The 63,096-nt window shown below is 46.5% G+C and overlaps 1 protein-coding gene across 7 annotated transcripts; it reads right to left on the reverse strand.

Moving 5' to 3' along the window:
* Positions 1-26,025: 26,025 nt before the first annotated feature.
* On the reverse strand, positions 26,026-60,485 carry VPS18 (VPS18 core subunit of CORVET and HOPS complexes). Of its 7 annotated transcripts, none has more exons than XM_082317204.1 (7): positions 60,324-60,485; positions 54,962-55,103; positions 54,688-54,779; positions 52,089-53,959; positions 36,919-51,348; positions 36,110-36,224; positions 26,026-26,273 (listed from the first exon to the last, which is right to left on the reverse strand). In XM_082317204.1, the coding sequence occupies exons 1-5, from the start codon at positions 60,412-60,414 to the stop codon at positions 50,620-50,622; spliced, it is 2,925 nt and encodes a 974-aa protein (XP_082173330.1). In that variant the 5' UTR covers positions 60,415-60,485; the 3' UTR covers positions 26,026-26,273; positions 36,110-36,224; positions 36,919-50,619. The 7 variants fall into 7 exon arrangements, with proteins under 7 accessions (XP_082173330.1, XP_082173331.1, XP_082173333.1 ...); XM_082317205.1 differs by lacking the exon at positions 26,026-26,273 and adding an exon at positions 29,233-29,296; XM_082317207.1 differs by lacking the exons at positions 26,026-26,273; positions 60,324-60,485 and adding exons at positions 57,614-57,768; positions 58,376-58,501 and having other exon boundaries at positions 35,087-36,224.
* Between the last annotated feature and the right edge of the window lie 2,611 nt (positions 60,486-63,096).

Here is a 63,096-nt window from a genome sequence, read left to right on the forward strand (position 1 = left end):
TTCCAGTCCATGAAACCAAAGGATAGTTTTACAGACTACCCCAGAACATCCCACACACCTATGCACAAGCCACAAAATTCGTATTTCTGGGAGAGTACCCCATAGCATCTGATTAAAAGAGTGCAGTCATCTAAACCCAGAGGTATCATATGCAGGTTTTATTTGTCTCTCAGCCCGGGAACTTGTGAATGAGACGGTGGGTCAAAATCTGAGTCCTTGCGCTGTGGAGAGAAACCTGCTCAGTGGTTGCCCCAGCCCCTGGGCATCTTGCAAGCAGCTGCAACATCAGGATGTGCAGGTGAGTATTGGGGTTGGAGAGGAGCCACGCAGAGACAAGCATGGCTTCTGGGGACACTGGGAACTGGAAAGGATCACTGGAAGGCTGATTTGCTTTCTTCTGGAAACTCTACTCCCTCCTCTAGTAGGCAATGCCACCTCTGTCCCTTGCTTTGAACAACCTGAGGTCACCTTCCCAGCCTGAGTGATGACACAACGATTAATCTGTTATCTTTTCCCTAGTCACAACAATGTTCTTTTCTGCAAATTCTTGTTGCCATACAGGGAGCTGGCAACCTCACTGCACCAGCATTTATCACTTTTATGGCCACACAGTGTTGGGAAGAGATTAGCTGGTTGGAAGGCAAGGTACCGGGTCAAGGAAAGTCCACCTGGTTGGGGCAGTGCCTGCTCTTCTTCTGCCCGTGTCACCTCCTGTGCCCCGCAGCCCTCACTGGTGTCCCCACGCTCCCCTGAACCCTGCTCCCCTGGGGATGAAGCCGTCTGATGGTGGGTACGCCCTGGCCGGGGCATCCTGCTCTGCGGTGGCAGGGGCACGGGCAGCGGGCAGCCCCCTGGGTCGCACCTGCCTCGTGGGGCAGGTGTGCAGCAGCATGCCCTGCCTCCGCTGCCCGAGCCCCACCGCGGCTGCTGGGACCCCCCGGTGCTCTTCCGCCCCGCTTGCCCAGATTTCCTTCGTGGGGAAAACAGGATACAAGCGGAGGGGGAGGGGAGCGGAGCATGCCTCCAGCTCATCCTGACACGGAGGTGACAAACATAAACACGCCCGTCAGCACGGGCAGCACCCCTGGGTCCCACGCTGTACATACACGCTCCTCCGCTGAGCCCAGGAAGAAGTCTAGGAGACCCTGCTCCTAAATTTGGCACCTGCGTTATGGCTTGAGACCGGCAGTACAAACATCCCCTTTCCTCTTCTCTTCCCACTCCCCTGTTTTGAATAACTGGCTCCCCAGTCTGAGTAGCTGACAATTTGAAGGGTGCTCGCCATCAGTTTGCCAAGCATCATTACAGCCTTCACTGGGCTCAGCAGCAGAGCCGGGATCCAGACGGAGTGCGACGCTTTCCCACGCCTGAAGAGATTGAGCAAGTTGGCTTGAGGGACTGGCCAGTTCTCATGTTAGATGACATCTGTCAAGTTCATGTCATGCCTGAGTCTGTTGACAATGCCTGCAGGAAAAAAAGAGAGCCCAAGCTTCACTTGGTTATTTGTGCAAAGATCAGAGGAGTAAGAAAGCAGTTTCACTATGTTTTGGCTACTGAAGTCAGCAGATCTGATCCTGAATGCACACAGGGATCAGATTGGGCAAGACCTATTTATGCAAAAGCACTTTGCAGAGGGCAACTGCACTTTAACACCATTCCTGTAAAAAAGGAAGGGAAAAAAAATGGCCTGAACATTTGAAGGAAAAACACTTGTTTCCTGTAAGGAGGTTCAGCCAGTGGAGATTGTACCTCTGCCGCCTGCATCTCACCACTGTACTTTAGGCTCAGGTATGACTGTCAATGGGAAAGGGCAGGAGCTGAGTCATCCTCCAAAAGGCAGCACAAACATTTTCTGGTGACCAGCGGGCCGGTGACCTTTGTGTTCATCATCATGAAATCAGCTGATGTTATGCTGAGGTTTCAAAGATGCACTCCCATCCCAGCCTTTGCTTTGGATTTGTGACCTTTGCTTCTGCTTGCAACACCTGAGCCTTTCTGATCCCGCCTAGACTCCTGCTCAGCCCTTCCTGGAGGCCTGCCAAACTGCAGCTCGGCAAAGGAAAGCCACCAAGTTTCCTTGCTGTTTGTTCAAAATGCCCAGGGTAACCTCCCCGAACCACACTGGTTTGAAAATAAGCTGGAAATATCCCAAGTTCTCTGCAAGATGTCTGATACTTCTTATTCCTGGTCAGGCTGGAAATATTAAAGTAGCTCCCCTTCAGATGATTCTGCTCCTGCACCTTTGGCTCAAAGAGCAAGCAGGACACTGAATGATGTGGGTAAACTGGAGCAAGCACTGAGATAAGAAAATCTAAGTTTGAGGTAAAGACATGGTTTATTTAGTTGGAGAAAGCAAGGTTTAGGCATGAAAACACACCTGATGATTGATTGATAGCAGCGCTTTTGCTTTTGCAGACAAAGTCTTAAGCTCTGGTTTGCCTGTGATGCAAAGCGGCTGCAAAAGCAGTGCCAATGTTTTACAGCTGCTTGTCCTCATCTGAGTAATGCAAAATAGTCAGGGCTTGAAAATGAACCTGCCCTTCGTGTCCTGGCCAGCCCCCATCCTTATGTATACACCATACAGCGGCTCTTGACCTCTGTCTGCTTGAGGAGTGGTCACTCCCAGGTCCTTTGCTGGGGACACATCACAGGGCTGGGCTGGCCATCAGCCCAACCTTGCATCTGAAACAAGGTGACCAATTTGCCATCATAGCCCTGGCAGCCTGTCCTTGTCCTGCAAGAGAGCGGTGGGACTTGTGTAGATCCTGCCAGCTCCTCCACACGAGCCAGTCCCAGGCTCCCGCTCTCTGAGACCTGGTGGCTCCCAGGCTCCCGGGCTGCAGCAGGATGGTGGTTTGGGGATGCATCTTGCAGGGACAGCCATTCTGGCCAACATGACAGAGCTTGGGGCTGCAGGTGGCAACCCTCTAAACTTGGACAAGTCACTCATTCCTACTGTTTCTCAGTTGCCCTGCTGATGAGAGATGGGAATTTGTTATCCACTCCTCTGCACCCCCCCGCCCCAAGCCAGGAGGATTCTCCTGAGAAGCCAGGAGGATTCTCCTGAGGAGCAAGGAGAAAGAAAGTGTAATATACTGTGGAGGGACTGTACCAGCACTGTGGTGGGCTCAGTGGAGCTAGGCGGGACAGGAAACAGGTTGGGAAGGAAGAATATCCCTAGAGTCTGGAAAATGCTCCTTATGCCATAACAGAAACATTTCCTTAGCTCAGTGAACTGGGAAAGGAACCCCAGTTTTGCAATGCCTTCTGTGACTCCTCCAATAAAAATATTGTGTTACAGAGGCATCACATGCCCTTCTGGCTCTGGTATCCTACACCCAAAGCCTTTGGTCTCTGCTCTGTGAATAAACAAGAGAGACAGAGATGGGGAGAAGGGAAGTATTGCCTCCCTCCCTCTTTATTTTGGGAGACACAGATCAAAAAGACCACAAGACAAGCCCAGAGTCCCATCACAGGTTGGTGACAGAACCAGGAAGGGCTCTCAGCAGTCCTGACGCCTGGTCTCCTCTGTCAGCCAGAGGTGACTCCAGCAAAATAGGTCACTGAAAAGTGCTTTCAGCTTGGGATCTAAGTTGTATGCTTTATTCTGTCTGCAGTAATGGGGCAGGAAAAATTCTCTCCCCAAATCCATCATCTCTTCTTTTCATAATTGTGGGGCAGCTGGTGAGTCCCTCTCCACTCACAGAGACCTGGGCTGTAATTTACTCCTGGAAAGAGCACAGAGGGCTGAGCTGGCCCTAGGAACAAGCATCTGCAAGACTGCCCACATCTGAGGGCCAGAGCAGGGGGAAAGAGACAAGAAATTTGCTTTAGAAAAGACATTTTAAAGCTTACCTCTAACTGTTACTTGGGGCCCCACATTGCTGAAGCACAACCCTGCCAGGAGGACAATGCAAAATATGTCCCTTTTCATTTCAAGGAAAATTCTGGAAGAAACTAAGAAAAAGGGGCTTTTTCCTCGGATTGTCCTGAGAAGCGCAGGCAGCTATTTGACAGTGTGGAGATAGGAAATGTTGTAGTGAAGGCCACAGCCGTGAAAAGAAATATAAACACGTTGATCCTATAAGCAAAGAGTTGATCCTTGCTTGTGGTATGCTAGTTATGAGCAATTAGGATCGATATTGCACAGAGACTGGGTTCCGGTTGAGAAAAAATGCTGGAAGGGCATCTCCTGCCTTTTTGTATGCAAGGGATTACATCAAAATTCCTGGCCACGTTGCCACACTGAGACCATCCCCCAGATGCTTTTGGGAAGCGTGACCATCTGAAAAACCACGGACAGAAACATCTGGGAAGTAAGCTGGCCTGTCCAAAGTTTACATTTCAGTTCAGCCCAATCCATGCCGATAAAATGAGAGCTGCCCTCAGGGGCACTTGGAATCAGAGATTTGTGTCAGATCCAAATAAAATTAAAAAAAAAAAATATCCCAAAATGCAGCCTAAAATGCAAATTAAACCAGAATAGAAACCATTTGTTTAAAAGAATAATCACATAAACAAAGGACAAAAAAAAGGCAGAAAAATCACGTATTTGCTTGAGGAACCATAAGAGGTTCCCCATCATTTCCTGTATCTAAAAAATTGAGATGTTTTTTATTCTCTGCAGAGCGAGGCAGAGGGGGCTCCGTGCTGGCCCAGCTCGTAGATACCACCCTTGGCTCAGCTGTCACAGCTCCTCCTGTTGCTGGGCCTTAATGACGCCTTTTCCAAGAGGCTGCATGAGCAAGACAGCAGTCCCAAAATTTGAACCCTAAGTCCCTCAGTGGGACAACTGAGATAAACAGCCGGAGAAGCTTTACCTAACCGAAATCCTCCCCAGGGCCCATGTCAGTATAACAGCATGGGCTGGGGGCTGCTTTGGCTTGCATGAGGCTACCTATAGGTATGGCTGCAATGAGGTTGCAGCTGCAAGCGCAACGGCTCCGCTTGGGTTAGTCATAAAAGTGTGGGTATCCAGAGCAAGCAAGCTGCAACAGCATGGAGCTCAGTGCGAGCTGAAAAAGCTGGCTCAAAAGCTGGAAAGGCCCATGGGAGCTTAGCTCATCCTGAACTCCATGTTGCTCCAGCTCATCTGCTACCGCTGGCGAAGCCAGGCCACCACCACCGCCAGCAGGTCTGCATCACATGGTGGCACCACTGGCGTTGCTCCAGCGTGCAACCACTCCTAGATACTCGCCTTGCCATGGGGTTATAGTACCAGGAGGGTTCATCCCACATCCCTCCTTCCCCCAGATCTTCATTGCCCCCACCACTGACTTTGCGAGCGTTATCCTAGAGCATGGGTTATCTGAGGATGTATTCTGAAGGACTGATACTTTGAAAAGTGCAAATTTACGCATGTGAAAATCCAGGACTTGTTCTCCACCGCTAACTCCACCCAGATGAAACTCATTGGTGTCATTCCTGACTGATGTCAGCATAAGTAAAAGCAGACTTGAGCCCTCAATTTCTACATGCTTAGAAGAATTTCTGTTTTCCTTCACAGAGGGAATGTTTGAATTAATTGTTACACTCACATAACATGATGCTGTGCATTTTTCCCACTGTATAATTTCTAGGCAAAAAAGCAAGGTTAGAGTGAAGTTACACAATATAAGAGCAAACTTTAAAAAAACAAGTATGAAAGAATTGCAGAAAATACCCTCATAACACATTAGAAAACAAAAATATTTGAAGTTAAAAAGCCAAAAGAACTCTGAATGCATTATGATAAAGAAATGCACCCTTAGGACATGTACACACTCTTAATGCTGCTCCAAAACGATGCCTGAACAGGGAAGAGTGCAAAGGAAGTGAACAAATAAAAATTTACTCTAGACTTTCCCTAAAAAATGAGTTTCAGGTAAGTATGAATTGCAAAATCTCCAATGCCATTATTCTAACTACAGCCATTCCTGGAGCTGGTGGAGGGCAGCGCGATGATCAAGGTGTTGGCAAACATGATCACCCTTCCTTGCACTAGTAAATGTGCTCCTTAGCGCCTCCATCCACCGCCTATGCAGCAGGTGCCCTGCCCCTGCCCTCCATGGGCCACAGCACAGGCCTGGAGGAGGACAGGGAGACATGGTCCCTTGCAGCTGTGCCCCGTTCCTTGGTTTACACTCCCTGGCTCTCTTTCTCCCCAGAGAGCCAGAAGATGCTGCTGCACTTCCCCGCAGCTGGGGGTACGAGGGACCGAGGGAGGAAACACAGCCCTTCTGAGGCTCTGCAGTTAGTCTGGCTTGCATCAACCACCCTTATTTGCCTGCGGTCCCACAGGCAGGCGTATGAAAAGGACCTGTCTGCTTTGGCTGTGTACTTGAGACACATCCTGCACATTGCTTTCCCAGCTGGGCCCATCCCATCCCGGCCGGTGACTCAACTGTGAGAGAGATGGAAGTGTCGCAAAGCCCGTCATCCTGAGTCATCAGCTATTATTGTCGTGTGCAGGTGGACAATGCCGGCGAGAGGAATTTCTCCAGCGTTGCCAGAAAAAGCAGCATCTCCATCTCCACATCACCACTGTAAAAATAGACCCCTCTCTTTGGGAACTGCTACTTCAGATTGATTTCTGGAAGCTTGTGGCATCCTGACAGAGATGGGATTAGCATGCCTCTGTGTAAAGAAAGCTCAGGGACCATGCGCTGGCATTAAACCTTGTGGAAAGGTACATTTGGGGGTTCTGCATGGGTTCTGGTTCACTTGCCTTACACCAACATCCACGAAGTACGTACATCTGGATGCTGTATGGGATATGTGCGCTGCCCGCAGCGCAGATCTGGAGTATCAGGTTATACACGGCTTCAGCAAAGTTGCCTTTGCCAAACTGAAAACTTCGTGACTTATCAGCTTTGATCTCTTTGGCAGAAGAGCATTTCAGTGGATAAAGTTTTGCAAGAAAGCACTGACTACACTGGTTTCTGATGACGTTGCACACGTTTTCATTTTGGGAGGGATTCTGTTCTGTGCTCTCCAAACAGCGGAGTCAGACGTGCCCGGAGGATTGTTTTTCAGGAGGGAACGAACAGGGTCGTTTCCCCTGCAGCTGCTGGGGACGTCCAGACAAACCTAGTCTTCTGAGGTGTTTTCACCCTCTCACAGATACCGAGGGGAACCTTCATGCGGCTGCCGAGTTCACAGCAGTGCAACAAGCGAAGAGGGGAAGCAGAGAGGAGCAGAGCCCTGCCCTGGGTCCGAGGGCCTCGCGCCCGCCATCGGCCGGCCTCCCCGCAGGGAGCCGGGCTCTCAGGTGAGCGGCCTCTCTGCCAGGCTGGCATGGAGGAGCACCACCATCCACCGGCTGCCTGAATTAGTCCCAGAAGCAGGCTCCCTAAGGAGGTGCCAGGGAATCCCAGGCTCCATTTCCTAGGGAAAGGTTTAAATCTGAAGAAGGTTTTGGCCGCGGGCTGCTCACAGGTTCCCACCGCTTCCTGAGGAAATGAAGGCTAATGGCATCACTCGGCCGTGTTTGGTCCCGCACTTCCTCAGCACCGGGACATCTGGTGCCTCTGGCTGCGCCCACAGCCCCGAGAAACACCCCCGGCCTCGCCGCCCCGCGGGCACCGCTCCGCCGCCGGGCGAGGGGGCCGGGGCCGCGGCCCCGCAGAGCTGCCGGGAGCCGCCGCGCACCTGAGCCGCCGGCCCCGCCGCGGCCTGCAGCGCCCCTGGGGCGGGGGGTTCGGGCAGAAGGGGCGGCCCGGGAGGCTCCCTCTGCCCCCGGCCGCGCCGGCCGGGAGAAGCCGCTGGGGCAGCGGGGCGGGGGCAGCGCGCCGGCCGCCCCCCGAGCTCCGCCGGCCCGGCCCGGCCCGGCCCGGCCCGCGGTACCCACCTAGCGGCCGCCCGGCCGCCCTCGGAAGCCGGGGCTTCCTCCGACCCACCCGTCCCACGGCGGCCCCGGCACAGGGACGGGGGCCCCCCCCGTCCGTGCCGCTGCCCGCCTTTCTGCTCCGAGCGCGCAAGCATCGAGGTACCCTCACCTGCGGGACTGGAGGGGCCGGCTGCTGCATTGGGGAACGGCATCGCCACCAAGAAAAGAGAATTTCAGGAGGCGTTTTCCAACCTAACGTTGTATGGGTGCCTAAAAATGAGAAAAGCATCCAATAGTTCTAGTTGGTGGTGTTTTCTTTTCTCGAAAGGAGTTAGGAATTTTTAGATGGAGCTAAAGTGCTTTTTTGACAACCCCAATGAAATTCCCGCCCATGTTGAAAAACCTTTAGAAATCTCAGCTGTTGTTTCCAGGACATGGATATCACGCCAGGTAAAGCCAGTCCAGACCTGGCTACAGGTGGCCAGGGCAGAGCAAAGACGAGGAAGGTGGACTGTAACTTGCGGTGATGAAGACAAGGCTTTGGGTCAGCTTCGGAAGGGGGATGGCATGGTCTCAGCCGGAGATGCCTGCAAGAGAGCGGGGACTGCCGACAGAAGCCACAGTCTGGCAATGCGCCAGCCACTGGAAACACGATAAACCAACCCCCTTGGAGAAGCACAGGCAGATTCCTCTCCTGTGCCTGCCGGAGCCCAAGACAACAACCCCCCAGTGGACCAAGGCGCATTAGCTCAAGCACGGTGCCCTGCAGCCTGGTTAGGCTGTCACCAGGCCTGAGTGGCCCTAAATCCATCACAGGTCCTGCCCCACTGCTAGCTGCTGCCTTGGTGTGGGTGAGGAGACCTAAGGTCTCTCTGTCACGATAGCCCCAGGCTGGGGACAAGGGCTGTATTTCGCTGGCAGAGGCCTGGTTGCGCCAGGACGTGAGGCAGGACCCTGGCTATCACTGCAGTGCGTGGGAACAGCCGCATACCCACCGCTGACCCCCGCTCTGGGACTACACAGGCATTTCCCCCCCTCCAGAAACTCCTCGGATGCTATGGCATCCTGCCAGCTTCCCAAGCAGGAACAAACTGCTGCTTCTCTCACGTGTCTCTTGCTAAGAGGAGACCAGTGACTGTTTCGACCTGGTTTATGCCACCTGCTCTCCCAAGCGTCCCAGCCCCGACCTCTCCACACAGGGAAGGTTCACCCATCCCCTTCTCCCAGGCCATTTTGTGGGCTGTGCAGGCAGGGCTTGCAAAAGCCATGCTGCTGGAGCTACTGCTCTGTTTGCTGCAAGGAAGAATGCATCTTCCTGCACAAGGTTTACTCCCAGGTCAGTCTCCACACTGACATTCATTTACCACCTCTTGACTTTCATTAGTGGGGTTTTTTTTCAGCAAACCTTCAACCAAAGAGCAAGAAAACCAAATTTTCTTCCCTGCCTCTTTTCTGTGGTTGAAGACAGATCAGAAATGCAGTCAGGGAGCCCCTCTAATGCAGTCAGCCTGGAACCCCTCTAATGACAAGAAGAGAGTAGGTTTGTGCAGCTGTGGTGGAACCAGACTTGTCTGAAACTGGGAATGGGGCAAGGTTTACTTTGCAGTTTGGAGCAAAGACCAGAGCTGAGTCTTATTTTAATTCCTGACCTGTTAGGAATCTCAGGTTCAAAATCCCCTGTGCTTAGGCAATACAAACCAGCTACTGGCTCCTCAGTTCTGAAGGGGATTTTTCTAGTTGCAGGAGCCCAGGGTGAATTCCTCTCTACCTAGCAGCTTCCGGATTTGATAAATCCAGTCCATATTTAGGCTTAATTTGAAGGGTGCATAAACTGGATGTCTTGTTGGAAATGGATGGAGAGCTGCCTGCTGACCTGACCCTTGCTTGCATTTCACCCAGCAGCTGCAGCTGGATTGGCGCATTAAACACTTTCAAGTCAAATTCTCCTGTATAAAGAAATATCCTCAGTTGCATTGACTGTGAGCAGTAGGGGAAGTGACCTCTTGGGTCAGTGGTTATTGCAATGGTGATGAGAAACCAAGGAGGGGCTCCATAAGGAGGGAGATGATCCCAGGACAACATCTCTGGTACAGTGGGAACTTCTTTCAAATCTCCCAATTTGGTGAACCCCACCTGAAATGGCAAGAGCAAGGCCTTGGGGGATTGGTGCATTTCCTTCTACCATGGGTATGCTCTGAAATCTTATACAACTTTATTAAGCATCCTTCCCACTTCCTTCTCTGTAAAACAGGGACCATATTTTACCATATTTTGCAGGACCCCAGTGTGAGTGAACTTGATACAGCTTGCATTGTGCTGCAGGATTCGGCAGCAGCTCGGCCTTGCATGGCTCAGGAGAGAATGCAAATCAGTTGCTTCTCTTGGCTTGTGGTGACAGTAACGCCAGGGTGTGGGTATCGCTTCATGAATCCCTCTGAGAACTTGGCCTGCACAAACTGGCACCTGGAAATAGTCTCCAGCTCAGTCAGTCTCCACATTCACACGTCCCCCTCCAGTCTCTGACCTAGAATTCTGTTGTCTTTCCACACACAATAATATCATTCAATATCATTAGGCCATGGGCTTTTCAAGGTCAGTGCCATCAATATGTGGAAAGCACTAGAGGACAATAACAGGTTGATAAGTCACATGGCAAATTAGGAAAAGGCCCTCAAGGGTTGTAAAATGTATCAGATCTACTTATCACAACCCTTTCTGATAGTTTCTGCGAACCCCCGGTAGTAAACATCCTGCCTGCTCACAGTGCCAAGGACACTTCCCCAGTGTGCGATAGCAGGCGGCTGTCAATCCCAACTGCTTCTGACACAAACCTGAAGTTCCCCTTTCTTTCTTTGGACAGGAACAACTGGAGTCACTCGCCCTGCAGGGCTTAGCGATCTCTTCTGCTTTCAGAGCTCATGAGACACAACCAAGGGCCTGGTGAAGAACCACTGCTGAATGCCCTTGGGTTGTGCAGAGACGTTTCCACTCTTTGCTTTGCTCCAGGGTCAGTAGCAGTGGCAGCAGTCAGAGGTGCTTTGGGAATGGCAGGGCAGGGCAGTACATATGAGACTCCTGTAAGATAGTGATGTGTCTGGGGTAATCTAGGATCTAGGCTCCTCTATACTAGTAAATTGAACATTGCCAGGCATTGGAAGGCAATCTCCTACCCTGTTAAATAGAAGTGTCTCTTGCACAGTGTTGTCCTGAGCTGGCCAGCACACAGCTCCAGGCATGGTACAGGAATTAGCACAACCAGTATGAACATGAGCGGTTCAATGCTAGCTGGCCTCTGGTTCAGAGAAAAGCCCCGGGTTCATTTAATTTACTAGTACAGATGTACTGGATGGCTTTCTCGGAGCTGTAATTCGCTGCCTCTTGGAAGAAAGAAACACAAGCCTGTTCCCCGTCCTAAGCATCTGACACCTGGAAGTGCAGTGAACTGAATGGTGGCTCACCATTCAGTTTAGGAGAACAGGGGGGACTCTGACACACCGCTGAGGAGTGCAGGCACATCCAGCATGGAGCACATACACTCCGTTCTACCCGTCCTCAGGCTGGGATGCGCTTCCCTTGAGAACAGCTGGGAGTCTGGCTCCCTGCCAGGGGTGGAGAGGGACAGACACCTCCAGGAGACGGTCCCTCCCATCCGAAGACACTGACAACCAATAAACCCCCTCTGGCAGTGCCCATCTCTGGCAGGGCCCGGGTGACCTGGCCCATGCTGGGTGCCTAATGTCAGCCTGTCTGAAAGAAGCCATTTTCTCACGGCTCGTGGGCTGGGGTATGCCGACAGGGCAGTCTGCATCCTCCACCCAGAGAACAATTCTCCCAAAATGATAGAGACACAGCAGGCAAGTGAAACATGCAATGAGGAAGAAATGGCCCAGTTATCTTCATCCTGTTAGCTCTGTTCCTGCCATGCTGTGTCCAGTGTCACTCAGAGATAAAGAGCAAGTACCTTACTATCACCATCATGTCTGCCCTTGAGGGTTTATTCTTTCACCCCCTCCTGTCTTTGTTTCTTTCCCCCTTCCCTGTCTTTTTTCTGTGTTGTCTCCCTACTTCCTACCATGCAATTCCCACTTCCCATATGGGTCTCATTCCTACCCTGTCCCCATCCTGTCTGCTAAAATAATCAGCAGTGAAACCCTGAATATGGCCGTTCACATTGTTTCCATGGGACTCGGTGGCAAGTCTCCTAGTGCGATGAATGAAGGCAGGACGCGCTTCTCGGAGCCATTGTTTCAAGCTGTCTGCCGACTCAGGAAAGCACTGCCAGCTCCGTTTACATTGAGTCCTTGACTGGTAGGTTTTCTCCTCCATCTGTTCTGAGTAAGAAAAGAATCAGGCCCTTGTACTTTAAACAGTGGCTGCTTAGTTTGTGGAGTGCGTGCTTCATGACTAGCCCGTGGGCCAGGGTCGATCCATGGGAAGGATGTCGGATGAGAGCATCATGATGTGGTCCTTTGTGAGCAGCCGCAGGCTCTCTTTATTCACTCCCTGATGTGGTTGTTAAGAGCGGGAATCTGGCTGGTGGAGCGATGAGTGTGGAATAAGATTGCCAAACCTGAGCTAAGGCTCTCCTCCTCTCAGGCAGCCCTGATGTCATGTTCATCACATTTACACAGTTTTCAGTCAGCCAAAAGCACGGAAGGAGACAGCTCACATGTGTTTGGAGAGAGCTGCATAGACATCTCCTGACTCAGAATAACAGCATGAAAACATGCTGCAGCACCTTCTAGCTAGCACATGTGGTACCTCCCAGTCTGTGCTGGTCACTGGGAACATTTTACTCCATGATCTAAGACTGCACCCAAGGAAGTAGGAATGATGGCGGATGAACCTGGAAGATATTAGTGGATTTGCAGGTTATAAAATAGTCTCTTCTTGGACACTTCAGATATTGTTTTAATAGCTTCCAGGCTTCCAGCGTACAGGAACCGACAGGACCTTGCCCAATATATGAATAGCTGTACCGTACAGTTTACAAACATGATTCACCAAAAGAGCACTAAGTGGGGTCTGAATATTGACATAACAAAAACGAAGATGAAGTGAGACATCCTATCTGCTGAGGAAATCATCCAGTTTGCTGGTAACTGAGAATTCAAGGCAGTCTCATCTATTTCAGTAAAACCGTCTTCCCATACCAGGAGAACAGCTTCCCATCCATGTCCTGCCCCAGCGTTGCAAGAAATTTATTCTGTCTGCTACTGCTCTTCCCCTTTTGACCCTTGCAATGGATCAACATTCTTCTGTGCAGTTTGTATACTCTCAAAGTGTGTACGTAGAGGCCCTGATATAACAAGCCTGGAGGGTCCCAACTTCCTATCCTAAACAAGAGTTTCCCTGAACACAGGGGAGGGTGACACAATTTCTTGTAAAGTGCCAGTCCTTTCTCAACCACAGATAGTCCCCCTCAAAGCTCTCCTACTTCCCCTCACCCAGAATCAGGCCATGAGGACTGCTCTGTGGGCACACTGAGTGGGTTTCACTCCTTCAGCCCAAGCAGGAGCCAGCACTCCTGTCCAAAGACCTCTGTGAGGCTCTCCCAGCTCTCGTGACCACGCCGTGAAGTCCTGAGGCCTCCCCACTTGGTAGAGTTCCAGGTTGTGTTGTTGTTGCTCTGTTGGGTTGTTTCTTGCTCTGTCACATGTTTTTCCAGCCTAAGATTGCAGATGCCTGGGAGAAGGGTGTTCAGCAGCCAAACCCTTCCAAGCCCCATTCCTCTGAAGAAGGAGGACCTAAATTGTGTGATGCTGCTATTCATCACTGTCCCTGGCTAGTCCCACGAGGGGAACAGCTTCAGCTCAACAGTTTGAGAGCGCCCTTTCTCTCCAAACTCATATATATCAAATACAGGAGGTGGGGCGTTTTCCTGAGAGACACAGGTTCAGGAGAGAGAACCTCCTTCAGCTCGTCCTGCTGGCCAAATCACTAAGCACCAGAGAGAGCAGGTGACAGGGGCCCTCAGTAGCAGTCCCGTCTTGGGTGGAAAGAGGAATGGATGGTTTCAGACCCTGATACTTGAGAAGTTTCTGCTCCTTGTATGACAACTGCATATTTTACAAATGCATCAGAATGCATAGTGCCCACAGAACATCAGTGACATGGCTACGACATCGGCAGAGCGGGGTTTCAACAGCACACGATTCAGCCTTGAGGGCCAAAGTCCCTTTGTAGACCCCATCCTAGGTGACTCACCAGTTTGCCAAACTCAGGTTGCTCAGGGTAAATAGGCCTTTAACCACTGCACTGTGCTGTTTCCTTGGCCCATTTGTTATTTCATAATCTTTCCTAGACTGCTGACAGTTTCAAAAAATCAATTCTTCTGTTGAGGCAGAATTTACTGGCAATTACAGTTCTGATTTGCTTTCTCCAACAGCTGGAGAAAGAGGTACAAGCATGAAGCACACATGTGGCATTGTGGGTGGGGAGGAAGAAATTCTTCTGCAGTATTTGTACATTAGAAATATGGCTGCCAAAAAGCAAGTTCCCAAATGCCTGGGGTCCACATGGTCTGTAAAAGCAGAGTAGCATCTTGGCACGGAAAAGGAACATTGCATGAGGGAACCCAAAGTCTCCTCAGGTCACATTGTCCTCACAGGAGATGAAAGCCCATGAGCCGCAAAGTGGTACCCCATCAGCTGCGTTTGCCACAAGGCAATGTATTTTGCTTTGACTGCTTTGAAAGCAAACCCCTTAAAGGAAACATGTGCTGGGTATACAAATGCAGTGTTTCGTTTATTTAAGACACAAATGCAAAACCAAACAGGCTTTCACAGTTCTAAGTCACAGATGTCTTTAACGAAAAACAGCTATTGGAATGTTAATAACAGCTCCTTGTACCGTAAGCAATGAGTCCACTCAGTCATGCTTTTAGGAAACTAACAGTTTCGACAGATCAACCTATTAATCACTTGGCCTCCTAACGGTTCATTTAAGGGCAGCTCTTATGAATTTGTTAGCGTGCTGCACTGACAGTTCGCCAAGCGGTGTACACAGACGTCCCATATTCTGCTCCTCTGAGGTCCTAAAATGACAGGCTCTCCTCTGAGATACTAATGAAGAATTCATTTGACCCAAGCTGCTTCCATTCACTCAGTCTTTAGTCACTTAGTTAACTCGGAAATGCTCCTGTGGCTACAAAACATTCATCAGTGCTAAGAAGATGACAATTCATGCCCCCACACCAACAACCCTGGCAACCCAAGTGACTGGCTGGCATAAAATATTGCCCCTCAGTGCAGTCAGTGAAAAGATGCTGGCCATGAGAGAAACTGTACGGTAAAATCGTTGTTTTCTTTCACTGGAAAGAGTCAGGTAATTTGGATAAGTATTTTTTAAAAGTGTTAGCCTGGAAAAATTGGGGAGTTTCTGTTGATTGGACCCCCATGTTTTCCTCTGCAAGGTCTGCTGTCTGTGCTCCGCAGCTTCATTCCTGAGCGCCTTCATGTCAAGCTGCTTAAAACTGATATGGGATGAAACAGACAGTAACACCTGGGGTTTTTTTCCCATTTTCAGTCAAAAGCATGCACAGCGCTGTAAACTCATGTCAGCATGTAAACTCATTACTTCTATATATTTATAGACATTCTTTCAGGCTTAATCATTACTGTTGCCATTAGAAAGCCAGGAGAGGCTATCTACGTCTGGATTTTCCTCTCCTTAAGCTTCAGCTTCAGGAATCAACACAGGTTTTATGACTGGGCCTGGTGCATGGCATGAAGTTACAGCCAAGGGAAGCTTTAGCTGTCCGCGTCCTCACTCTCTGGTTCTTCTGCTGCAGACCCCAGTGCTTAACATGGTGCCGTAACTCCTCTCCAGCTCCCTAGGCTGTCGGTGGGTGGGTTAAGCTAAGACGCGACATTTCCCAGTGCAGAAGCAGGTACGTGTAGTGGTGTGGGGATGGGAACTTCTGGCACAGGAGCAGGGCAGGCAGCTGGAAGTCATAAGCCTGACTGTCAAACCTTTGAATCAGCAGTTGGTGGCTGTGCAGAATGGTGTCATTTATCCTTTCTGCTAAAGGCATGAAAATGCCAGTAGCAAAGCCCTTTATGGGAGGATACAAGGCCATGAAGCTGCCCATTCTTTGTTTTATATCTGTATCTTACCTGCTGTTCACTATAGTTCCCTCCTCCCCTCAGAACATGAGTAACTAGCTGTATAATCAAGGTGACAGCCTGGAAGACATTTTCCCATTATTTCTAGTGAAAGACACAGAGACTCATTTTTTGGACCGAATTAATTTCTTCAATGCTGCAGAACTTGTGTCCTCCAGCTGAAATCTGAGTCGTGTCAGAGAGTCGCTGCTACAGCAGCTTACCCAGCCAGCTCACAAGGAAGGACATGCTTTGCAACTGGAACGGCGTTGTCTACAAAGAGCAGTGCAGCCCAAAACTCCAAGTGTGTGTCCCTAGCCCTCTACAGCACCTCATTCCAACAGATGGTCACATTTTTAATCAAGGTATTCCATTATTAAATGAGAAACCTGTGGCTAACAAGTGCTGATTCATGTGACTACATGGTATACCCAGGTTCTCTCCTTCCCATCTCTACTCACGCATGCAATTTACCACCCTCACCAGGTAAGCAGGTATCTTTTCTTCATCCCAACCAATCATATTCTAATTATAGAGACAACATCTAAACTTACATCGCAATGCTGGACTGCACGTTCAATACATGTTCCTTGGGATCTCTGTCCTAATGGGACATAAGCACTTGTGCCTGCCAGTGTCACCAGGAAAGCTCTGTGCTTACCCCAAAGGAAAATGGAGTCCCATAATCTGCAAATATGTGTGTACGCACGCACGCACGCACATGCATGTGCATGCACACACACGCATGTGCATGCACACACACACACACACATACCTAATAGGAAAACCATCAGCTCTTTCCCAGTAAGATCAATTCACAGATAATTGATTCATGGAAAAGAAACAGGAAGGATAATAGGAGAGAACTGCTGTAAAATGCAATTATTTGCTACGTAACACTGTGGCTTGGCCTGCTGTTGTCAAAGGTGAAAGTTTAAGAATGAAGCATCATTGCCTCCCTGCGCTGCATGAGAAAAGCCGGCGTCACAGGCTGCAGAAGCCAGTTGTTTTTGTGCAGGGTTCCTGTTTGTTACTCATTTCCCCTCCCTGTCCCAACACTCTGCCTCTTTAAAGCTCTTCCAAGATTCCTTATAGGAGAAGGTTTGCTGCCAGCTCAGAGCTTCCTGTTGTACTCTCAGAGAGCCTTATCTCTGCAATCTTCATGCGAACTGCAAGGGGATTTTTTATTTGTTTGTTTTCTACAACCCGAGCCATTTCTATGGACTAAGCAGTCTCTCTGTTGCTGACTGAGGTGGTAAGCTTTCTCGGAAAATTCATTAGGTAGATTTGTTTAGTTTGCAGGTTCCAAATTAATCTCTGCCTCTGTGATTTCTACAAAAAGGACATGGCCAGGTTGCCTTATTTAAAAGTCCTTTAAAGAGTTCTTTAAACCCTCCCAGAGAGATGCCTAGGGATCTGGCAAGTGTCTCTCTCCGCTTTTCTGTGGTTCCTTTTGCCTTTTGATTTTCTAGCACAGCTCTCATATCTGGCCCTCCAAATCACACTTGTGCTCAGGAAACAAGAGCCTCATTTTCTTGTAGCTCTTCTCAACTGCAAGAGCCTCACTGTATTTCTCAGCTTCACTGAAAATCTGTCAACGTTCAAAGTTAATGTAAAAAAAAAGGCCTCATTTCACAGGTCCTCCTTAATTTCCAGTGCTCCTTACCTCTGCACTTGTGCATCTTTGCATAGAAGCTGTATGAAAGAGAAGCTTTTAAAAACATGATGGTATCAATAAACGTTTCTTACTGAGTTCTGCTCTGGCACTGGATAAAGATTGCAGCCATGCCTGTCCTGAGGTACAAGTATCCCTGTGTTGCAAGGGTGTGCTGGTATTTCTTCAGTGGCAGCCCACTCAGCTGCCAGCAATGGGGTAAGAGCACTGGCTGTAGCTGCCAGTACAACTTTTGGCCAGGAGACATCACCCCGAGCAACAGCACGAGCTCCCTGGGTCAAACTCCAGATGCTAAATTTAGCGAGAAGTAGCTAGTATCTCTAAGGACACCTAGGTTTGGGGCCTCCAAGATGTCTCACTGATTGCAATAGCTATTAAGCATCGATATCTTGGAGCATCTGGATCGTAAATGGCAGTAAAGTGACCAGCAGCAGGGCTTGCTCTTAGGAAGGAGCATCCCAGAGTAGAGTTCAGATAGTCCCAAATCTTGGCTCTGCCAAGATTTCTCTGGGTCCATCAGATATATTGCATGCTTTAAGATGAGGGGTTGCACCTGGGTACCTAGACACTTCTCATGCTGATGAATAATTAAGGACCTTCCCAGATACTCAGTCTATATTAGGAAAGGGTTTCTCTGCTATTTGGTTGTTTTTTTATTTAAAATAAGAACAGCAGGTGAAGGCCTAATACCCTGGGCTAGTTCTTCATGCAAGATGAGTCAGGCTGAGTTGGCTTTGCTCTCCACATGAATCACACACTCGCTGTTGTGGTTATGTCTAGGAATAACGTAGGGCTGTCTCAGAGGCTGCTCTTTGGGGAAAAGCTGCAGCGTCCCAGTGCTGCCATGGAGAAGGCGCTCTCTTATTTCTGTTCTTCCAGTGAAACTGGCAGCGAATAAGCTGCAATGCACAACCAGATGACACAGTTTATCACCTGAGATGCTGCAATGAACAGCTTGGGCACACTCACGGCTCTGGTTACAGCAGAGCCAATGTCATCAAGGCACGTCAATACAATGACCACGAAGAGACAGACAGCTCAAGAGAGGCTGAAAGACCTGAAGAAGTGGCAGTCTGCTCTGTGTTTGCGTGAGAATGTGTTAATGGCAGCTTGTGTCTTCATGTGGCTGGATCCGATAAAAATTGTTGTGCTGAGTGCTGGCTTTCCTTTCCCTCTGTGAGAGGAATGAAGGAGTCAGAGCTGCTTGTGACACAGAGCATGGATGAGAGGGTGAGCAGCATTTCCATGACCCAGAATATGACAGTGACAAATGCCGCACTGTGTGGCAACATGGGCCAGGGAAGGCGCCAGCTAATGCACGGGGTGGTAAACGCTCCCTGTCTGCAAATGGAGAATGGAGAGCTCTGTTAAAATCAGTGAAAGGAGAAAGAAATGACAATATCTGCTGAAGGAAAACTCTTGAGATCCTAACTGGGGCTTGAGAGAAAAAAAGAATAATACTGAAAAGGTGAGAAAGGTCCTGCTGGTGCTTGGGAATGAACCAGCACAATGTTGTGTTACATCTCCTCAAGTGAATTCTCAAAGCAAGAGAGCAATATGTAGCTGAGAAGCCTGATCTGGCCCCCCAGCCCATGGCAGCCACTTAACAGCCCAAGGGATGATCATCATTACCAGGAATTCGTTTGTGAGGGCGTGAGAGGAAAACATTAGCTTTGAACAGGCCTGTCCAGCTAAGGATGTTGGCCATTTTCCCTCATAGAAAAAGACTTGTGGACTCCTAGACAGCACTGGCCTTTTACAATGCGACTTCATGCACAGTGAGGATCCTGTTTCCCAATAGACTCATGAAACTGGCAAAAGCAAATTTTACGTTTCATTTCTGAACAGTGTAACTCTTCTTTTCTAATGAGGGTGTTTCAATTGTCCTCACAAGAGACCTGTCAAGCCAAATCTGGGCAGACTGTGACTACGGCAGTGTCAGATGGAGAAGGAGCAGGTGGCCATGCCCCTAAGCTCTTTTCTTCCCCCACTGTCATCCCTGAGAACGGTTAGCAATGCAGCAGCCTTGCTTTTGGCATCAGAAGTTAATTTCCTAGCAAATTACTGAAAACTCAAAATTATTCCCATTTCCCACACAGCAGCAAATAATAAACTATTAATATTATCCTGACTTGAAGACCTGTGTGGTTTGCCAAAGCAAGATAATTATTTGGCTACTTTGAGCAGACCCCATCAGGCAGCCTTTTGTGGCACACGTTTACTGCTGGGCCCCCAAAGCCTCATTATATGATGTCCTGAGGAAGATCTAGAAAACTCCTCTCTCCCCACTGTCAGCACAAGACTGTGTGCACAAGAATGGTGCCGAGCCATTATGCCCACAGTTCTTCAGAGCACGAACACGGCTCATCCCTCAGGCTTCAGACAGTTTTGGAGATGCTGGTGTTCCTTGTGGTGCCGCTATCCCTGACTGCTCTGGGGGAGATCAGTTCAGTCACTTTATCTATCTACAGCATAGATGTCTATGTTTGATCTAGTTGTCTAGGCTCCCTTCTAACAACTGAAAAGATGCAGGCACTTCTGAGGTATGGTTCATCTCACTCTAAAGCAGAGAGCTGGAACAGCTCAGATGATTTGCTTTCTCTCCGCTGACTGAAAAGATACCTTCTCTTAAATTTGGGGGGATGAGTTTGCTCTGTCTACCAAGGACTAACTCTGACAAAGCACTGATCTGGGGGTCATAAAGTCTAACTTTTAATGTGAAGCCCTGGGGAAGCTGAGAAGCCTGGATTGGGCACCTTGACTCCTGGCACGGCATGTGGCAAGAGCAACACTCTTCCCAAGGGAAAGCTGCAGCACCAGAGCCTGAGCAGGGCCACCAAAGCAACGAAGCAGCTCAGCTGGTCACAATTCTCACCCTGCCACCAGCTGCCACCAGCCTTGCCTGGGTGGGAAAAGGAAGATATACTGGGTGAGAGAGCAAGATGGCCCGATAGGCCAGCCACTTCTGCCTACTTCTGAATGCTTTTGAAAAGCTACCGCTATCACACCGATGGTTTTGCTTGGTCATTTGTAATCAATCCTTCTTCAGCCTCCAGCCACTGTTTGCCTGTTCCCCCTTCAGGCTTCCTTTCCAAGCATGAGCCACCCACCTGCTCTGGGCTGAATGTGACCCGGCCCTGACAGCCCAGGGAAGACTGAAAATTTCTGCCAAGAAAGGGACAAAGAGTGGTTTAAATGCATTGTAAGTAAGGACGTCTCCTACACTGACACAGGAGCACTTCACATCACACTCACAGCTCACATCTTCTGTCTGCCCAGGTTGGTCATCCCTTCATCTCTGAGGCAGTTTTCAAAGCTGCCAGCCATCCTGTGCTGTCAACTTCACCAGCGTTACAAACTTGCCACGACTCCAGGCTCCTTTCATAAATAATAATCTAATGGCAAAAGTAGGAGAGCAACAGAGTTCTCCGCTTCCACTTATGACCAACATCAATGATTTGATAACTATCCTTAATTTCATTTTTTTGTTTCATTCCAGGCCAGTTCAGAGCAGGGAGGGAGAAGTGGCAGACAGTATTTTAAACCCATCAGTGACAGCGTGAGGTGAAACCGAAAAGTTTCTAAGTAACTGGAAGGTCTAAGTCTCCTTCTTGAATGTTCTTTAGACACTCAAAACCCTAAATCTCAGTGGAAGTCAGAGGGAATGATGGTCTTAAATGTCTAAATCACTTGAGCAGGGGATAGCAGCTCATAAGTCCACTCTGATGCCTTGCAAAATTTCGCCCATTTATAAATGAGCTTTTTTCCTGGTTTTCCTCGGTGCCAATTGAGTGCAAGTGTTGGCAAGATCCGCGCTAGTTTGTCTGGACTCCGAACCACTTTGCTGAATGCTTAATCAAGCTGCTCGCCTCCCTCTCCCAACAGAGGCCATTTATACAGCAAGAGAATCAGCTGGTCGACGAAGCAGACAAGTGGAGCGGGGGAGAGGGAGCGAGCTCTTTGAATGGGATGAGAACAGAGCCACCGGCACCTCAAGAAAGTTTATCTGCCTCCAGTGCCAAGCACACACAGTGCTAATCTTTTGTTGCCATGAATATTCAAGCCCAGCTGCCAGCAACAGAGGGAGCAGCTGCAGTGGCAGAGCTGGCAGGTCCCCTCGTGGTGCCCTCGCTTGCCGACCCTGGCATCTGGGTCTGTCTGGGGGTGGGGAGGGGGAGATGCTGCTTGCATTGCAGACGACGAACCATTCGGCAGCCCAGCCCCATGCTTCTAAAGCAGCAAGAAGTCAGGAACGTGCTCACCCTGGAGAGCCCAGGACTGTCCTCTCTTGCTGACATGAGTATGCCAGATGCTCCAGATGTTTGGGGTCATGTGAAGTCCTGGAGGGAACCAGTGAGTCTGGGACAAGAAAGAGCAACAGCTGGGTCAATCTAAGATTGAAGAATCCCTGCTGATGCTTGGAGAAGCCAAAGTGAGACAAAAGCCTGCAGGCCCCATGGAAAGATAGATATACATAGCCCCAGGCAGATCGCAGTTCTCATGGCATATTTGGCAAAAGGGCATATTAGGTAGCAGGGCATGGCAGGCTGGTGAAATGCCATTACAGAAGTGCAGCATGGGTAACAGACAAGTTGGCAGGTGACTGTGCCGCTGCAGTGTCATGGAAGAGTTGGAGGGCTTTTGTCAGTTGAGGTGACAGGCAGCAGTAGGAGGAAGCCATGAACTCTCCTCAGATGGCCAGCTTGTCCTTCTCCACAATTTAGGGCAGCTTTTCAGGGACGAGGCACTGTAAGAGCAGGTCTTTGTCTCTGCATACTCCACAGAGGCAGAGAAATGCCCTGGAACAAGTGTCAAGAGACACCAGGTCAGAGCAGACATCCGTGCTGCCATGGCAGCAAAGTCACCAGAGGCAGTAATGACCCTCCCCTGGCATGGAAGATCAGTGATACCCACTTTGCTTAGCACATTTCCCCTGTAACGCACTGAAATACTCTAGGGAAAAAAGAAATGGAAAAAACATGACTGGGGAAGACAAGACCAGGCTTCAAGGAGCACCCAAGGCTCAGATGTCTTGTTACCAAACCCAGGGTGGTCACTATCATAGAGCTTTGGAAACAGGCTAGAGACCGCCACTGAACTTGTCGCTTTTGCGCATTGAAGAAGGTGGATCCTGGAGCCCTTGCTACAGTCAGCTGTCAACTACTGACATTTCAAAACATTTACTCCCGTCCTTCTGAGTCTCAAAGTCCCTTAAGGAAAGCAGAGCCTCGGAGCAGCAATACCTGAGTGTTGCAATGCCATAAGCACACCACCTCCTAACCAGGAGTGCAAAGTCCCTGCTCTCTGGCACATAACTTCCCATCGAGCACAGGCATACAGCCATGAGACTGACCAGTTCTCCAGCCTTTCTTGTTACAGGACTCAGAACTGTGGAGTAGTAGGTATTGCTAGAAAAACTACCAGAAACAGAGATACACAGGTCTCCCAGGAGGAAGAACAGCCTTTGAAGGCTAGAGGTGGATATTGTGCAGTTAGCTCTTGATCCCCAGGAAAGGGGAGATTTGAGAAGATGATCAGACCTGGGTTTGCATCCCCTAGAACAGTTTCTGTGGGCAGCCCATAAGGAAAAATGAGCCAGATGCCTGCCTTGGGACACATTTTAGGATGCCACATGGATGAGGGTAAACACTCTTAAGCAAGAAATTATTCAGCACTGGATAGAAGAGTCATCTCTTGATGCTGTTGAATTTGCCAGTTCTCCGTCCTGTCTCTATCCTTTCAAACTCAGAAAGAAAGTCTAACCTAACTGTATTTGCAAATAGGACATCTCAGACAGAGCGGGGAATTAGGAATAAAGGTGGGAAAAATCACATCTATCAAAACATTTAATTTCACCTTATGCTTTCTTTGCCTTTTTTGTACCAATTTTGGGAACAAAAACCAATTTCAAACAATTAATGAAATATTTTAGATTGAAGAAGGAGCCGTATTGATCCAGATAAACACAAATGTAATAGTACCTGCTTGAATAATCTGATTTTTGTCTAATTGTAATTTACCCAATTTTCTGACAAACTTCTCCTCACAGAGTAAGAGCCCAGCCACCCCATGGTCCACTTGCCTGGCATGCATCCCGTACGGTATTAGAATGGACACAGAATATAGGTGCTTCCCATGGATTTATGACTATCTTTGTCCCTAGATTGATATTAAATGATAAAGTTTGTGGATAAGAGCTTTATCCCCAGCAAATCCACCTCCTCCTGCTGCTGCTTTTTCACACTAAGAGGTCAAGGGTTTAGAAACTGATTTCGAACTCCCAAGCTGCTACCACCAAAGTGTTGATATAGCAGAAGGGCAGGCCATGGTCACAAAAGGTATGTTTGTAAGAATTTCAAATCACTTCTTGTATTCCACCAGTTCTATATTTCCTTCCTCCAGGTTTCACCTCAGATTGAGTTATATCATTCTGGCATTAGTATCATCACATATATTTTTCTCCTCAGTTTTTTCCTGTATTTGAACACATTGGTTCCCACGAAATCCAGCAGCACCAATCTGTGCACCCTTGCTCTGGGAGTCTGAATGACTTTAGCCAAAGTGGTCTTGATGATCTCCTGTTGCTTTGAAATGCTGGTCTGCTCTCTCAAACACAGTGGCAGCCCCAAGCCCACCAGCTGTGCACACAGCGATGCTGCTGTGTCACACAAGCACATTATAGACCAGACGATAAGCGTAAAACAAGGCTCTAGCAAAATGACTCAGGACACAGCTAAACCACGAGGGACAAGATGAGGCAGATTCCCCTGGGGAAAGTGAGAAGGTGGGCAGAGCTGTACCTGGGCTCTCCTCGTAGCACAGAGCTCTGGGACAGATTCAGCCTGCTCCAGACGTGGCCAGTGTCTGAGCTGGTCCTGCTCAGCTCCACCATGGGGAAATGCCAGAAACTGACATTTATAATGTACAAATTCATCTGATGATAGAGTTCGATGCCTGGTTTAAGATAAGATGAAATATTCAGGGCTAGACTACTTTGGGATAGGAGAGCGGCCTGGTAGCTCCAGCAAGATACATCCCGAAATGAGAAAGTCCCTACAAGCACTGCCAATAGTCTCTTGCAAGACTCTGAGGATAGAGTTTAGAAGAACTGAGTGTCTCTCATCACAAAGCACTACAAAGAGGAGAAGGTTTTTATTAGGGAGACAGAGGGAGGAAGCTGACAAAACCAAGAGAAAGGTGAGGGGTCCTACGTATCAGGAGTTGGACAAGGGAATATTTGGACTTTATTATTACCTGTGTGCTATTGAAAACAGAGCCGAGATGCTACCAAGGTATACTCTGCACCAGGTGTAATGGGTTTTAACCCCGTCTGAAAGAGGCTAAGGCACTCGGTGCAGCACAGCCACATCTAACTCCCTGATGCCCAGCATCCAGAAGGGATTCCAGATCCACAGGCTGGGGAGGCAGTCTGAGTCCCCTCTCGAGACTGCTCCACCTTTCAGACATAAACCAGATCCCCCAGACGGGCCAGAGGGGAAGCGTGCCCTTCCCGCTGAGGAAGGCAGCTGAGCAGAGAAGGGGGTTTGGGCTCCCAAGGGGACGTGGAGTCAGGATCCCTCTTGCACTCATCTCCTGGCTCAGTGGGTATTGCATTCTTTCCCCCACAGTGAAATTTTATTAACAGGAGCCATCAAAACTACTCCCCAGCATCCTGTGTCTCTTCTCTGGCAAATACACACTTGGGAATGGGTTAGGTGAGCTCTGAGCAAGGCAGGTACTAAGTTGTTCAGCACAATCAAAACAAAGCTTTTTCTGGGCATGGTAATTTTTTTTAAGGGGGAAAAAAAAAAAAAAAAAAAAGGTGGATTTCAGCTAAGTGGGAGAGGAGAGTGGGAATTTCTGGGTTCATAACCTGAACTCTGCTTCCTGAATTCTGCCAAACTCCCTGTTCAGACACCTAACTCCTTACTTAGGCCAAACAAATAATAAATACAGTTAAACAGCTATATTTGCAATCTGGAAATAGTCTGCGTGTTGTGGCAGGAGGGAGGGTGTCATGCAAAGACTTCTGGACTTACTGCGTTTGGCATACGTATTAAAATTTCCATTCATTCCTCCGCTTTTAGTATAAGATGAATTACACAAAATGGAAGTGTCTCATTTTTTGGTGATGTGGAAGTTCTCAGCTCCCTCCCTCCACTGGGGACCAGTTCAAGCAAGGATTGCTGGGGGGAGCATATGTGCTCAAACCCGTCAGCTGCTCTTGGCATACCTGCTGGTCCCAGAAGAGGTTTGCGGAGGGGGACTAGAAGTAAGTGGCAGCAGCTGGGAGGAGCCTAGCAAAAGAGTAGGGAGAACTGATGGGAGAATGAATATGTAACACATACCTTGGGTGCCAAAACATCTCGTTGCAGCCCTGACTTGAGGGTGGTCAGTGAGAAGGGGACTGATTTGGATGGCTTTCCTCTGATGTGCTCAAAGTGAGGAACGAACAATGCCAGCAACGGTCCATTCTTCCCCCTCTCTCCTGAAATTCCACCCATGGTGCCCTTCACAGGGAAGGCTGCACCGCTCTCTGAAAGTCCCTTTCCCCAGGGAGGCTGGACGCACTCCCTCAGCTCACTGTTGTCTCCAATGCACTGGCCATTTAAGTTGGCTAAGCCTCCCACTGCTTTCTGCATGTTTGACATCTTCCTCTGCCAGGCTAGCGTCTGGCCTCTTCTCCCTGTTTAAATACAGGCAAGATGTTTTTCTGGTAGTTGTTTTGCAACAGTTTCTTAAGATTTTTCCTGTTCTTTTTTTTTTTTTTTTTTTCCCTTCTTGCCACAAATTGGTTTTTAATGCCTATGTATTCAAGGGAAGAACCTGCCCGACGCACAGTGGCACTATTTGGTGCACCTCCTAAGCTCTGATCACCTAATCCATTCTTCGCTGGGAAGCAGACCTGCCAAGAAATGCACTGAGTCTGTAGAGTTATCTGCCGAAGTCCGCAGGCAGCCTGAGAAAAGCTTGGAGAGAAGGACCTGGCTTGTCCAAAGAGCATCTGCCTTGTTTTGCCAGGTGCCAGAAACAGCAACCAGACTCCACACACTGCCTGGGGGGTAGCAATAGTCTTTACAGTTTCTACAGCACTTCCAAGTTCCAATTCTGTACAATTTCTTCCGAGTCTGCTGTACCACCCAGATGCTGCTGCAAATCACTCTGATGCTGCTTTAACATCTTTAGTCCTTTGCACTAGAGTGATCCAGAAAGCAGAGGGTCTTGCTGGCAAATTTAATTGAGGCTTGGCATAGAAAATACAAAGAAAGACCTTCATTCTAGATTTTCAAATGACACTAGGGACTTCACACAGTGTTAAAGGAGACGTATCCTAACATCTGTAATTCTTTCTGTTGCACCCCATCATTTGCAGTCCTTCAGAAAATCTGTGCCCAGAACAACAAATATCATCAAGTCCCACTATAGCTGAACCTATTCAAACCAAAAACAGCAGCATTGATTTCTAACCAAGACTCATGCAAAGAAGCCAGCTCTCCCCAAAACAAGGACAGACAGAATTCCTTGAGCCTTTCTGACATCACAGGAACAGCCTGGTGCTGATCACCCAGCCTGTGACCCTCTGTGGCTTTTGTCCTCAGAGGAAAATGGGGCCGCTGCCTTCTCAGATGCTGGGAAGGACAGGCTTTGCAATGTGCATAAATAAGAGGAAAAGCTGGAGGATGATCCTTCTGCGCTCCATACGTCAGGCAGTACCAAATCCTACACTCACTAGCGGACAAGCCCTTCACTAGCATCAGTTGGCTGTTGGGTCACTCCTTAGGAATGGGACATCATGAGCCAGCAACCACCCAGCACACATGCCAAGACAGCTCAGGGCTGCCCACCTCACCTAGCACCCCTTCACACCCAGGAAACTGCTGCTGCGTTCTGCATGTTGACAAGCAATCAGAGTTTGCCATCTCAAGTTTTGCTCACAATCCAGAAAGCAGCTTGAAACTCTGGTGGGGATAGTGTTTTTAAATGAGCGCTCAGATCTTAGAGGTCTGTGCAGCAGCAAGAAGAAGATTGTGCAGCTGCCCTGGTGCAGGTTCAAGGTAACTGTCTGCAGTGCACAGGAATTTCTTGGATCCTTGACAAGTGACAAAGCTTCAGTTGAGGCATGAGAAAAGGATGAGGGTGCATCCCAGGGCTGGAAAGGGGTATTTCAGATACTCTTATGCCAGCCCTGCCTATTGCTATCTGCCTTACAGGTGCTTAACTGCTCATATAGTTCTTTTAAGCTCTGTGTTGCTTAGGTCTGTGTTTTTTAACCTGCCCTCATTGTCTGTTCTTTATGTTTGGCTCCAAGGATTCCCCTTTCTCATGGCAAATGCATCAAAAAGAAAAGCCTGGAGACATCTGTAGGACAAGGACTTGAAACTGAACTCAGCCCCAGTTCACCAAAGTAATTCAAGTGCTTATGTTGAAGTGGGGCCATAAATCATAGTATAGTACACTGCTTCTGGTCAGATCCTTGTCCAGCATAACGCTGCGCCATGCCATTTTAATATGAACACTGTCTGACAGCCACGCAGGTTTTGCCTGCTTCTATGGCACTTAGAGCTTCAAAGATTAAAAAAAAAAAAAAAAGGGAGGGGGGAACCTAAACAAGTGCTCATGCCTGAGCCTGAACAATTGAAACAAAAAAATCCAAGCCTCTATTTTGTTACTCTCTTAATAATATAATCGTGGCCAGATGTATGTTGCCTATTTCCTCAAAGTAAACTGAATTTTAGAGAAAAAACCCCTCATTTCGCAATTTGCTGATGCAGTACATCAAGCTTATGCCAGAGAAGAGTTGGCTGACATGCAAATTTTCCAGTTCATGCATCTTATGGGTAAATTATCTTTTATTTATGCTTCTATGCTTAGTTCAATACAAGAAACTTTTCTACTGGGTCACTGAAAAACTTTATACCATGTCTGAACTGTGACTTTCTGTATGCACAGTGCATACTGCCTTTCAAGTACTGCATCACACATGTGTCTAGATACAGCGCGGTACAACGGTACCGGACACAAAGTTGTGTCCCACCCAGGTCTTCCACCTGGGAACATCGAAGGTCCCAGCTGTGGCAGGTAGTTAGTAGGAACCTGGCTCAGGAGGGGTGAATGAACTACAAAAGGGGTAAAGGCATTTCCTGACATGACACGGCTGCAAAAACGTGCACCTGAGCAGACCAAACCAGGGAGGGGATTCAAGCTGGACTCGTCTTGAGCTGCAGTGGAGCTATAATCCCAGCTGCCCCTGTGGCAGGTGACAACTGAGGCAGAGCCTGGGGTATTTTTTGTGCCTGTCAGTCATGTGCCATCGCCACAAGAGCAGATGGGGCAGGCACGGCACGCAGGGACCTGCCTGTGCAGCAAGTAAATACACAGAGCTCATTCAAAGCGCTTTCCCTGAATACGCTCACTGGTTCACCCTCAACCCAGTCCCGTGTGTGGACAGTCGGCAAATTTGGCCTCAGGCCCAGCCTTGAGGCTGCTCTTAAAATTCAGCGTCGATGCAGCGACAGTGTCAGCTTTAACATTGCATCTCTCAGGAACCCGGCTTCCCCGCACACGTGCTGAGAGGGACTGCAGGCTCCGTGCTCTGCTCCCATATGCGGATACATCAGACCAAACATTTTTCCAAGGTAACTGCTGTTTACTCCTCAGAGGGTTGAAATTGCAGGGCAGAAGGAACGCAACTCTTCCTGACAAAGCAAGCTGCATGGAAGCAACGTGTTAGCTCACCCCAAACTGTGAATCACTTCTGAAAAGGGAGACCTCTTCCTGGTATGTTTATACATATAGAGAATCTGCATAAACATGCCACATGTCTAAGCACATGGACTCAGCCATATGCACCCATGAATACACACACGCTTCCTTCCGTGTGTGCATGTGCACATGTATCCCTCTGCCAGCACCAGATTTCTGGCAGGCAGCTCCTTCTGCCCTTGCCCCACAAACAGCAGGCACTAATTCTCCCATCTGCAGACTTCACCCTTTTCCTTGCCTTGCTTTCTTGCCTGCCAGCAAACATGCCCTCTCTTTACCTAGCCAGTCTTGCAGCCTCCCCACCACTTCCTAAACTGGTGCTTTTTAATCAAGCAAATTCTCTGCCTGGTGCCATGAGGGGAAGAGCTGGAAGGACCAAGCGCTGCAGTGACTAGGCAGCATGACATGCCAAAGCCCGTTCCTGTCCCACCTCTGACCAACACCCAGTGGCACAGCTGGGTGCACCTGAAAGCTCCAGAACCACATGCCACGCCACTCGTCTCTGCCTTGGCTTACGGTGGCCTGCATTGCATACCGATGACACAAACACAACAGCAAGAGATCACAAACAGGGGTGTCAAATATGCTGATTTCTATTTTTCTTTTGTTTTCTAAATTTGTCTATTTATAGGTTAGTGTAATTCTGTGCTTTGGCTCTAAGCTGAAGGCAGTAGTGTTTTGAGGCAGCTGACTGCAAGATTAAAAATTGGGTTAATACACTTTAAAAAACCAGCTTTAATATTAGGTGGTCATCTGCTTTCCCTATTAGATCAGTCTTTTTAACCTTTATCTATGCTCTTTAGCTGTATGCTGTTCATGCGATTTCACAGGTACTTGCAGACCTGACTTTGTCCCAGCACTTCTATCTTACATTTTTCAAGAGCCAGCACCAAATCTAGCCTCAACCTCTGCAAAGATTAAACCTTCACAGAGGACTGAATTGGGTCTGATTACAGTAGAAAGCAATTACACTTTATTTTCCTGACTCTTCACATAAGTTTTTTGAACCCATACAAGTGTTAAATTCAGTCTGGGGTGGAGGTGGTGCGGGTGTTTGTTGTGAATGATTATTCACTTTTTACCACTTTCAAACAGAAAGGACAAATTTGAGTCCAAGTCCTGTAACATTTTTTGACGGCACTGCTGAATTCAGAAAGCTTGAAAGACCATACTGATGTCTGTCCAAACCACCTTTGTGTAATTATATCGGGTATTATTACCATGCCTCTTTCTGGCACCTCCTCCCTAAGAAAAACAATCAGACAAAAATGAGAGGCAAAGGAGGGTAAAAGGAAAACAGAGAGTGTAGATGAGGATAACTCTGCAACTTTGACTAAATGCATTCTTACAACAAAACCAAAGCTGGCTGGCATGTCTCTCCCACATGTTTTATCCCCCCCAAATCCTTCCTAGGTTGTGTCATTTTAAAAATCTGCAAGCTGGGACATCAAAGAGAGGCTAGGCATAAGAGGAAAGCAAGCACAGAGGCACTGTAAAGAATTAATACACAAAGACCTGTGGGATTAGTGGCTGGAGATTTAGGTCTGTGCAGTCACAGAGGAGACTGTGCAGACATGGCATGCAAAAAGATTTGCCTTGAATATCAGAGTTTCCCGGTCAAAGGTTTTGTCAGCTCTGCCTTGCAGAACGGGAAGGCAAAGGCAGCACAAGCAGATCTACGCTGAAACAACGGCTGAGTTACTGCCCCAACACCAGATCCCTTCCTCCCAGTCAAGGCTGTCACAAAGGCTGGTTTGGTTTTGTTGGGGCAGTTTGTTTTGGTTTTGGAAGGATACATGTTGTCCTTAAGATTTTTTTTTTTTTTTTTTTGGACAACCAACATTTGGGGCGATGCCATAGATTCCATCAATGCAGGAGCCTGCTGCGCCTTTTCTTTCTAGACTGAGCCCCCAGCCTGCAAGACCAGCATGGTGTCTCTTGATCCTTCCAAATGAAATTAGGAAAATGGGCTGGCTGACTTGCATCTGCCCTACACTGCACGAAAAGGCATTGCAGAGAGGGCGCATTTGCTAGGAAAAGTAATAAATGTAATTTCCTCCATGAATTAGCTGTGCCACACTGGCTCCAAAAGGGGTTGAAGGGAGAACAAGAAAAGAGCCACTGTCTGTTAAAAATACCAGCCCCCGACTTATCAAAGGAAGCGGGATATCGGGTCACAACTTCAAAACCTAATGACAGCAGTGGAGGGGATTTGCTCAGACCTGTTTCCTTAGCTCAATTTTTACGGGGCACTGGGTATCTTAGAGCGAGCAAGGAGCCCTCTGTCCCTTTGAGGAGAAGGTGACTGGAGGATAGACCATGAGGATGGAGGGGAGGGCAAAGCAGGGCACCAGGTTGTAGCCCTGGCTCTGTCGGTGCCTAAAGTGACCTTGTATAGAAGCAGAAAGAATTTCAGGTCGGCAGAATGTAATTACTCTGGTTGGAAAGTCGCCAAGATTCTGGCATTAACATCCCTACCGCCTGTAAAAAATGCCACAGGGCCAGAACTATAGATTTCTCCATCACTGGAAAAACAGTGCTGGAGAGGTAGAGGAGCCTGTAAGCTTTGTGAGCAGCTTGAATTGTTATAGTGGGGGTTGCAAAAGCAGTTAGACTTTCCAAATCTCTCTTTTAATTTAAAAAACATGGCTAAATTAAAGGAAAACAGTGAATATTTCCCCCCTTTCCTCTCTTTTAGGAAAGGAAGAAGGAATTCCCATAGAACTGTGGCAAAGATGTCCTGGTGCAGTAGCACACAGATTATTTGTGTTTGCACCAGATTATTTTTTCCCTTCTCTTCCCCCACCCTCATTGCTTTTTGCAAATCAATCTCATTCAGGACAAAGTCTACAGCAGACAGAACAACACTCAATTCTAGCACTGTCCCAACACCAGACGAAGACTGAGGAGCTACAGTGCCCCCAACAAGACAAAGGTGAAACTCCTTTTTCTAAGCACGTCCTTCTGCTTTGCTGCGGTTCAGGGGAAGCCAAACTGAGTGCCTTACACTTGGCCAAAGTTTTAACAGGGCCCTCTGTAGCACAAGAGGCAACAATACTACTGGAGAATATTAGGCCCTGCTGAGTTTCATTGCAAGCAGGAACATTTTGTACAACCAGGTGTGGAGGTTTCCTATACAGGTCTGCAAAATCCAGGGGCCCGATCTGGTGCCAGAGGAGAGGAAGGGACATGCTAGCACAACAGCTGTACTGGGTTATATTCAGAATTCTCAGAAACACACAGAAACACTTTCCAGCATGCAATCATTGCATTTCAGGATTAGTCTTGAAAAGGCAGAAGTGAATTCTTCCCTCTCCTGGCACTCTCCCCTTGACCCACAGGGGATCAATCAGCTTGTAAACTGCAGAGGAAAATTTGCACACAATAAAGATTCTTTTCAGATACAGCATTTGGCAAGGGCTCATTAGGGGAAAAAATGGCACCGCTTTAGTCAAGGAATGGCATTAACTTTTCTTCTTGCAAAAGGCAGAGGATATCAGTTACACAGAAACAGGCAGGAAGTTACGATGGGGGCCTGTAGGCAAGCCTGAGGGACGTTGAGAGCGCCACGTGGCATCACCATGTCATGCCACATGGCAAAGTTGTGGCTGTGCAACATGATTGCAACACTGGATTGCAATATGATAGTCCCAGTGGAACTTCAGGGAAAAGTATTTTCATTTTTAGAATGGCAAGAGTCTAATTTTCTGGCCTCCCCATGCATGATTGGGGGTCTCACATTTCTGGATGATCTGGATTAGTGTAACTTTAATCTGTCACAATGCTCATTCCATCACCAGCTCTGGCAGCAATCCAGGCAGAAAACCTCCAACACACTTACTCTGGGAGCCTTCCTCTCCCTGTCCCCTTCATATACATGGTGACGGAGCTTTTTCTGACTCAGAAATAAGCCTGTCTTACATTCCCGTTTCCTCCAAGAGTCTGAAATAGCCACACAGCCATCTGCCACAGGTATCATTCGTCCCATTTTATCATAGCATTACGTGACTCAAAGGCCACAGAGCAAGCGTCAGAACCAGGAAGATGTACTAAATTTTTTACCCTTTCAAAGAACAAAAGTATTAAGCAAATAGCAACTTATCATGAGCTATTTTATTTGTTTCTGGTTTGCATTGGTTTTGAGAAAAAGGTGTTGACTGCGTGAAGAGTTCTTCACTCTGTATCATGGTAAGAAAAGAAGGGGAGGGAAAAAATGGTCAATATTCAGCTAAAAATAGACTCCCAACTTTTCCTTTGGTCAGCCCAGTAACTGAGAGCAGGAAACAGAGCCCTGCTGAACAAAAACTAGAATTGTGGCATTTCTCATATGTGCTGGCAGATTAAACACTGATAGTTATGAAGCAATCCCCCTCCCGTTCCTGCAGCCACCCATCATGTCCCCCTCGAGCGGGGAGCAGCATCCCCATTGCAGGATCAGCTGGTGAAGAGGCACAGCAGCTCCTCTACTACCATCATGTATTAAAGTTAATTTCATGGTGTGTTTTTTTATCTCTCCTGTAAACTATCAACAGATGAGATGCTCATCACCACCAGATCCTCTTTCCTAATTAGCAGAGCTGTTCGGCCCGGCTCAAGAAGAGATTAAAAGTTGTTCTCCAAGAGTCTGAGCACTGATTTTTCTCATCTACTCAGATCCTCCCCAGCCAACACCACTGCAAGGGAACAACTTTGGGGAGAGACAGAACAGCTGGGGATCCTAATCAGTTCAGCCATCTCAGCTTAATCTGCTGCCTTTAGGCTAGCTGCTGCATCATCCCTGTTCTGCAGTTCTTAGCACTTATATAGAGCTTCTGAGCACTGAGAGGCTTCTGAAGTGTCCTGCCTCACCACGGCCTGTCCAGGACTCTGCAGGTACAGCAGAGTCAAATGCTTTGCAGGGGACCCAAAAGCTTACACCATTCATGGTGTAAGCAATGCTTCCTAGCTCTCATTAAAGATTAGCTTCTACAAGTATCCAGTCCTCTCTCAGAATTACCCACCACAACACACACAAAACACATTCAGATTCACTCCAGAGCTGGGACTGCTATGAAAGAGTCCCTTTAAAGATAAATTAAAAGTGTGCCATCTGTAAATAAAGCAACCTTCCCCTATGAAGCCAGGCATCTTCACTAGGAAGAAAGGGCCTCAAGCCGAAGGCAATAAAATATCTCAGTAGGACTGCTGGAGTTTAAATTCCCTCTCTGAAGTACCACACAGTACTGTTGTTATGTGTGCTAATGAATAGCTCAGCATTCTCAGACTAGTTAAGCACTACAAGGAATTAGAGACGCCATGTGCCAGCCACTATTTTCTGTGAAGTCACTGGCAATGCTTTTGCTGTACTTTGACTCTCTGAAGCCTTAAAAGTGGCGTTGCTGAGGGTTTCCATAGAAGGAGGGAAGGAAGAAAGTGGAAGCAGGTGTACTGGATAAAGAACTAAACCCCTGCAACTTATTTCTGATGAGTGCTGAGCACCAATTTCAGCAGCAGCAAACACAAGTGTTCAGCAGCACTCTGGATAAACATGTGCAAATAAGGGTCAGAGACATATAGAAATGCCAGTTACCTATTCTCTAATCCCTCTTACTCCTTTTGGTTATGTTCATTTGCAAGAGACTAAGGCCAGAGAAAGCATTTAGGTATACTGTAATCAATAACAGATCAACTGCTTTTGAACATAAACCACTGCACCTCTCTGCTGTCTAAAAAAAGACTGCACAGGACTTCTTTCACAGGAGGTGCACGGTATTACCAGGTGGACCAAAGCCAGGAGTCAAAGCCAGGGTATCAGCAGAGAGAAAATAACTGTGATAAGCTATTAACAGCAGTTCAGTGGCTTCTAAGCTTAACCTCACTTTTGCCAGCAGGAAAGGTTCTGGATACTGCTTCATTGAACACACTGCCTTAAGCAACATAGCCTCATTCATTTAGGCATGTTTCACCTGCTAAAGAGCAGCGTTTTCAGTCTTCTATGGGATTGAAGTAACATTACAACACACAGCAGCCTTAAGAACACCTTCAAGGAAAATTATGGAGAGCCCCTCTGCTTTTGTTTCTGTACTCTAGAGGCATTTCTATTTGTCCCCTAAATAAACCCTCACTCTCCATTCCTTGACTTAAACAGTTGATGTAGAAGCTCCAGTACATCTTGTGAAGCCTTGTAACTAGTGTGACAGCCTCAGTCTACATGTGGTTCCTGGGGATTCAGTAGCAGGAGCCATCCTACTCTGCGTCCCTCAGGAGGAACCAAGCTCAGCAGCGTTACCCTCTGCAGTCAAGTAACTCAGCTCTACCAGCTAACAAATGTAACGGTCTTTTAAAAAGATTAATGGGGTGGGGGGAGATGGACACAGTCCAGACTCCAGCTCCTCTCGTGGAAAGCCTCTCTCCTCACAGACATCCCCTAACCCAGCTAAAGAGGTTCCCTTTGGGAGCCAAGGGCACCTCTCGCCAGTCTCTCCTGGCCAACAAAGAGCTTTGCCCTTTACCAGCAGCCTGTGCTGTTACCATCTCGCAAGCGGCCTGTGCAGACTCAAAGAAGCAGTCCTGCCACAGTGTCCCTCAATTTCCCATGGCAGAGGATCGTTAACCCTGCTGCGATACTGCACCTTGAAGTCCGCTGATTACCCTGGAATCAGTTAACACCAGGCAGGTCTCTGGGTAACAACAAATAAAGACTAAGTATTAACAGACAGTGCTCTTTGGGAGAAACGTGAAAAACAAAAACAACCCCCCCACACACTTGTTTTTACTTACACTCTGATCAGTTCCAAGAAGTCTGTTTTTCACCCAGCACGCTGCTGTCAGGATACACACAGTCTCGCAGTTGACTCCCATTTGTCATGACTGTTTCCACCAAGAGAGATCCTGCCTTAGGAATACACATTATCTTTAGATATCCAAACTCTCAGCAGCCTGAGATACAGTACACTAAACAGCTCACCGTCACCAAGAGATGAAAGTCTTTCTCTGTTTTCCCACCTCTTCCCTCCCTACACATTCCTTGTCAGGTCTATTGTCCACTGTTGTCATCCATAAGTCAGAAGAAAAGAATGCCAGCTCAGATGCACATGAAATCTCTGCCTCAGGCTTTCCTCCCTCCCTGCAAGGCTTCTGGGCAAGACCCAACTTAATCAGGGGTCACCTGTTCAACAGAATGACTAAAAGCTCCCATCTCTCTTTAGAAACATCGGTCTCACTAATGTAGGAAATGCTTCAGCCATTCTCTTCCTTGAAAATAAACAGAACACATTAATAAGTGTCTGTGGTGGGTTGACCCTGGCTGGACGCCAGGTGCCCACCAAAGCTGCTGTATCACTCCCCCTCCTCAGCTCAACAGGGCAGAGAAAATATAAGGAAAGGCTTGTGGGTCAAGATAAGGGCTGGGAGAGATCACTCACCATTTACCATCACAGGCAAAACAGACTCAACTTGGGGAAATTAGTTTAACTTATTACCAATCAAATCAGAGTAAGGTGATGAGAAAATAAAAACCAAATCTTAAAACACCTTCCCCCCACCCCTCCCTTCTTCCCAGGCTTAACTTCACTCCCGATTTTCTCTACCTCCTCCCCCTGCGCAGCGCAGGGGGACAGGGAACGGGGGTTGCAGTCAGTTCATCACTCCTTGTCTCTGCCGCTCCTTCCTCCTCAGGGGAAGGACTCCTCACACTCTTCCCTTGCTCCAGCGTGGGGTCCCTCCCATGGGAGACAGCCCTCCATGAACTTCTCCAACATGGGTCCTCCCCATGGGTTGCAGTTCTTCACAAACTGCTCCAGCATGGGTCCCTTCCATGGGGTGCAGTCCTTCAGGAACAGACTGCTCCAGCGTGGGTCCCCCGCGGGGTCACAAGCCCTGCCAGCAAACCTGCTCCAGCGTGGGCTCCTCTCTCCACGGATCCACAGGTCCTGCCAGGAGCCTGCTCCAGCGCAGGCTTCCCACGGGGTCACAGCCTCCTTCGGGCATCCACCTGCTCCGGCATGGGGTCCTCCAGAGGCTGCAGGTGGGTATCTGCTCCAGTGTTAACCTCCATGGGCTGCAGGGGGACAGCCTGCCTCACCATGGTCTTCACCATGGGCTGCAGGGGAATCTCTGCTCTGGTGCCTGGAGCACCTCCTCCCCCTCCTTCTTCACTGACCTCGGTGTCTGCAGAGTTGTTCCTCTCACATATTCTCACTCTTCTCTCTGACTGCAGTTGCACAGGATTTTTTTTTTTTTCCCCTTCTTAAATGTGTTATCACAGAGGCGCTGCCACTGTCACTGATGGGCTCAGTCTTGGCCAGCGGCAGGTCCGTCTTGGAGCTGGCTGGCATGGGCTCCATCAGGCACAGGGAAAGCTTCTAGCAGCTTCTCACAGAAGCCACCCCTGTAGCCCCCCGCTACCAGAACCTTGCCACACAAACCCCATACAGTGTCTCAGCACCTACAAGGATAGTCTGTAATATTGTGGTGGTACTAAATTAGGACAGCCCTAGATCGTCTCTGAAAAATGCAAGGAACTTGTTTTCTTCCACAGTAACTACTGTAACTAGTTTTCACAAACAGTTGCAGAAGTCGAATTAGAGAAGATGGCTGTTACATGAATTAGCTTTTGGACTCACATGTGTGTAATGAGCCCCAGCATCAGATGAAGTTTTTCCTTTGGCCACAGCCTCCCCAATTTTTCTTTCACATGGATTCTCTAGTATCTCAAACTGTGAGCATACACCATGGGTGTTGTCTGTGGAGCTGCAAATAAGAGCCACTCCCCATCACCTGTATTCAGGGAACATATAGAAAGTCAGTATCTTTAAAATGTACGTGTCAAATAAAATTGTACTTGGCAAATAGATGCAGAAATTGTAGAGGGAAAACACAGACACAATAAAAAAAGGATATAACAAATGTGCATGAGCTCAGATGCCCAGGCATCGTTTCCTTAGAAACCAGGCTAAGGACAAGAAAATCCTGTAAGGAACAGCAATATCTGTAGCAGAGCATCAAGATTTAATAGTAAAGCCTTGTGCTTTAGAGTATAAACTCAAAAGTAAAAATCCTCCCTTTCCTCCAGATTATACAGCTGCAACACACTGACAGGAGTAGATAGTGATTGCCTTGTAAGGTTCAGATGCTAAAATTACTAGCGACAAGTGCACGGCTGCACATGATACAGATGAGATTGTGATAAACATCATCTCTCCAGAGAACTGGCAGAGGGCTGCTGTACTATCAGCACCCAGGGTAAAAAGAAAGGATTCTCAGGGAGATCATCTGCATTTACTATTCTGTGGAATCAAGTCCAAATTTCATAAACCTCCATCTAGATCTTGAACAAAGACAGGGATTTCACAAAGTAAGAGTTTGATGGAAATTTGTCCACTGTGTCTACCAGCCCACCTGGGGAATAAATGGAGAACAGCTCAGCATTAGCATGTACTGCACGTGTGTTAAGGCTACTTTTTGAGAAAGTTCTTCAACCCAAAACCTTTGCCAAAATTCACAGTGAATGGCACCAAGACAATTTTTGGGTGTTACGTGGCTTGTTTCATATAGGGACAGTTACTAATGGAACAGTCTAAATGCATATAGATTTCAAACAGTAAAAATCCATGCTACAGGTCTCGTGCTCTAGAGTATGTCAGAGAAGACTTCTTTCCTGCAAGGACTCCAGAATAGTTCAGATGTAGTCTTGTACATGGCAATGGTGCGGCTGCCTCACTGTGCACAGCAGCAGAATTGGATTGAAAAACTCTAAAACACACGGAAGTGGAAAGTAATTTTTTCCAACTAGGCACTGGACAGTGCAAAGGTGGTGCTGGTTCAAGGGGGTCAAGGATCTTCCTGCCTTGTGGCAGAGCTAGGGAAAATTGTCTCAGAAAAGAGAGAAGGGAAAGTATTTCTGACCACATTGGTTGGTTAGAGGTCTTGATTGCAAGAGGATTGAATGTTCATTCCTTGCACTCTGGGCACAAGCTCTGACTCTCTGGATAAAAATCTTAATCTGTCAGTGGTGGAGAGTATGTGTATCTTCAGAAATCTTAACAGTGGCTAGAAGAAATGGGTTCCTCCATTACTATAACTCAAGAGGAGGTGCCTAGTTGTCCGACAGTGCAATCTTTGAGCCAGTGGAAACAGAAAAAAACATGAAACCTGTTCACAAGCTGATTATTATGCAGATCAGCAATCGTTATCCTTTCTCTCATTACCTCAAATGCTTTCTGCCATCTGTTGGTAACAAACCTGCATCTGGCAGATTACCAGAGGAGCCCTAATCAATGGGTAATTGGGGTAGAGGATTGTGTGGACAATCCTGGCAATGAAAGCACAGAAAAACTTGCAGCAGGGGAAGAAAGTTTGCCTGTCACAAGTGTGAGATCCTACACCCAGCGTTTCTCTACCATTCTGACAGAATTCCTTCTTGTTGGGAAGAATGCGGGGGGCTGGGGGGGGAGACACAGATTTGCCACAGGCAATGGGATGAATTATACCAGCCTCTGTAATGATACCTCAAGCAAAAGGTTAATTTCCAACAGATTATGCCAGTGAGTGCTGCCAGGAGAGACACAGAGCAGAGCAAGCACAAACACGCATGAGTTTGCATTTCCACAGTTGCCTCTTAGAACCATCTGTTAATGAGACATAGAGGATGCTACGGACTCTTTCAAGTAACGGCTCCTAATCTAGTCTCTTAGTGCCTTCTGATAAGAAACACTTAAAATATGTCCCCTTCAGGTTTTTCTTCTCCAGCCGTGCATTCAGGGTCCTGCTCCATTCCACATAGTCCTTCCAACTCTTGATTACAGCAGCTCAGATATAATATTCTCAGTATTCCACTGGCTTCCAAAAGAAACAAAGCTTTTTAAATCACACTTACTGGTGCCGAGCTCCGAACAGAGACATACTGACAGATTCCAACTGAATTTCAGAATGAGGCAGAGTCTCAAAGTCACCAGATTCCCACAAGTTTTGAGGGAAATGTCCACGGGGTGGAATAGAGAAACCCAGCCAGTGCCTCCACTAAGGGAAAGCAAAGGGGAATTTCCTGCTCTGCGCTCCCGTCGTCAGCTGGCTGGTAGGTCAGCAACTGCTTTGAGCTACTCTGCACACATGGAGCTGTCAAGTGACTACCACTGCTGCTGTCCTTCTCTACCATGAGTACCTAGAGTGTAAGAGATGAAAGTTTAAGTGGTAATTGTAAAGAGCTCTGTAAGAATCAGACTTTATTGATTCACCTTTCAAAGAATGAATCAAAATAAAAACAGCACTGTACTGTTTGAAAGATCCAATCCGTGCTGTCCTTCTGCCACTCTGTATAGACCCAGAGGATAATTTCAACCAGAAAAATGTTCAGAGCATTTGACCCTCTCTAATCACATTATAATGGTGCTCGAGATGTCAAGATATCAGAGTTTAACAATGACACAGTAAATCAACAAGGCTAAGTAATCTCCCAAAACTAGATGGAAGAGGGTGAAAAAGGCAGTGCCTTTCCCTGCCCCCCCCCATGCCCTGCAGGCCACTGCTGTGTTATACCTGCTTGCACTGGCGCCAGCAGCTGGGAAGGTACGTACATAACATCCACTGCCCAGACACCACCCTGGGAGTGTTGCGTTCATTGGAGCATGGAAGGAACAAGGAATTCTTGTAGTAAGTAAGAAAATGGCCCAAAGAAAAGAAGGAAGTAGAAATCCCTATAAATATCCAAATGCTGCCAGTGCCCACGCATGCTGGGCTGGGATCCAAAGTAACTGGTTTGGGGCGATAAGAATCCTTATTAGGCACCTGAACATGCGGGAGGAGCACCAACACCCAAGCTAAGATGTTAATGAGACTGTGACAGAAAAACAACATTCTTGAGTGATCTAATATCCAGGCTGCTGTGACTAAAAAGTGAGAACGTGAATCTTTACTATTCAAAGGCACTAAAAGGAGACAGAGGAATGCAACTGAAAGTTGGTTTTAGAAGCATGTTCCCAAGAGATACAGATCTTGTTTCCTTCCTGCTATTAAAGGGGTGACTTTGATACATATTGAATTACATTAGGGCAAAGAGCAACACCCCCATTTATTCAAATCAAACTTTTTTTTTTTTTTTTAATTCAGCATTTCAGGGACATTACTGCAATCTCCATCTAACAGCTGCAGTCTGCAACATGCTGGTTCAGTTGCATTTACATCCCCACAGACAGCAGGCATCTGGACACAATAACTTTTTGTAGGCTACCAACTTGGACTGCTACCAAAAACCAAGGATTCCATATAGTTTGTGACCCAAATTAGATAACTTAAAACTTTCAGAGATGGAACAGAAACAGAGCTGGTAGAGAGAGATTTGCCACACTGCTTTTTGGGGATTTGTTTTGAAATGGGGATATTGTATGACCCCATCTTGAAAGGGGGAAGAAGAACTCTGTCTCTTCTGTGCAAGATCAGAGCTGTTTGCCAATGGAAGGAATACTTTCTTCAGCCATCTTGAGCCTCCCATACTCATTAATGGTATTAGTCAGAAAGAAGGGGGCACAGTGAAAAGCCAAATCCTCTTCAAACTTCGTCAGAACAGCCATCCTATTGCTTTGCTGCTTAAGCAGCTCTGAACAGCTACACTGGGCAAGTGAGAGGTGACATTAATTCAAAGACTTGACACTTAATTGTCCTGCTGACACCTTAGTAGTGATTCAGCTGTGTAAGCATTAAGAGCATTTTAAGGATCCTGAGTATTTCATCATACAGACAGGGTATTTTAGGAAATTAAGCACCTAAAAGCCAGGTATGACGCTCAGCAGCATCTAGGAGAGCTGTTTATACATCAGTAACCCTCTCGAATCCAAAGTATGGTCTGTCCTACTCTCTAACTCCTCCTCATTCCACCAATATAGGAGGTTTGTAGATCCTCCTCTGTGTTTGTTGCAAACGATAAAATCTGAGACACCCCTTCCCTCACAACTTTCTCTTGATGTTCCTGTCTGTGACTCAGAGAAAAGTACTACACCCTTCAGGCAAGAGAGGTTGGCCAGAAGCAAGTATTTTCACAGCCTGTACTAATTCTCCTGTATCAGAATAAAGACTGCAGGCTACATTCATCACACTACCCTGGCACAGCTTTTGTCTGTCTCCCATGTTTCATCCTTCTGAAATCTGGAAGTCAGTGGGCCTCTTGTTACACTCTCCACATGAGTCTTCCTTTCTTCGTTAGTTCTCAAGCTTAGTGGCAGGGAGTTTCACCATTCACCCCCAATTAACCCTTCCTCTAGTTAGTATTTATGTCCAAATCAAACAGTTCTTTGCTAGAGCAGTGAGCAGAGAAGGTGAAAGATGTGAGTGGAAGGCAGAGGTGGCTGCCGAGCTGGTGCCTGTCCCAGTGACAGAAGAAAAAAAATGTACATGTCAGGCATCACAAAGAAATGGCTCCGCCATCACTGTTGATTCAGGGTCTCATAAGGAGGCAGACAGCTCCAGAAGTGTTCTGACTTCTGAAGAGCAGGATAAGAAGAGAGCACTTTGAACTTCTGCCCAAGGCCCTACCTACAGATTTTGGTTGACTTATGGAGAGCATCCAGCAAGTTTTCTCTGTCCTAGCATTATGCAGATATGCTGAAGGACTGACAGTAATACCTATGTTGCATGTAGAAATTCTTCCTACTTCCTCATTTCAACCTAAGTTCAGCCTGAACTTCCCAAGTTGTTGATTTTCTTCAGAGCACAACTCAGGGCAGGACAAGATGCCTGGCAGGCAAATAATCCACACCTTTACTTTTGGCTGAGGTGCCACAGCATCCAGTCAGCAACTCGCTGTAACTCAAAGCTGCTGGAACACAGTACTGAATCACTCAATTCCATGAAGTTACCACTTTCCAGGTACCTCTTCATAAGGATACAAGGGCCACTCAAGATTCTTCTGAAAACTCCCTACTACTTCTGTAACCATGCTGTAGAGAAAAACAGCTTTCAGGGAGCAAACTCTGATTCTACATCAGCAAAGAAACTATTGCCAGAGTCTAGGCTTGCTGACTGCTGAATACTGCTATATATTGTTCCACTTTGCAGTCTCCTAAAACTGGCTGTGTATACAAACACGAGGTAGACTGAGGATTACAAGACACTTCTCAATCAACAGCCAACAACAAATTTAAGAAGGTACTACTTATAAACCAAAAAGTCCACATTAACTGATTTGCACCCACTCAAGCTCACAGAAGAGGACATTTCTGTCCTTCATGTGTTCCTTGAGAAGTCTAAGCTGAAAGAAATAAAACAATGTTACTTTACAGTTTATACTTACTTTCCCACTAAGAATTTTCAACAGAATGAAAATGAACTCGGGCTTATTATGGAATGCATTTTGGTATGTTCTGCTTTCATTAGATGTTTCCTGTACTAAAATAGTTTTTGCTTTGGAAACCCTGCCACTGCAAGGGTTTGAAGCATGTACGGAGGATTACCATAAGCAACCTTTCAGAAGAACATAGCAGAAAGATGACATGGTCCTAGTTATTCCAATCTCATTAACTGGGCAAGCAGGCAACTGTTTGAAACAGACTGCAGAACATAAGTAAGTGCTTTTCTCCCAAAAAGGCTGCTCAGCAGAATGTATCACTGTAACACAAATACAGATGTCGCTCTGAGACACTCATGCTGTGTCACACAGGCAAGTATTAAACAAAGAACTGGGACATCTGGGAGAGTAAGCCTCAACTCTGTTTCCTCCTCACCCAGCAACATTCTGCTCAGTCCTTTCAAACAGCACAAGCTGATCTAAGTTTATGGCCCTGTTATCAAGGATGGCAACATATGGTTCAGCTACATGTGGAATATTATTTTATTTAGATCAGCTATACATATTAATGTTATCTTAATAGCTACTATGAGAAAAACTGGACAACAGGTATTTTGCTAGAACCATGTTAATTAGCCAAAGACTAATGATTTTTGACTACTCTTACCTTCACAGGGTCTTACCAGAGAATAAGTATCTTGTTCACTTGGTGAGAAACACACAGCAGCCATCAAAACCAGCCAGGGCAGCTGCTAATAATTGTCATGCAGAATCTGTAGAGAAAAGTCCTAAAAAAGTAATACAGCAGCCTTCGCGTTCCTCTTTGTCTGTGACATTCCAAATTAATCCAAGGCATTGGCCCACACACCCTTGTGTGTGAAAAGAGGAACAGAGTTGAAACACTAGAGATCGAAACAGACCAGATCTACTCTCAGAGGAAACCACACTGTGCACCTTGTTTTTAATAAATGTGGGAAAATAAAAGAGAATCTATTGATAGGAACAACTTTCTTATGAACCCAGTTCCACAGTAATCATTTATTTATTAGAAAATCTATTCAGTATACACACACAGAGATGAAAAAAGACTGTTGAATAACTGACTAATTGGAAAACACAGATGTCTGATTAAGTGGAGTCCTGCAGCCTCCAAGTTCAGGCTATGTTCTGAAGACCATGTCCCATGTCAAGTGACCAGCACTTGGATTTCAATTGCACAAAGTGGAGAATACCTGCTTTTGGATACCAAACCAGTTGTTCAATCCTTTTCCTGTAAGCCACCACCTACAATGAACCATTCAATATGGAGCATGAAATGAGGGGTAGGCTATGGTTCAGCTTCTCCTGAACACTTTCATTGCAAAAACCTCTACCAGTAGTATTCTCAGTTACAGATGAAGCAACCAAACTATATATTAAACAAACAAAAAAAAAAAGGCTAGATCAAATCCTCTTCTGAAGACAACCCAGCCTAAAGCCACCATGGCAGCATAGCAGGAATATATGAACCCCTGCCAAGTAGGGAAATGCCAAAATTACTACCTGACTCACATCAGGTACAGCCTGTACACACCTTTATAAAACGTGGGTATTCATGTGGTGTTTGGAAGCATATGATGGAAATCTCTGTGCAGTGAGACAGCCTGATGTACAGACACACCAGCTGTGCTTATTCCCACACCAGCCAAGCTCTGCAGCTCAACTGCTGAATTAAAACAGCTCTACAACCATCATCACAGGGGCCGTGAAGCACTCCAGCAAGTCTGAACCCAATACTGACTTGCTGCAAGTTGGAAACCGTCCTCTGCTGAGCTGCCCCACAATGAGAGAGTCTGTAGGATCAGTTATAGCTGTACTTGTAACCTTCGAGTGCTCCTGCAGCTTCCTTGTTCCTAAGCAACCAGTCTTACTCAAACAGGCTGCCTTCAATACTTCTGGCCATTACAGAGAGGAAACGCCTGAGCCCCTTCTTCTCTCCATCCCAACCAGTTTCAACAGGTAGATCTAACGAGTTTGTTTAATCTTTTTCCCCTCCTTCCACCTGAAAGCAGCTGCAGGCCAGGTTGCTTTAAAGCTCATACCCCAGGTAAGTAGCCTGATGCCTTTCCATGAGATCTGGGAGTGAAAAAACCCAAACACCTAGTTGAGGGGGAAGTACCACGAGTCTCCAAAATCACAGTAAGGGCATGAAGCTCAAATCCTAGCGGGCTCATAAGGTGTAAAGTCTGGACTGGGCATGATCAGAGACAGCAGACAGTTTAGGAGCTGAACCCATACACAACCCACTGCAAATGTAAGCCACTCCTGTAATGTTACACTTTCAAGCTCTAAGCTTTTCAATTTTACTAAAATTCCTATTCCGAAGGAAATGAGCTTTTCCTTCTTCAGCACTTCAGTGTGAAAAGTACAGATCCATCAATCTTGCAGTTCCACTGGGGAAGCTTCTCTGAAGTCAGATACATAAAGTTTGGCCAAATTAGTTTACAGAAACCAGTGTTCCCTCTCCTTTCTAGGGTGTCCCCTCCCCATGTACAAAAAGGACAGGCCATGCTGGCGAGCCTCTCTCTGCTCTGAGGATGCCATAAGATTCTCTCATAAACACTACACGTACCCCAGTGAATCACATGGTACTCCGTCTATTCTGGAGAAAAAGATTTAATCTGTTTGAATAAAAATAATAATTAAAAAATCCCAAATTCCTTAAGTCTTTTGTACTGAAAACTTCAAATTTCAGCTCAGCACACCTGTTGAAAGGAAGAGGCCCATTTTCAGTCTGTCTTCCCACAGCTCAGTTCAGGGTTGTTGAATGAAGGGATGCAAGGAACAACAAACTTCCCATCAGTTCCCACTAGAAGCTGAGTATTTGCACTTGTAAACATAGACAGTCTATACACTAACAGTGACAGAGCAGTAGCGAATGGGAACTAGCCATTCCAAGAACTACATGCTAATACATGACTGCAGTCTGAGTCAAACTACAACATCTAATTTTGATGGAGTACAAGATGTTCCTACTCCCACTTGCCCCTTTATTGGGATTGCGACCCCACAACTCACAGGCAAAAGCTAACACACTAACTTCTCTGTTCATGCAAGTCGGTGTCCAATATCATATTACAAACCCAGCTTTACGGCTGCTTTTAACAAAACGCGCTAGATATGAACTCGGGCAACTAAGGAGCTGGCTCACATTCTACCATCTCTGCTGTTGGGACAGGGCGAAGAGGAAGCAAGCAAAAATGGCCAGACCCAAGGCCACCAGAAATTGCAACTCCAAGTCCAGGGATGGCCTCTCTACAATTTACTAAATCAGCTAGGTCTGTAGGAACTTACACTGGAATGCAATTAAACAAAAGAGAACTGATACTCATTTGTTAACAGAGTAAATCCAGCTTTTGATATTCAAAACCTGAAAAACAGTGATCTGTGAACTGAAATTGCCTTTTAGTTAGAGACAATTTTTTTAGCATCTTTGCCTCCAGTAACTGCTTTACAGGCCTGTCTCCACCCTGCCCCCTCAAAGGCACAGGGAACCTGCTTCTGTTCCTCACGCATTTGTACCATTCTGTCTCCTGCTACAGAACACCTTTAGCTTCTCTGCAGCAAACCTCAGTATTTAAACAGACAGCAATGACATCTAGTGGCTTGTTAAGAATTTCCCTTACTAAATTTCCAGCTCAGTCATTTATTTTTAGAAAACAGACAAAACAGAGCTCTCAGCGTTTCAGTTGGCTGCTTCCAACTACGTAGACCAAAATTCTCTACAAACTCTTCCATAACACACACTCACCATTGTCTCCCCCACTCGCAGCATTTCCCCAGTCCCTTGCTTGAAGCCTAGGAGAGGTGAGGTAGTAGGCACGAGTTTGCTTTAGGCCTTGTCTGCACAACTACATTTCTTCAGCGTAAATCTAGCTACAGATACTTGTTCTGGTTAAACAGGGCTGGGGCTCCCACCCACCCTTTTGGTTATGCTGTTCTCTAGCTGCATTAAACTAAATGGTAGAGGTTATTCACCCAGACAAGGACAAGGCCCAAGGCCACATCATTTGTAACAGCTGGTACACAGTTCATTCACAGCTAAAAAAAACATACAAAGGACTGTTCTAAAACATAACTGTGCTGAAATTACATGGAGAAAAGATAAAAATGCTATTCTGAAAGCAAGGAGGAAGATATCTTGCAGATTAGATTTATGGGAGAACAGTAAGCAGTTAACTTCCCTCCACCGCCCCAAAAAACCCTCTTACCTTTTTCACTCAGTGATATTGCAAAATTGCCAAGAAGCACAGGTGAGTGGTTACTGAAACTTTTGAAGCATGTGACAATGTAAGGAAAGTTCAGAAGATATCTTTAGGTAGCTTCCTCTATTACTGGCACTAGTCACTGGAGCCTTTGCAACCATTAAGACTCTCCACAGCCTCGAGAGTGAAGGATTTAAAAGATTTTTCAGTTAACAATGGTGAGGAAGCATGAGATTTGTGGTATATGTATCTGGTGCACAAGCCTACAGCCCTCAGAGTATGTTGCATACTAGTCTTTAGAAAAGAAAAAAACAAAACAAAACACTAGTTCTAATTTTGTTAACTGACACATATTAATACCTAAGACTGGAATCAGTAGGTTCTTAAGGTGCCTTCCCTTACCACCCCATCTCAGGCAAAGACTTGAGTGTTTTTGCTATGCCTCAGTTCCCCCAGACATGCGCTTCTTCCAATATTACGGATGAGCATATCTCCCTGGAACGGTCTATAAGCAAATAATATTGCTAATCTTGAGAGTGAGCACAACACAAACATTTAGCGATGCAACTGTTCTGTAGCACTAACAGGAAAAGAATGGAGGACTATAATAATTCTAAAGGAAAGCATCCTGTAAAAACCCAAAAGTAAAGAGATGGAACAAGTATTAAGAACATCTCAAAGAAAATGCATAACTTGAAATTACTCCCTGCATCAGAATGAGCTGCTACTCATGTTTCTGCTACAGGGCAGAAAAGCAGCCGCTTGCCTTTGACCAGAAACTGGTTTGGGTGGGGGGCTACTGTTGCTTTATAATGACATATACAGCCTTAAGTATCACATCGTTTACATGTAAAGATGATGATTCAGGAGTGGCCAGTTATAACAGGTTTAATGCTGAACTTCAAAAGCCATCACATTTAGTTTTCATCATAAATTCTTCTGGCAGACCCACCGACTTATTCAAAGCAAAAGGCTATCCAGAGCCAAAGAAAACTACAGCATGTGGGGTTTCTGAACCACTGTTGAATGGAACCACTGAAACATTGGCTTCTGATAAGCCAGCAATCAGAATTACTACCAGGTGGTAATCAGACTGCCTATCCCATGGCTCCAACAATGAAAAGAGGATTTCAAAACCTCAGGTCTTGCTACTGTCAGCTCTGTTTTTTATTACTCGTGTAATTTTACACAGATAAAATTCATTCATTCCAGGCTGAAGCTCCCAACAAAAGCATGGACGTTCTTCTGGAGCTCTGAACGGTTATCAAAATTCTTAGGTCAGCTCCTTTAGGAAACCAATTTATATTCCCTTTCAGTGATGTGAAGACCCATTTCTACAACCGTATGAACAGGGTAAATGACTAGCAGATTGAGAGAGGTACTCAAGACAAGCACACACATTCATGTGAAAGAACTGAAGAGCTTTTTCAGAAGGCAGTATTTTCTATTGCCTTAATTACAAGAATGATAATTTTTCATTTAGATCATTCCATTCTTCTGCCGATTACTACCTTTTTGATTCAGCCCCAAACAGCAGAACTTCATTAAAATTTTAGTTTCTTCAAAAACAAAACAAGGAACCCTGGCTAAATCTCTGAAGAAAATTTTTTTGTTCCCTCACCCACAATATAGTGATCGCCACCTTCTGGGAAGAATTTTCCAAGTCAGAGCAACAGACAGAAGCATTGACCTGCAGCCATCTCCAGAAGTATCAAATGCTGTCAGGAAGGCAAAAGACTGCCTCGTCACAAGGTACTGGCTTCAAATGGCAAAGCAAATTTCACACCAACAGAACTTTTCTGTAGTCTACCCTTGAGGGAACCTATGGCTAGATCTCTAGTCTAGTGCGCAAGCGCAGCTTGAAGAGGACCACAGCAGGTCCAATACAAATAGGCTGTGTTCCTGCTTGCAGAGTATCAGTTGAAACATTACTACTGCAGATATCAATTTTGGTTTGGGGTGAAGACAAAACCAAGACCCACTATACAAAGACAGTCATAGTAGAAATAGGATGGAGAGAGGCAAGAACAGGTCAACAGGCTAGGAAGTATTGCCAGAAACAAAGTGAAGAGCACCTAGAGAAAATTCAAATGCATGGGCTTGTCCATAAAGCTTGTGGGAAAGGGAATTATACACCTTGAATTGCAAGCAAATGACTTAGGTGTATTATGAGACACTCCTGCTTGAGAATTATACACATTCTTATATTACATTGTGTAGAAACATGTATTTGTGTAGCATGATGTTTACAAAATACATATGCAAGAGCATTTGTCCTTTCGTGTTCTTTCCATATACGTGGTTATAGGCTCTCAGCAAAAAGGAAACAGAAGGCAATTCTAGCTTTGAAAGTGATGAATGAAAACTACACTGCTTAGTGTTCTTCACTACCTTTCCCTTTAAGCTTGTCTTCACCAAAACAAGTACAGCACAACAGGGAAGACAAATCATAGGCTGTTCCCAATGCCTTCTGGACAACAAGGCACTCCATGAGCTTCACACTGAGAACCTCAGAAGAACTGCAAGCAGCAAACATCTGCTTAAAAATATTCCAGTAGGTTAGCTCTAACTATTGTTCAAGTTCTTAGACAGCCAGAGCTATATCTCCCCATTTTCAAGACTAGTTCACTGTAATCCTGATAACAAGACCCCACTACTCTTTCCTTAGAGTTCCACAGAAGCCACTGTGTTCCGGTTTCTGGAGGTTATATTCCCACCACAGAAGCTTCACAAGTTCACTCCGGTGCATTGACAGTTGCAGATTTGGAAAACTACAGCCAGCTTTGCATCTCCTCTTCATACTTTTGGGGATCAATAAAAGGCTTGTCTATGGACCGGATCATCAGCTCACCGCAGTACACACATTCGGCTGCCACAATGTCATCAATGTCAGCTTTGATCTGCTCCCGGCTCTGCTGGCCCTTCCCCAAGCTAACGGTATCTGCGTCCTTGGGACGATGGTGGCTCTTGGAAGGCTGACTGGTAGCTGCCAGCTTCTTCTGAAGATCTTCAAGTTTTGCCTGCTTATAGGCAGGAAGGTTTGGGAAAACTGCTTGGAGGAGACAGTCATAATGAAACATGTGACCACACAGGAAAAGGTAAAAAGGGCGGTTTAGAAGTGGAAAGTCACAAGCAGCACATTTTTCCTGAGGCTCCACAGAGCCATACTTATTTCTCATTTCCTGGATGTCCTCTCGGATTCTCTTGGCACTCTGCGTGGCTTCCTCCATCTCCCTTTTCAGCTCCTCAATGTGCTTGTTGTAGTCCTCCAGGGAGTTACAGATTGCCTCCTTGAAATGGTCAATAGTGACAAAGTCTGGAAAGAATGGCAGGACGTCTTCAATCTTCAGCAGGGCACAGCTGGAGAGGCAGGCCATTGCCTTCTTGACATCCTTCTCTTCCTGAACAACATGGCGAGCAATCTTCAACCAGAGCTTCTTCCGGAGTTCCTCATCATCTTCAGGGAGATCTGCACAGGACTTGGCAAGATCGACATCCACCTAGAAGTTGCACAGACAAAGAAACTGAGTTAAGCTTCCCCCTTCATTTATCCACCATTCAACTTCAAAGCCTGCTGTCCATTATAGGAGGCATTAATACAAAACTTCTATTGCCATCTCATTGCCTAGGGCTGCACTACTGACCTGCTCCTTGTTTACATGTCAAACACCTCTCCTCTCCACCAGTATTACTCCCTGAAGATTTGCTTGCTACCCAGCAGAGAACAACAAAGCCCAGCACTACAATAAGGGCAAATCCATGTTACAGTATCTTTGCTGATCACACATTTCAGCAAAGACATAGCAATGCCAATAGAAAAAATTCCAACATCTACCTGAAGGTCAGACTAAGCTGACAAAGGGATTCTTCTGTGATAATTATCATAGCTAGGAATAGGAAGTAATTAGAATCCTGAACAATAGCTATACAAGTCTTGCATAAATGCAGATATGTTAAAGGTATTTTATGTTAGAGACTGAGCTTAAGACAGACAGTACTCCCCCTTGTACTTTCCATGCCCCTACCCTCAATTACGGTTTGTCACAGTCAGCTGTCTACTTAACACAATTGTGAAAGCACAACGAGTATGTGAAGAGACAGGTCTTTCTTCCTAGACTTAGCTGCACAGCTCCTATACTGGTGAGTCTGTCCAGTTCCTCTCAGTGCTTGGTTGTTGAAGATAACTTGAACAAGCTACATTCCTATATATCACAGCACGCGTGCACAGACACACACATACCTGTAAGGCGAGATCCACAGCCTCCTCATATAATTCCATCACTTTGTAAATATGGACACATGCACGGTGGTGCCCATGCTCTGCACACAGGCGCAACGCATACTTCAGGTCATAGTGGATCCTGTTTGGGTTGGTTCCTGCTTGCTCCAGGTACGATAGCAGCGAGTCCCGCCGACACAAAGCGTAAAGAGACAAGAGGTAGTTGTGAATGGCTTGCTGGGTTTCCTCTAACTGATAGACACAGAACTCCATATATCTAATGGCTTCATTGATCTGCTGGGTGCTGGCACTCTGGCTATAGTTAACAAGGGCTGGAATGAGGTTCCTGGCATCCAGTCTAGAGCCCATAGAAATCCAAGCATCAACCACCTTCTTGGGAATATGCTGGATGAGGACTGGAGAGAACTTGTAGAACAGCTTCTCATCTCTGTGCCTGGACAGCACATTTAGAGCTTCATCATACTCATCATGCTGGCAGTGGTGAGCTACTACGCGCTCGTAGTCCTGCATGATGACTGCAAAGTAGACCATGTGCTCTGTGTCCCCGTGGCTTGCCAACAGCTCGTAAATAGATGCCCGGTTATTAAATAGACAGTCTTTGTTTTTAGGACTGCTCAGGAAAGTGCGAAACTTCTCCCGTGTATCCAAATAGAGATTTCGCTGTGAGGGATCTCCTTCCAATATACCTAGCCAGTTCAGGTACAGCTCTGTTAACCACGTGGTCAGCAGAGTTGTCTGTGTCTTCTCAGAAGGCTTTAGGTTACTTAGCTTCTTAATCAGAAACTCCATTAGGGCCTCTTCTTGCTTGGCTTCAATGAACTTAAGGGCAATTTCCTCAAAGTAGTTCTGGGTCAGCGCATAACATTTGGCACTGTCTAGATACCTCTTGTTTTGGAAGCAGTGCTCTGCCTCTTTTGCCAGCACAATATCTAGGCACTCTGGACGGTCTTTACAATACTCTTTGGCTAAATCAAATTTGTTCATATTCATATACATCTTCCACACATCTCTAGACTCCCGCTGGACGTGGTAGCGGAACACTACTTTCTCAGTGTGGATCCATATCTGCTGGACTGTGGGATCTTTGATCATACGTGTCAGTAAGCCAAACTTCTCCAGGAACAGATCTTGAAAAACAACCTGCCCATTCAGAGTGCACACAGCCTTCACCCGATCAGGCAGCAGCAACAGGAAGTGGAACTGGGTAAGTACAATGGATATTGGCTTGTTCACAGTTATGTCAATATCAGAAGGATAAACCCAGACCCGTTCATCACTCAAAATTGAATCAGGACGGCTATAATCCAATGTACCATATAAAACACCATTTCCCATCATCCAGGCAAAGGAGCGTGGGTTGGAGCGCAGTTTTGGGGTGTAGAAGGCTATCTCACTGAAACCAAAGCTGGCTGGAAACTCCCGGAAGCTGGGCAAATGGTCAGCATGCATAGCAAATATGGAGCTGAAGCCTTGCTGCTCTGTTCCTTCAGGGATTTTGCCAACAAACTGGAAGAGTCTCTTTCGAGTGGTGGCTATAATAAAAAATTTCCCTTCTATCCCTCGTTCAATCTCCAAGCAGCAGACTGGGGCAGGTCCTGATTCCTCCTCCAGAGTGTAGACCTGTCGGAAATACTGGTCAGGATTAGTGCTGAAGAGGCTTCCATCGCTGACGGAGATTTCAGCCTCATAGATCTGCCCCTGGGCTGTCCCCACCAGGATAGGCCCAGTGTTGGTCTCTGAACCAAGAAATTTGTTCCAGCCCACACTTTCAATCAAGTGGCCTTTCCATCGGGAGAGTGCTCGCACTTTCTGAACGCTTCTGTTCAGGTAGAGGCATTCACTGGTGTTCAGAGCGATCAGGAGATGAGAGCCTGCCAACAGGAGAGGGGTATGGGAAGAAGGAGAGAACAAATTAAGACTGTGCCTAAGCAAGCCAAATTCCTGAGGCTTCTAATCCTCACATTTGATAAACTCCGATATCAACATACTTAATCCAAGACTTTCCCAGGCATTCACAAGAACATGGGGGATTTCCATGCTGGATTGGAACAGTAGTCCATATGTTGCAAACTTAAATTACTAGTCCCAGATGCTTCAGCGAGAAGGTGTTCTTCCGTTTCAGTAAGTGTTCTAAGGACAAGCAGTTCCCAGAGTTCTCTCTTATCTCTGGCAGTTGGTGACAGATAGGAGCATCTCTTTCCAAACTTTTGTTTTTTAAAATCAGTCAAGGCTACAGTGAGCTGCAGATGTTTTACACTCCTTTTTAAAAATTCTTATATAAACACATACAGCACAGGGTGACTGCAAAGATTTCCTTTTATTGGTTTTAGCAGCCTTGCTCAGAACAGCCTAATTGCATGTGTTCATTTCAGAGTTCAAAAGCAACAACATACACACAACAAGCCAGTGTTTTTCTAATAGCACAGGGGCAAATCAGTAGGCAGGGCCCCTGGGCAATGGAGTCCTGCCGACAGAAGAACCACCTGTTCTCCTTATTGACAGAGCAGAAAGAGAACTCGTTCACCAGTGCTTGTTACACACTTTCAATTGCATCTGCTGCCAACCACTGTCTGTAAATATACATAGTCCATTGCCTCACCTGTGTGGTCCAAAAACATCTTGTAGACTTTGGCTTCATCTTTGCGTCCCAGCTCTACCTGATTAGGTTCATCTGGCTTCCCAAGATCAATCCTGCAAAGAGAAACCATGAAAGCATGCTTCCAACAAAAGTTCACGTAGGTGTAATTGCTTACTGTTTTCCATATTGGGTTCATGGCTTCTTATCCAGTTTGTAATTTTAAGTTCTCTAGCAACTTAAGGAAAAAAAAGGCAGGGGAAAACAAGCAATAACTTCAGGTCTCTGGCAGCATTACCTGAGAAGGGTGTCTTTGCCAAGGCTCATACAGAGCTGGTTAGAGGAGACCACTAGGCTGTTAATTTTCTCTGGAGGAGCAAAATCAATCCTTTGCTTGTTAAATATTGGTGTTTCCTTCTCTAGTCGTGCATTCACATATCCTGGAGAAAGAACATGAACATTTAAAAACAAGACAAAAACCCACAACAACCACCCCACATTACATCAAAATCTAACCTAAAAGATGAGAAGGATCATCACTTGCTCTGAGTTTTACTGAAAAGGAAGTGTGCTCCATGGAGCACAAACACATAGAGCAGCACTCATGTAGATATGTATAACAGGAAAGAAAAGTAGTAGTACACGTTACTGTCTTGTCACAGAACTGCAAACTTGCCACAAGCATTAATTTGAAAGCACACAGAATTCCAGGGGAAGCCACAAAACTGTCACATAAACTGCACAAAAAGCTGAAAATAAGAGTAGAATCGCAAAGTAATTTGTTTTCCTTGGTTGACAGTTTATTTGTTCAAGACAGGAAAGAATGGCTGGTATTACATAAGACACAGAGGGCTCTGGTTTGACACTCCCATTCAAGCTACCCAAGAGACCACTGCGGTGTTAATTGAAATATATTTCTCTCTTATTCCATGTTGGAATTGAATAAGCTACCATACTTGACATCCATCATTCACAGGCTAAAGCTATTTTTAAAGCCAGGCTGGGTTTTTTTGTATCCACACAGCAGACTTCATCCTAGAGGGAACTCTGTTGTATTATTTGCTGCACGGAACACAGCTGGAGGTCGTAATGATGCTTTTACCATAACCCTGTTTTACTAACCATAACACTATCCTAATTGCGACTTTCCAGTTGTTGCTGGAAGGCATGCAGACTACTTATTAGAGCCAAAACAATAACCAAGACCTGGTGATTGCTGAATCAATGCTCCAGTCTTGGCATAAATTGCTTCCTGAGCCAAAACCCATTCAAACTGGTTTACGGCTTCATGGCAAATCCCAAGGTGAAGCCAGACTAACCTAATCCTCAAATCCTTTCGAAAACCATGCCTGAATTCTAAGATGTGCCCAATTAAGTTAAGGTTAGAGTTAAGGGTTGAAGTTTGACAAGACATGGCCACCTTATGGGACACATATTGCGTTTCAAGCCCAACCAAGCAAACCTGACAAATCAATGAACTGAAAATGGGAGTGTGTACGACCACAGCAAGTTAGCTCATGTGACTAAGTAAGTATTCAGCTGGTCAGTTTAGTCCCAACCAGCTTGGGAAATGTGGCATCCATAGGAAGGCATGTTGAGGGATTACTTATGAAGGAGGTCTAGGTGGGAAAGGCAGAGAATGGAGAAGTAAGGTCTGACTTGAGGGAAGTGAGATACTTCTGCAGAAATACATTAATAAATAAATAAATAAAACTTAGAAATCTATTGCTTTAGAAATCTATTGCTTTAGAAACCTCTTATGATCTTCAGTACAGATGGGCAAAGCACAAGATGCAGTTCAAACTCTAAGACTTGTTCCTTTGGCTACGACAAAGACAAAAGCCCAGCCACAGGCAAGCAGTCAACAAACTGAAACTTAGTTTTAAGACAGGTGAACCTGAAACACCATGTGGCAGCACAGAGAAGCAGCACAACAGATTTAGTTTTCATTAAAGACACGTAGACCTCTGCAACCGAAATCATGGGACTTGCAGAGACCATACCATTCTATTCCTGAATGAGGACAGCACTCTTTATGATCTTCCTATGAGGAAGCAAAAAACTGCTAAAGAGCTCAGATATGCCAGTGAACTGCAAAATAAGAAGGCATTCTTATAAAACCAAAACCAAGTGATGATACTCATTAGCAAAATCCTGGAACATATGTGTGTCCACAAATAGATCTTATCACAAAGCTTCATCCATATCTGTCCCATGAGACAAGTTTTCCCAGCAACTGAATTTCCCGTACACACACAGTCTTACATAACCCTCTGACAAAGAAAACAGGAGAGGATCTCAGTCTGGCCACACTACCTCAAGCTAGAAAGCAAGACAGATTGATACATTGCTAGGTTAACCCATCTGCTTCGCTCCACGTGTGAGTGAAGGATTTCTAAAGCAAGCAGATCCATGCAGCAGTTAGCCTGGACAGGAAGATTAAAAATGAAAAGAGCTACAGCAAGTGAAGGCCATTCATGGCCAAAGTAGCTAACTAGGAAGACGTAAACTTAAAAAAAAAAAAGAAACCTGGGATTGTACCTCAGGGGAAACAGACTGCTTCCATTCTAAAGAGCATAGGCTTGACACTCTCTAGACTGGGACTAACAGCACCACTTCACAGCACCACTTCAAAGCACACTCAATATCTATAACCTCCCCAAATTATCCTGAAAAACTCTAATTTCAGCCATGTTGCTGTTGAAAAGGCCAGTGTAGTAGTGGAAATTGGCCTGTTAACACTACAAATCCTTTAATTGCTTATTCTACCAATGCCTTCTCCTTGCTTCTGCCTCAACACTAGACCAGCTGCGGGATCTTTAAAGGATTCTTGTTTTAGAGGAAAGATGCACATGCAGGAACAAAGCAACCACAATCTGAGTAGGCAGCCTTTTGCTCAGCACATATGTTTTTTTCTTACACATTGATCCACATCTTAAACATTACCCACTTATGCAAATGTGCGTTCTTTCCAGTTAAGCAAAACAGATGTTCTTCATTTCAGATTAAGGAGCTGCAATGCCACGGCTTAAATTTGCTGGTATGAACTGCGGTTCAAAACATGCAGACAAAACTCCCAAGCTGCAGATTCACATGATGTCACAGCTAACCAATAAAGATAAATACATATTTATATATACAAAAAGGAAGGATTACTCTGATGGGAAAAAAACACATACCAACAGATCGCCAAGTCACATTCATTCAGGCAATCCTGAATTTTTTTCAGATTGCCGCCAGGCAAAACAAGGCTGACTGAGACGGCAAGAAAACTCAAACACAGGAAGGAAAGGGAGCAACTAGCACCTATACACAAGTAGGGGGTTGAGTTGGGGCAAGGGTGTTTTTTTTTTTTGTTTTTTTTTTTAAATTCAGTCATAGTTTAGGCCAGTGGTTTGGATTCCAGCATTCTGGACTCTTTAAGACTGTATTCATTACAATTATAACAACTGTAGGATCATCACGAACATGAGGATTTTAGCTAGCGTTCATAACAGGAGAAGGATGTACTTCTTTAGCTTACAGTTCTCTATACAAAGGAGATGTCTATTTTATAACATGCATTTGTTTCAAACAGTCCACTCCTTCATCCTGACCCCAATGTCCCTCTTCTGTTCAGGTGAGATTCTCCTGCAGCATTTTCCACCCTGATTTCTGGGCAAATCTGCATTTTTCCTTAAAGCTTTTAATCTGTTCAAAGATCTAAGCTCACCAACATCAGTCACATCTAGTGGGTCAAAGTAGGTCTTTTCATGCTGGAACTGCAGTACTTTAAGTTTACACTGCAGCAGTACTTCAGGTTGGCAACAGAGTCGCTGCTTGGTTATCTACAACTTCGAGAAACAGCACCTGCAGTTTAACAAGTACAGGGAACAACCAACTGAAACACAGGAATAAGTTTTAACATCTTCCAAAATCTCCAACCTAACCTTTAGGACTGCTTTCAGGAAGTTAACTATTTACTTGCACCTTTTTCCAAAATCAATTTGCTTAAACTTCAAATTGCCCACAACTTCTACCAGCCCAAGTTTTGTTCAAAATCACCAGTGTAGTCCGATTTAAGAATAATGAAAATCTTGATTAGGCTGTGCCTTTGCAATTAAGCAGTTTCCAAACCTTCCTTTGCCAACATCAATTGTCAGCAAACAGGCAGATTCCTCAACTGTAAGACAGCCATGACCAAAGACAGTGCTGCAGTAGTCAAGAAGAAAAGCCGAGTCCTTGAAAATTTATTTTCAGTGACACAGCTTGTCCCAACACTGTTTTGCACAACACCTGTTCAGGACACTTAATCTTTATCTAACAACAAAATAACTATGCATGTTAAAACAAACACAGGGAACATATCTACTTCAGTACGTAGACTCACAGTAATTCTGTCTGTGTATTTATACTCAATAATATAAACAGTATGACATAATTAGTCAATTCTTACTACATATATAAACCTCACAACCTGGTTTCCCAAAGGTTAACAATGGGCAACACTATATGAGGAAAATATTTGAAAGAATGTGTCCATGCATTTCCAAACCTGTAACTCAAAAATACCAGTTCTGCATAGCAGCTGCTACTACCACGACAATACCAGGTAGAACAGAATCCTCTCATAACCTACATTTCCCTGCCACACTCAAGAAAATATTGTGAGTTGGCCTCTAATAGGGAGTAGTTATTGAACCTAATAAACCTTGAATTTATCATGGAATATACCTGCCATTTATTTGGTTTCCCTCACGTGAAAGAAACAACTGACTGGTCATCACACTGTTACTTTACATTGATTGTACACCTCCCCGAATAGTGCAGTACACCAAAGCTTCACAGACCTTGACAGAAAAGTTTGACAGTGATATAGATTGCTTTCTTGGTAATCTTCTTCAGCAGTAACCTTGCCATCATGTAGTTAGCCTAAGGGAAACACTCCAAACAACGAAGCCTTTGGTAAACTGCCCCGGGTTAGGAAACTAACCCAATGCAGGTGCAACTATGCACACAGCCAAAACACTGTGGCTGTAACAGTTGGGTTCCTCAGAGAAGAGGCGGAAAAAAAAAAGGGGGAAGCAAGCTGATGAGATGCTCTCCGACAACTACCACAGCTCTGAACTGAAAAGCGCTGAGGTGTGGTTATAATTTGTGACTACGAGGGCACGCCACTTCATGTACAGGTGTTTCCACAGGGGGTATGGCCTTATGAAGCCCTCCCACAGATAACCAGCACCCCAGTTTTGCCAAGATGACCTGCATCACCCCTGAGCTTCATCAGGAATCGAGTACCTGCTGCGTCAAAACATTTCACACAGCAAATGATGGAAAAACAAATCGCAGCTGAATGTTATGCCACATCCACAGCGATACACCTTTTCCTGGAAGCATTCCCCACAGCCTGACATGCCCTACTCCCCACCCCACCCCCAACTGATGAGCTGCCACCTTGTCTCCCCCCTCCCAGCAGGAAAACCCGCAGCGGGGCTCCCCGCACACGGGAGGCCCCGCCGAGAGGCTAACGGTGGGAGCAGGCCTCAGCCGGCCGGACACCAGGCCTAGCCCTCCACTGAGGGGGACACGACGTGCCCAGGGCCTGGCTGTAAGCACAGCGCCGCGCTGCCCCCGGGGGCCAACCCGGGCAGAGAGGTGCGTGGGCGCCGCCGCGCACCTACCGGAGTGCGGGATGCCCACGCTGGCGCGGCTCTGCTGCACGGAGGCGGAGCGGTAGAGGGAATCTTCGTACTCGTCCAGGATGGATGCCATGGCCGCCAACGGTTACCCACCAACGGTCACCGGCACCCCAGGCCCGCGCCGGCCGCTTCCGCCAACGCTCAGCTGACCCGCGTCACATGGTCGCCAGGCGGCGCAGTGCGCCTGCGCCGCGGCCCCGCCCTTCTGCCCTGGCGCGCGGGCAGGGAGCCTCCGTGAGGGAAGGGGTTCTCCCTCCTCAAAATGGCGGCGGGAGGGCGTCTCGTCCTGGCTTCACCCTTGTTAGTTACGCCTGTAGTCGCAGCTCAGACCTTCATGTCTCTAATAATACCCCGAAGATGGCTAATCGGCCTGTACCCTTGCTTCCAGGTCTTGGGGTGCGTGCAGACACAGCAGGCCTTGCGCATCTGTGCGGTGCCCGCCGCTTCTGCTCGCTGCTATCCTGTCCTGGGCAGCCATGTGCATGATAAATCACCTGATGAGCATCAGTGTGCTTTATGGGGATCGCTTTGTTTTGATGGTACTGCAGACACAGTGTTTTCCAGTGATTCTACTGACTGCAACCAGGAATTGGCTGTTTTTAAACACTCCTGTAAAAACTCCCGTGCTGTGACTCTTCTGTAGTACTGAGTGGGAAAATCTTTGTTTTATGGCCAAAAAAACGATTGTGGCACAGCATATGGGGATCCAGCATAAGGCTGTCCTTGAACTGTGCTAGATTTGCTCTGCCAGTTTATCCCAGCTTACTAGACAGTGTGTTGGACCCAGCTTCTGTGTCACTAAATAGTACTTCAGAGCTGGGGTTTTCTTTTGTTCTGATTATGCCAACAATTGCTATTTACAGCTTTACCCTCTAGATTAAACTAGCCAAATTTATAACAATGGCATTAACAAAAAGACTAATCTCTTACACGACACTTTTGGGTTTCATCATATATAAAATGAATACAGATGTACAGGTATATACTGTGTGTATACTATATACTGTCTATTATATGTAATCTTCACAACACTTTCTGGAAGGAACAGAGAAACATCGTTGTCGTGGTTTAACCCCAGCCAGCAACTAAGCACCACACAGCCGCTCGCTCACTCCCCCCCGGTGGGATGGGGGAGAGAATCGGAAGAGTAAAAGTGAGAAAACTCATGGGTTGAGATGAAGACAGTTTAATAGGTAAAGCAAAAGCCGCACGCACAAGCAAAGCAAGGAATTCATTCACTACTTCCCAGTGGCAGGCAGGTGTTCAGCCACCCCCAGGAAAGCAGGGCTCCATCACGCGTAATGGTTACTTGGGAAGACAAACGCCATCACTCCGAATGTCCCCCCCTTCCTTCTTCTTCCCCCAGCTTATATACTGAGCATGATGTCATATGGTATGGAATAGCCCTTGGGCCAGTCTGGGTCAGCTGTCCTGGCTATGCTCCCTCCCAGCTTCTTATGCACCTGGCAGAGTACAAGAAGCTAAAAAGTCCTTGACTAGTGTAAACTCTACTCAGCAAGAACCAAAACATCAGTGTCTTATCAACATTATTCTCATCCTAAATCCAAAACACAGCACTCTACCAGCTACTAAGAAGAAAATTAACTCTATCCCAGCTGAAACCAGGACAATCGTCCCACAGGGTACAGGACAGTTTGCAACACAGAGAGATCCATTACAAGACAGAGGAGGTCTTCCCAAGCTTAGCTTGCACATTAGGTGGCAGTGAGGCACCACCAGTAGCAGTGGCACGTGGTTGGCTTTGCACAAACAAGAAAGTTAAATCTTGTTCTCTGCCCTTTAACTGGACACCTCACCCCCATAAACTAGGGCTCCGGTCTGCGTCACTCAGCCTCAGGCCACCTCCCCAGCACGGAGCCAGATGTGCAGGTCCCACGCTAGCTGGGTTCCTGGAGGCTCCCATGGCACGCCTCCACGGGGTCACCTCTGCCTGCCTTGCTAAAAACATAAGATGGCTCTTCCTGACTCAGCCTGCCTGCAAGCGCTGGCAGGAGAAGAGACCCAGCTCCAGCCTCTGCTGTTTACCCTCTTTATGTGGCAGCTCTGAGCCAAAACAACAAAACCACATTCCTTTGCTCTCCAATCATCCTGATCATCATAAACAGCAACTGTTCTCTTTCAGCTTCTCAAAAGGTACACACAAATTACATTAGGTTTAGGGTAATGAGGTAGGAAGGGACTTCTTGGACTATCAGATCCATTCTCCCACTCTTGTAGATACCACATCATATAGTCCTTTCTCTGTTCCTATCAAGCTCTGTCTGAAAGCGTGGGTATTTTTTCCCCTGACTGCTCTGGCTCATACCTGTTCCAGATGCTGATTACTCTCATGATTTCAAGCTCCGATTTCCAGTCTAACATAAGCTGTGGCTAGTCAGAATCCATTTGTTCTTGTTCAAACACTGCCCTTTAGTGTAAAGGACATTTTCAGGCATTGATTTCCTTTGCAAAAATCATCACCAATCACAGCCTTCATTCAGATGTACTAAATCCAGGATTTACCAAACCAAGAAGTTCTTGCCTTTCTCCTCTTTTTAAGAGGAGGCAGTTAGTTTCCTGGAGCACCCAAGTAGTTCTCTGCATTGGCTGCAGCTTCAGCTCATGTTTATGTAATGGGTGAGGATAGTTTGACCCCTCATTTTAGATGAGGTCTCTCCCTGTTGCCTCCAACAATGATAATTATGCTTTTTCTCTTTTTAGTCACATTTTTAGCAATAGAAGACTGAAAGGTTAT

The sequence above is a fragment of the Platalea leucorodia genome, assembly GCF_965183815.1.
Source record: "Platalea leucorodia genome assembly, chromosome: 7".
In the NCBI taxonomy this organism is placed as follows: Eukaryota; Metazoa; Chordata; class Aves; order Pelecaniformes; family Threskiornithidae; genus Platalea; species Platalea leucorodia.

Coding starts and splice junctions, on each gene's coding strand:
- VPS18 (XM_082317204.1), bottom strand. CDS start 60,414: ATGGCATCCATCCTGGACGAGTACGAAGATTCCCTCTACCGCTCCGCC. Junction 54,780..54,961: donor GGCAAAGACACCCTTCTCAG/GTAATGCTGCCA, acceptor TTCTCTTTGCAG/GATTGATCTTGGGAAGCCAG. Junction 53,960..54,687: donor GATGTTTTTGGACCACACAG/GTGAGGCAATGG, acceptor TCCTGTTGGCAG/GCTCTCATCTCCTGATCGCT.